Raw genomic sequence first — 72,089 nt, 5'->3', positions numbered from 1 at the left:
AGAATGCGCGCCCCAGTGCGCAACCTGCGCGCCGGGACCAGACAAAGGCGCCTCAGGTAGCCGGGCCGGCCGGGCTTCGGGATTCTCGCCGCCGCCAGGTTTTTAACCCCCTCTCGGCTCTCTCCTTCCCAGGCCCGGAGCCCCAGCCTTCGCTCTGGTCCCAGGTCCCTCCTCCCCGGCAGGGCCTTTGATCTGCCGGGGACAGTGGCAGATGGAACAATGGGACCGCTCAGGACAGGTGCGCGGTTGACGTGACAGGCTGGGCGCTTTTATTTCTAGCACATTAGCCCGGCGCACACAAATGGGGCTTTGACAGATTGGAGCAGGTGAAACAGCGCCGAGGTTCCGCACCGGCGCGGGCACAGCTGCCGGCCATGGCGCAGCTGAAATGAAAACTCAGGTAGACCCCCAGGGTTCCCCCGCTGCCAGTGGGGTTTTGTTTCTACAACTTGCGAAGGTGGTGTGCAGGAGGAGGACACTTCGCACAGAAGGAGACCACTTGATCGCCTTCGCTCACAAGCAGCCGGGCTCAGCCAGGGCCATCCCAGTCCCGGCTCCGTGCGGGCAAGGTTTCCAATAATTCCTTGATATTCGCCGACAGCGCTCAGAGAAGGGGAGTATAAGCAGAGGCCCCCATGCGTACCTCCAGCCTAGCCCCCTCCTCTCCCTAAGTCCCGCTGCCATCAGCCATTGTGCTTAGCCATTGACATAGCTCTTTGAGGGGTAAATGCTTCATTCTGAGGATAGTTGATATGGTTAAGGAAGTTGCTGGAAATATTTTAGGCATCCCCCCAACTCCCACCCCACTTTGGGAAGAATGAAACTATTTTTGGTGATCAGCAAGCACCTCTCCCCATTTTTTTCCAATTAATCTTGGATTTCTACAAAAATATGTCATGACTGAATTTTTCTTTTTAACTCTTTGAATCTCACGACATAAATAGTTTTCTTCCAACAAAAGTTTTTCCTGGACTTTTTTTTTTTTTGGACATTGGCATACTGAGGACATTTGAAAGTTGTTTCAAATGATGGTACTTGGTGGTAGTTTTTCCTTTTATTTTCTTATGTTCCGTGTGTTTGTGGTGTTTTCTATGTCATCAAAAGAGACTGGAAATTCATAAAGTAGAATTGTCTGCGTTTATTTTTTTTATTTCAGTTTTTGTTTGACAGTTTCAAGGAGCCCACCCCAGCGCTAACTTTTCTCCTTCTTAATGATAGGAAGCAGTGGAGAATTCACAGCTGCTTGGGAAAGGGGATAATCCTTTCCTGATTGGGCTTCCAACCTCTCTTTCTTTTCTTTACCTTGCTCTTCTCTGATGGAATCAAAGCGCCGGTGTTCAGAGACAGCATTTAACAAAACAGAAGCCAGGACCTGGTGCAGGGCCCAGGAGGAGAGCTGCAAAGGTGCTCTCTCTGGGCGTCCCATGATTTACTCCTGCTGGGAGTAGACCTTCTACCTGGGACCTGCTGGTCCCCCCTCCATTGAAAGTTACCCCCTTAGCCCTGTGTTGCTGAGAACCACTAACAGTTCAAGGAACACTGAAGTCACTCTCCAGGTATTATAGAAGAATTATACATGAGAAGGAAAAACAGGGCCCCCTTGGGCCAGCGCTGTGGCGTAGTGGGTAAAGCTGCCACCTGCAGTGCCGGCATCCCATATGGGTGCTGGTTCCAGTCCCAGCTGCTCCACTTCTGATCCAGCTCTCTGCTGTGGCCTGGGAAAGCAGTAGAAGATGGCCCAAGTCCTTGGGCCCCTGCACCAGCATGAGAGACCTGGAAGAAGCTCCTGGCTTCTGGCTTCAGATCAGCCCACCTCCAGCCATTGTGGACACTGGGGGAGTGAAACAGAGGATGGAAGATCTCTCTCTTGCTGTCAACCTCTGCCTCTCTGTAACTCGGCCTTTCAAATACATAAATAAATCTTTTTTTTATTTTTATTTTTGACAGGCAGAGTGGACAGTGAGATAGAGAGACAGAAAGGTCTTCCTTTTGCCGTTGGTTCATCCTCCAATGGCTGCCGCGGCAGGTGCTCTGCGGCCGGCGCACCGCGCTGATCCGATGGCAGGAGCCAGGTACTTATCCTGGTCTCCCATGGGGTGCAGGGCCCAAGTACTTGAGCCATCCTCCACTGCACTCCCTGGCCACAGCAGAGAGCTGGCCTGGAAGAGGGGCAACCGGGACAGAATCTGGCGCCCCGACCGGGACTAGAACCTGGTGTGCCGGCGCTGCAAGGCAGAGGATTAGCCTAGTGAGCCACGGTGCCGGCTATAAATAAATCTTAAAAACAAACAAACAAACAAACAAAAAACAAAAAACTGAGAGTCCCCAACAGGTAATGAGTTATTCCCTATGGAATGGTTTCCATTTGTTAATACATTTCTCCAACATGCCTGAGTGCTACTATGTGGGAGGCACTAGGGGGCAGGCAAGGGTGAAGGGGGAGACCAGGATGAGGTCTAAGAAGCTCCCACTTTCACAGGCCTGTGTGTGTGTGTGTGTACGTGCACTATGGGTCTGGGAACAATTAGCAAAGGCACACCAGGTACTGAAAGTCCGCAATACACAGAGTGTGCAAGCAACCCTAATAGGAGAGCAGTGTTGGTGACTTCACAGATGTTTTAAACAGAAGGTTTAATGATAATACTTCACCTAACTGAGAAAGGGATCATGTTCATGTGAAATACAGACCCATAGACATGAGAACATTCAAACTGTTTGGGACACAATGTAAAAATGTGTATGTTAGAAGAATTCACAGGCCAGAGCCTAAGGAGGCTAAACATTCAAACTGTTTGGAACACAATGTAAAAATGTGTATGTTGGCCGGTGCCACGGCTCACTAGGCTAATCCTCCGCCTTGCGGCGCCAGCACACCGGGTTCTAGCCCCGGTCGGGGCGCCGGATTCTGTCCCAGTTGCCCCTCTTCCAGGCCAGCTCTCTGCTGGGGCCAGGGAATGCAGTGGAGGATGGCCCAAGTGCTTGGGCCCTGCACCCCATGGGAGACCAGGATAAGCACCTGGCTCCTGCCATCGGATCAGCGCGGTGCGCCGGCCGCGGCGGCCATTGGAGGGTGAACCAACGGAAAAAGGAAGACCTTTCTCTCTGTCTCTCTCTCTCACTGTCCACTCTGCCTGTCAAAAAAAAAAAATGGGTATGTTAGAAGAATTCACAGGCCGGAGCCTAAGTAGGCAGGCAGGTGCTGCTGGGGACGTCAAGACCAACCTACACGCTATGATTGCCTAAGACCATGTGTTTGTATTGTGCAGATTACCATATAATTATAACTACATTATGAAAGCAGGACCCAGCCTCTTGTCTGTCCCCCTTAGCCCAAGGTGTCCTTCCCTGTCCCTTATCAAAAGGAATTCACAGACTAGAGGGAGCAATCCAGCTGGCCTTACAAGGTTCTAATCACTGGACTCAAGGAGTCATTTGCTTCTGCGATAGTTTAGCAGCTTGATGGCTAGTGTGGTCCTGGGGTGGTTTGTTTCAGGAAAATTCCAGGTCTGGGCAGAGTGTAACTACCACTTTCATGTAACCCCAAGACCAACTGCAGCCCATCTGACCATCGTAAATTCCCTAAAGTGCACAACATCACTGACCAGTCAAAGGAAGGTCATGAGCACCACGGGCCAACCAGCAACTGGGACATGAGCTGACCATGCACCTCTCAGCCCTGATTTCAATCTATAAGAACCTTCACCCCCTGACTCCTCAGGGAGCCCCAGGAAATTAAGCAATAGTTGTGTGGCTCCCTGATCTGCCCTCTGCAGTAAATATCTACTTTCTTCCACCACTCCGATGTGAGTGGCTTTCTATGCATCAGGAGAACGGACCCAGTTTGGGGATTCTACATCAACAAGATGAGGCAAGAAACCAAGGAAGACAGAGTGAGCATCTAGAAGAAGCCTGAGAATCCCTCACCAGTCCTGGAACCAATGCAGAGCCCGTCTTATAAGACAGAGATCATTTTCTGTATTGGTCATGTCCCTACATTTTGGATCTCTGTCATAGCAACTTGAATCTCAACTAAGAAATGGTGGCAGATTGAACAAGAATGTGTGAAACACTCCGATGGCTCTTACCACTACCAGAAATGCAATGGAAAAGAGCCGCTGCAATGGGGTAGGCAACTGGCACCCTTGCCAGAGAACCAACTACGTGAGCCACCTGGGCTTCTCCTGCCCTGCAGCGACTCTCAGAGCTCCCCGGTTGCCTTGTGTACAAGCCGAACTTTCCAACATCCTAGTGTTTCAAAGGAGATCTACAGTGCACATGTGCTTGTCCTCAGAGACACCATCACGTGTCTGGGATTGTGATCCTCGGAATGTTATGAACGTAGACATTTTGTGACATTAGAAATAATGAAGAGTTTAAAATTATGAAATTCAGAACTATGAACTACGATCATCACAGACACACCCTCAAAGCTAGGTCACCTCGCTCTGTTTTCCAGCTGAAGAATCAAACTTGGAGTTGGACATGCTGGCCACATGCAGAAATGTTCCATGACTCGGTCAAGAACACGTGTCCAGCAGCTGGTCAGGCTGAAGTTCAACCCACTCCATGATGGGTTAAACCCTGCCCCTAAACCTCCATCTTCTCTATCACCGCTTTATGGCTCTCATCCCACCCAAAGTGCAAACCCCTGGTCATTTGCAGTCCCATCACTTGACTCATTTTCTTCCTAGCTAATGTGTCTCTCGTGCCCTGTTTCTCGTCTGTCCATTGGTGGAGTATAAACTCTGTATCTTCCGTATCCAGAATATCGCCCACACGTAGCAGCCACTCAGTCACTACTTGTTGAATAAAAGAAAGACCAAATGAACCCATGGAGCTGTGGTGACCACCACGTGGTTCAGAGCTGCTGTGGCATTGTCATCTCTGCCTGTCTCTCCTAGGGAGCTGGCTCTCCTAGGGAGGCCCTTATCTGAGAGTACAATAAATGTTGCTTTCCACTCATTTTAACATTAACACTGTTTACTTCTCAGTGACCCTGCTGCAAATTACCCCACATGCAGCATTGTACTTTGCACCAGATTAACAAACTGCACTAGACAAGAATCCCCAGGTAATGGTATTAATCTCTCAACTCCAGTGACATAAAAAAGTGCCTGCCTGGCCTCAGAGGACTGGGCCCTGGCGTGCTCCAAAATGCTGCCTGTGGTGGTGACTCTGAGCAAGCACATCCTTCCCCACCCACCCCTGGACAGAGAGGACTTTGAAACACCAAGGCCAGTGTCAAAGGAAGGAGAGCTACTTGGCTCAAGGGCGTCTGGGCAGTTAAGTCAGTCCCACAAGGAATGGACACAAGCATGTCCAATTCAGCAGGAACGTCTACTGCCATTTGGGCTGGGAAGTTGTGTCCCACCAAGGGTAATGAACGCAGTAGGCTGAGAAATCAGAAGGCGGTAGCAGACAAGGATGTAGTGGACTAGGTAGTGAACAAGGATGAGCAAAATTAAGTTCTATAAACCTGCACCTCCTTCTTGGTTTGAGTTTTCAAACATCATTAAAGATTTTTAAGTTTTTTTTTTCCCCCATCTACTTGAAAGGCAGAGTAATGGGTAACAAGGAGGAGGTAGAACAAGAGGGAAGAGGAGGAGGAAGGCGGGGGGCGGGGGAGGATTGGGGAGGGGGTAGAAGGAGTAAGAAAAGGAGCAAAGGGAGGGGGGAGAAGGAGAGATATCTTCCATTTGCTGGTTCACTCCCTAAATACCCTCAACAGCTACAGCTGGGCCAAGCTGAAGCCAGGAGCCACCAACTCACTGGGATCTCCCTCTGGGTGACAGGGGCCCAGGCACTTAAGCCATCACCTGCTGCTTCCTAGGATACACATTAGTAGGAAGTTGGATGGGAAGCAGAGAGGTCAGGACTGAAACCAGCACTCCAACATGGGATACGGGAGGGCCAGTGAGTGCCTTCACCGCTGCACCACAATGCCCGCCCCTGCTAAATATTTCTGACTCACTATTCAGTTGTCTCCCTTTCAATCAAGTTTGAGCCTGACTGTTTCCTATTGAGATTTCTCGGGATCTGTGCCTTCAATGCTTACTTTTATTCTCAGGCACTTTGAGTCACCTGTGGAACCTCAAGCACCACCCACATGTTGCCAGCTGCTGGGTGTGCACCTACGCCCCCCTCTCTGTCGTGAGTGTCATCTCCTTGGATGGCCTGTCGAGGTGACGTGTCTACTGATATGTCCCCCCAGGCACCTGACCTTCAAACTTGCAAAATGGGAGCTTAGGCACTGCCCTCACGCCCCAGTCCGTATTCCCTTGTCCACTGGGGGCACCTCTGGGCAACTTGAAGTTAAGCCTAGAGCCCTGGAAGCCATTCTTGCGATGGCGTTATTTCTAATGAAAACAGGGGAAAGTATCCCCAAATTAGAGGGGTATGCTTATGCAGGGTGCTACTGTGTGCTGTTGTCTGATGTAGAACGACAGTCTGCTAACAGGGTGAGGGAATCTGTGGGATGAAATAGCCTCTTGGAAAATAGAAATGACGTAAAAAAAATTTCCCCTTTATACATACACAGCCATCTGCAAAGCTAAGCAAGCAAAGAGACACTGAGAAATTAACCTAACAAGAAACATGCAGGATCTGTGATGGACAAAAAAAAAAAAACACGACAGCACTGCAAAAATCTCAAAAATAAATGGTGGATAAAAATATTTGAATAAGTGGCCAGAGGTGCTGAGTTCTCACATAGACACCAAGCTTGTAAAGCTGTTAATCCTCCTTATATTAATCTATACAAGTTTTCTAAAATAAGAATCAACTTGTAATTGGATTTTTATGGGAGCTTAACACTATGCCCCTATATTTTATCTGGGAAAATCAATTGAAAAGAAAAGAGTAACCGATAAAATATTTAAAAAGAATAAGATGGTGGGAGGACTTTTAGAGTCAGATACCAAGATGTAGTCTAACACCAAATCATTAACTTGGTGAGAGTGTATTATGAGAACAGACAGATAGGACAAAGGAACATAATGGAAATTCTTGAAACAGATCTGCATATGCATATATATGAGATCCTACTGCATGCTAAACATGCATTTCAAGTTAGGAGGGGGTGGTTCGGGTTTTTAATTGTATCTTTGCAATTAATGCTACTAAGCAATTATTTAATTACTGGGGTTCATTAATATAAAGCCCTTACCACTTTCTATACTAAATTTATTAGTTATGAGTTCAAGATGAATTAGGGTATCTAAATCAGAAACTATTAAAGACATGATAAATAAGTATAACTACATCAAAGTTTTAATCTTCTATCAAAACCTATCAGAAACAAACTTCAAAATCACTAATGAACTAGTGTCTTGGCTCCAGTTCTGATCTAGCTTTCTGCTGATGCTGGGAGCCAGCAGGTGATGGTTCAAGCACCTGCTTCCCTGCCACCCACGTGGGAGACCCAGATTGAGTTTCTAATTCCTGGCTTCAACCTGGTCCATTCCCTGCTGTTGCAGGCGTTTCAGGGGTGAACCAGCAAATGAAAGATAATTCAATGCCTCTGTCTCCCTCATTCTTTCTGCCTTTCAAATAAATTAAAATAAATAAATCCAAATTTTAAAAAACTTCATAAATGTACCTTTTTAAAAGATTTTTAATTATTTATTTAACAGGTAGAGTTATAGACAGTGAGAGGGAGAGACAGAGAAAGGTCTTCTATCCGCTGGTTCACTCCCCAAATGGCCACAACAGCTGGAGCTGCACCGATCTGAAGCCAGGAGCCAGGAGCTTCTTCCGGGTCTCCCACACAGGTGCAGGAGCCCAAGCACTTGGGCCATCTTTCACTGCTTCCCCAGGCCATTAGCAGAGAGCTGGATCAGAAGTGGAGCAGCTGGGACACGAACCGGCGCCCACATAGGATGCCAGCACTGCAGGCAGAGGCCTCAGCCCACTACACCCCAGCGCCGGCCCCAAATTTACGTTTTTAACCACTTTTAAGTGTATAGCTCAATGACATTAAGCACCTTAATGCCGTGTGATCACCACTAGCAAGCTGTATTTCAATGAAATTAAAATGTATTCTGTCGTACTCAATACCTAAAGTCAAAAAGCATAAATCTCAAGACACGACACCAAAGGTTAAACGTGATGATCTTGCTATGTCTTTTTGTGGGGAGCAGCCCGGACTGGACTGAGTTACTGGAATTAAGACTTATTCTATGCATCTGCTCTCCCACAATATGGCGCTGGGAGAGAAGTAAACAGCTTCCGCACAGCTGCCTCCAGTTCAACCAATAAACTGTAGGACTCGCTCCTGATTGGAGGAGAGCAGCGTACTCGGCGTGTGGGCAGCCGAGTTGGGATTGGCAGAGGAGGACTATAAAGGAGGAGAGAGACGGCATGCACCAGGAACATCTAAGGGGAACATCTAGCTGAAGGAACACCTGTGCAGCCCCCGAGAAAGCCGGCCGGCGGTGTGCCGCTCCCCTGCGGAAGTGGGGAATGTGGCCAGGGGGAACTGCCCTTCCACGGAGGTGGAAGGGACAGTAGCCAACCCGGGAAGAACCAGCAGCAAACCCGGGGAGGGCCGAGCAGACGAAAGAACAGCGCAGGGTCCTGTGTCGTTCCTCCATGAAGAGGGGGAGCGACATCTTTTGTTTGTTTGAATGCTGTGCTTTTTTTTTTGGGGGGGGGGGTAGGTGGTCTATACCTTTCATGTTGGAAATAGCTCATTTTTAAAATCCAGTAGAATGTGTACTTCAGCCCGGCTGAATACTGACATTTTTGGGCTCAGTCCATTGGTTTCACATTTGAGAACAAAAAGTTAAAATTTCCCCTTCCACCTGCTTGAAGGGGACTTCAGCATCATCCCCATGAAACGTTTACCGAAGACCCCAGCTGGGAACCACCACCTGGGTGGAAGGGACAGCTTTGGCAACACGACCATGCTTGGTAAAATAGGGCCCTGTGCTGATTTGGCTGACCTTATACATCACAATGGCTGCGCTGTAACTGAGACAGAAACCAACACAATGAGAAATGCGCTTTCATCGCTCCCACTCCCCCTGACCCTCTGCAAGAAAACCAGGTCCTACATGGCCCCTTCCCCCACCAGATACCAGAACTGTGTGTCTGCTAAATACCCCACCGTGCTTGGAAACCCAGAGCATTTAAGACCGTGCTCAAGTTTCTGTTCACGAGGCTTGCACGCTGCAGAATGCAATACGCTTCTCACAGCCACAATGTCTATTCCAGCAGCTACAGGTTTATGGGGGTGCTGAAATGGTGGGCAACACAGAAATCAGTGCTGCCGTCCTCTAAAACTCTCTCGCTCGCTCGCTCTTAGGTTAGGGAAGCATATGATGTGTATTTGGCACTTCCAGATAAGCAGGCTTGTTTTTCAAAATTTGAATTCCTGTCAAATCCACAGCTGACCTGTCCGTTTGCTTTTCCCCACAGCCCCTTTTATAGACAAACCCTGTGAAGCACTTCAGAAATATCAGATTAACACGAATACCTGCAGGATTAGAAACCAGACAAAAGTGGGCTTAGGGGAACTCTGTGAGTGGAGTCTCACGGTAGGTGGACGTCCTATCAGTTTCCTGCGGGGCTCAGCTCTTAGAAATTCGAGGGGTGAGGGGCTTTGCTTAAAAACACCTGCCATTTTGGTGAGCTTTGGGGCGTTGAAAGCATCGGAGCCTGGGCAGTGGGGCAAAGCAGCTCTTTTCTGAGCCGGACTCGGGTCCAGCGTTCCAAAGGGAAAATGTCCTCTCCTCTTTCCTTGGTCCTCCACCCAAGTTCCTTTCCTCCTCCCCTCCCCTCCGTGTTAAGTCTGACTTGGGACGGGACTGCTGATGTGTTACACAATGGAAATATCCTGTGGCTAGCGCTCCAAAAACACTGACCTCGTTACGCGCCGACAGGACCACAGCTTTGCCTTACAGGCAGGAAGGGGAGAGCCTACCCCAGTAGGTATTTAACACAGAGATGCATACAAGGTGGAAAGGCCGGCAATCGGCACGTTTGTCACCCGTGCCACTTGGTGAGTTTATGATTCCAACAGACCTCAGGCACGTGTGGCTAACCAAATCTCAGCCAGGAGGATGGCTGCCTGCTAGTTACTCCTGCAGAAAGACTCCTGGAAACTGTGCTCTTCTGCCTCCCTCGAAAGGTTTTCTGCCCAGCCTCCCCTCAGGCACCAGGGACTCAATTCTTCCCAGCTACGACGGCCTCGCTGCTCTAGAATCTAAATATACCCAAAGCGCATTGCAGTTTTTCAGGCACCATTCGTATACTGGGTCACTTTTTTTTTTTCTTTTGAAGCGCTCTCACAGGCTCCTACTGGAGTTTAGATAATTAAAAACCCCTCCCTCCGATCATTATTCCTATATTCTAAAAGGCTGCTCCAATCAATGGCACATTATTCTCACTTCCAATAGTTAAAAGTCTTTGGACTTTTAGAGCTACAAAGGGTAATCACTCATGATTCTCAGGTAGAAATTAATGATGTCGTTTTTATTGTCCTAAGCCATGATATGTGAGCTGCTGGGCTATTTTAGATAAGACAGTTCTCCAATCCATCGGTGTAGAAGTATTGCAGGGCCTGTTCTGTAGCTATGGAAATTACATGAGAAATGTCGCATAATTGGCCATTGTTTTTTCCTCCTTGTTATAATGCCTTGGCTATATTATTTGGCTTTGCTAAGTCTGGTGTGATGGTGTTGTTACTCTTTCCTCAGTACTCAACCACCTTCTTTCTCTCCAGTAATTTATTATAAGATAATGTGTTTTGCTAGCAAAATACAGAGGAGAGGGGAGGTCAGAACACCGGACCACAATTTGGGTCACTGCAGAATGATGTAAATCCTTTCCCTGTTGTGGCTATCAGTTCCCTTCTGCAGCCCTGGTCCAGTCACATCACAGCCACCTGAGGCTCCACTATTCAACGGATTCTGTTCTCTGGAACAGAGCTGAGAGTAAGATGTCCACTTGCTCACTCTGAACCCAAAATAGAGCTTCCAAAACCTGTGCACGAAAGTGCGGTGATTCACATGAAATGATTCCTCACGCCAATGTATTTTCTCTCTGTAAACATTACTCTAACTAGTTGGAATGTCTGTTTTTTGGGTCTACAGTACATTTTTTAAAAAAGATTTATTTATTTGAAAGGTAGAATTAGAGAGAGAGAGAAGGAGACACAGAGAGAGGTCTTCCACCTGCTGGTTCACTCCCCAAATGGCTGCAATGGCTAAGACTGTGCCATGCTGAAGCTGGGAGCTATGAGCTTCCTCTGGGTCTCCCATGTGGATTCAGGGACACAGGGACTTGGACACATCTGCTACTGCTTTCCCAGGCGCATTAGCAGGGAGCTGGATGGGAAGTGGAGCAGCCGAAATGCGAACTGGCACCCACATGGGATGTTGGCACTCCAGGTCACAGCTTAACCCACTGTGCCACAGCGTCAGCCCCTGTGGCATATTTAAAGCCACAAAATAGGGACTGGTGCTATGGTGAGGCTGGTAAAACTGCCACTTGCAGTGCTGGCATCCCATGTGAGCACGTGTTCAAGTCCTGGCTGTTCCTCTTCTGATCCAGCTCTCTGCTATGGCCTGGGAAAGCAATGGAAGATGGCCTAAGTCATTGGGCCCCTGCACCTGCATGGGAGACCTGGAGGAAGCTCCAGGCTCCTGGCTTTGGACTGGTCCAGCTCGTCATTGTGGCCATTTGGGGAGTGAACCAGCAGATGGAAGTTTCTCTCTCTCTCTCTCTCTCTCTCTGCCTCTGTAACTGCCTTTCAAATAAATAAATCTTTTTTTTTTTAAAAAAAGCCACAGAATAGGTGCTCAATAAGTAATTGTGGATTAAATAAGCTAAATTGAGGAGCGAAGAAGAGAGAGGGCTGCTGGAATCAGAAAGGCTTATAGCAATTGCTACATGTAAGACAGAAAACTGTTGAACTAAAAACCGGGGCTGGTGTGGTGGCACAGCAGGTTAAGCTATCACCAGCAACACTGGCATTCCATCTGAGTCCCGGCTGCATCACTTCTGATCCAGCTCCCTGATAATACGCTTACCTGGGAATGTAGTGAAAGATGGCCCAAGTGCTTGGGCCCCTGTACCCCTATGGGAGACCTGGATGGAGTCCCTGGCTCCTGGCTTCAGCATGGTCCAGTCCTAGCTGTTGTAGCCATTTCAGGAGTGAACCAGCAGATAGAAGCGCCCTCTCACGCTCTCTCTCTCTCTGACTTTGCCTTTCAAATAAATAAATCTTTTAAAAAAATTAAAAGGCACAGCTACTTGCTTCAAGTTCAATAAAGAAAAAGAGTGTTAAAGATCTTCATAGACCTTGAAGGGCCGCAGCGTTTTATAGACTATAGTGATCTGAACATCATAATGAGATTCATCATAAAGACTTTGTCCCATAAGGGTTTCACACAAAAGGATTTGTGGTTCTTAGTTACTGGGGAAATTGAATTAATGATAATCATTATTTTAATGGACACCTATGAGACATAAATGTAGTAGATGAGTCGAATGAGTGATGCCCTGGCTCCCTCCTCAAACCTTGCCCTATTCAGTTCAACTCATTTATAAAAGCACATTGGTTCAGTACATACTTGCTGAGATCCAACTACAGGCAATGCCAGGTGCTATGTAATGTAGAGGGTGGCAGGAGTCCAAGGAAGGGAATGCCCTCTGCCCTTGGAAATATGCTCTGGTCTGGACGCTAGCATTGTAGTGCAGCAGGTTAAGCCACCACTTGCAATGCCAGAATCCCATATGGGCACCAGTTCAAGTCCCAGCGGCGCCACTTCCAATCTAGCTCCCTGCTAATGTGCCTAGGAAAGCAGTAGCTGATGATCCAAGTGCTTGTGCCCCACCACCCACATGGGAAACCCAGATGGAGTTCCAGGCTCCTGGCTTCTGTTTGGCCCAGCCCTGGCTGTACTGGCCATTTGGGGAGTGAACCAGCAGGTGCAAGATCTCTGTCTTTTCCTCTCTCTGTTATACTCTGCCTTTCAAATAAAGACATCTTTTTAAAAAGTGGATTTGAGTTCAAAAGTGTTCTAAGGTGCAAATCCTAAGGAGGGCTCCACGTTGTAGCCCACTTCCTAGTTGGGTGATGCCTCTCCTATGCATCTGGGGAGATCCAGGACAACAGATGGAGCCAGGCGTGGGGAGGTTTCAGACAGGAAAGGAAAGGTGATTTTTGATCTCAGGCCTGAGGGTGAAGAGCCTCAGACCAGCTCTGTGGGGCAAATGGCCTTATTCTTTGAGATGTGGGACCTTGAAGAGCTCAGGTATGTAAGGCTGTGAGCAGGCAGCCAGTTGGTAGAATGCCCAGTCTCACGGATGTATTTTGTCTGGTCAGTCCAACATCTAAAATATGCTTAATTAGCCACCAAGGTTTAAACATTGGTAGATTCATATAAAGCTAGAAACGTCTGGATTCCCTTAAATACGTAGAAGATCTGCTGTCACTGAACACACTGTTGAATGTGATACCTGGCTATACCTTTAGAGGAGGACCCCCGTGCAGTTCACCACAGACCCCATCTCTCCCTATTGTCTTACACCCTACCTCCTTCAGTCATTCATGTAATGTCCTCATTCCTGCAGGCAACAGGATCTGTGCATTATTGAATACGCCATCCTGTTTCACGGACTCCATCTAAGTGTTTCCATTTTTGTGGCATTGGTATTATGTGGCCTACCTATGACATCAGGAATGGGTCCTTATATTGTAGGGCTAAAAGTTATGCCACTAGGGCCCATCTTTTATAAAAGAACACATTTTTTTCTAACTCATGAAATAGTACAAACAATGTTATCCATGCGCCTACATCTTTCCCAGGTCTTCAGGGAGGGCTGGAGCAAGTTGCAAGCCCACAGCTTCGCCCCTGTGGATACCTTTGCTCTACTCTTGTTTGTCACTTTGTCCTTTCCAGTTGAGCCCATTCTAGAGTTTCCACTTGACAATTTCATTCTTGATCATCTTGGGAAATTTTTGTGGTTTTTTTTTTTTTTTCTTCAAATGTTGAGTCTCGAGAAAAATCAGTTGGGAAGTTGGGACAAAATGGATAATAGTTTTGTAACCCTTCCTTGAAGAGTTAGAACCTACCCATGAACATGTGGACCAGGGGCTGATAAAACCCATCAAAGCTTCGAGTCACAGAACAGAAAATGCTGCAGGAAGGCATAGAAGACTAAGGTGGACGCTGGGACGGGGAACAGCGGAGAGAAACAGCACAGTGCTGTCTGCCGGCCTCCTGTCTGTGACCCAAATACATCTGTGACAGTGACTCAGCTGCCAAGTATTACTACATTTCTAAGAACAGAATACTTTATAGAAATCCTATGAAATAGCATCCAGGAAACACTAAATCTGTAAGCAATCTGATACTCCACACCGATGATCTCGACGTGTGATTTTGTGCCAACCTCATTGGGAGATCTGACTGTGAGGCTATGTACAGCCTACCTAACAACAGTCCTGGTGCTTCTCAGCTTTTCAATATTCTCTGTAGGCTAAAGTGCTGTATTAATCCTATTTACAGAGTTTTTATACTCTGAGGTTTACAAATGCAATACTATTTACAAATAGTATTTTTCATTTACTAAATAACATTCTAAAAACATCATTTTTAGTCTGTTTCTCTGTCACTACAACAGAATAACTGTGTAATTTATAAACAAGAGAATTTTATTCAGTTCATGGTTCTGAAGACTAACAGGCCAAACATTCAGATCAGAAGTAACTAACACCCTGTTTTGAGTCTTCATGGACTCACTTAATCTGCACAACAAACCAATGAGGCTCCCCACATTCCAGGAGAAAGAATTAGGGCACAGAGAGTTCAATAACTTGCCCAAGCTGAAACACTAACAAATGAAGAGTTAAGATTTTATGATGCTAAGAACTGAATTCCTAAGCTGTAACGCCCAATACTGAATTTAGATCATACGCTCGGGATTACAATTTTGATACAAAGAAGATAAATTTGTCTTCTTTTTTATTTTTTTCCAAGGATAGCAGAAGTCAAACCTAAGAAGCTGCCCCAGAACTTCACAGTATCTGAGCAGGGCGTCTACTGGAAGTTCCTGCTGGGGTATGAATTTATGCAGCACTGATGCTGGGAAGTCCCTTGGAGTATTACATAGGATGACAATCCGGCCCCAGAGATTTTAGATTCTTCTATAACTGGTAAAAATTTCTATCCCAGAGCAACCTGGCTTATTTGCTGACATAATTTGAGATGTTGGCTCACAATGTTCTGTAGCATTCTGGGGAGGACTCCCTCCCCCAACACACAGGCACAATAGAAACCAATTGCTGTCACCACTGGGCATATGTGGAATATTCCAGCGGCATTTGACAATCCTGCCAACGATGCTGATTCCTTGGCTTAACAAGGCATGTGTCCCAATGGCACGTGCAAGTGGCTAGAACAAGGAAGCCGGGATGAGGCAGAGTAGCGTGGGAAAGGGCATGTCTTCTCCAACCCCAGAGGCCAAGTGGGATGGATTGGAAGTTCTTGGAGGGATCGATCCACAACCAAAGCCCACCCCAGAAATTCCGGCTTTCAACAGATTCTGTTAGTGTGTTTTGCATCTAAACCTGGTGGAGGTATTCTGGGGAAGAAGAAATAAACATGAAGACTTTTTCTGAAGTTAATTATGGCTACCCTTAGGGACTCAAGGATGGGCCAAGTTCATTATGTGGAGTCTACCATTGAACTGACTTTGCTTTCTAGAACCTTCCATCTTTCTCTTCTCAGGAGCCTTTGATCCTGTTATCAAAATTATAGTGTCTCATATATTAAAATCAACTTTCCTTGATTCTGTGACTTTTCCCTTGACAGTATCTTCTCTCTTTCCTCTTCCTGCTAAATTTCTGTTTCTTTATCTTGACTTTTCTCTCCCAAATGCATTCTTAAAGTTTATTTTTATTTATTTAAAAGGCACAGTGACAGAAAGAGAGAGAGAGAGAGAGAGAGAGAGAGAGAGAGAGAGAGAGAGTCTTCCATCCTCTGTTTCATTTCCCCAAATGGCCAGGCTGAAGCCAGGAGCCAGGAGCTCCATACAGGTCTCCCACATGGGTGACAGCAACCGCAATACTTGAGCCATCACCTGCTGCCACTCAGGATGCAATGGCAGGAAGCTGGGTTGGAAACAGAAGTGCTGGGACTCGATCCCACGCACTCAGCTATGGGATATGAGTACCCCCAAGTGGCGGCTTAACCCACTGTGCCACCACGGCTGCCCCTGGTTTATTAATGTTAATCTCTTCTTAATCTTAATCAGCTGCCAGCACTCCTATGCGGCTTTCCACTCAAGTGCAGGGTGTTGATGAATAAAGTCCGCAGGTTTTCCCCTGCTCCTTGTGTGACTTTCTGCTCCTTACTGCCTCTGTTGAAAACTGGCTCCCTCTGCGGGTCTGCAGAACCCCACAGCCTTCTGAGTTCTCTCACACCCCGCACATTCTATTTTTAGTTCTTTTCCTGTTCTTTCCTGCTTCTCCTGTAGCAATGGGCATCCCACTCCAAAACTCAACTCTGAGGATCTCTGCTCTTGTTTCGCCTTTTCCCAAGCGACTCGTCTGTCATTTCCAGGCAGGAGACTCTTAAATTTCTATCTCCATGGCATTCTGTTACTCCCATGCTTGTCCCAGGAGCAACGTGTAGATTTTCAAAACCAGACATGCTCTTCTTTCCAACATTCAGAGTTTGTCAAAGGCTGCTTTTTTTTTTTCTTTTGCTTTACCACGTTCAAAAATCCCCCAAGTTATTTTGATAATTCTTTTCACTATTTCTTTATCAAATCCTGTCAAGTCTTCCTTCGAAACGTCTCTTCATCTCTCACACTCTCACTGCTGTCAGCCCAGCCAAGGCTCTCATCAGCTCATTCCTGGGTTATGGAAGCTGCCAGGGATGTGGCCTCCGTCACCCTGAGCGCGCTCCTCTGCCGTCTCCCCTCGCTGCCGCTGCCCCGCTAATCTTCTCTAAACGCCACTTTCATCTTGTCACTGTCTGCCCAATGGCCCTGTAATCACACAGCAGGGAGTGGAAGGAGACCTTAGAGTCCATCTCGCCCAACCCCTCATTTTACAGACGAGGAAACTGAGGCTTAGCCAGGGGGAGCGTTTCTACGCAAGGTCAACACTAATAAGCCTCAGAAGCGCGGCTCCAGCCTGGGCTCTCTCCTGGAGAGCTGTGCAATTTCTACTTGAACGGGTTTCCCGACTTCCCTGGACAATCGCGTTCGGAGGTCTGCTGGATCTGCCAGCCGGCTTACTTCACATTCTATGGCCTGCGTTGTTAGCTGTCGGGCTCTTTTAAAAACAATGTGTTTTTAAAGTTCATGTTCTAGCACAGTCATGGAAAGCAAGCCATTCGGAATTGGAAGATAATTTGAAAAATCATAGAATGGAAATTTAATATTATGAATTTATGGGTGGATTATTTTGCCAACCAAGGCTTTCTTCTTGAAATTTGCCTTCTGATTTTCTACAAAGAAATTAATGAGTGATGGACAGTGAAGTCTTACTGGTATAATTAAAAGAAATGAAAAGGGGAATAAATTTCTCATAAAATGATGATGTCCCTTCAATATCCCCTAACGTTGCCATGTCCACATACACCTAAAATTATCCCCTACATCTCAGTCTCAATAACAGTTTCTGTTTCTGCACATTCTACTTCTTACTGATTCCTTGATTAGAAGATCCTACTGAGGGGCCAGTGCTTTACCTGCTGTGCCTGCGAGGCCAGCATCTCACATGGGCGCCAGTTCAAGTACTGGCTGCTCCACTTCCACTGTTCTCTGCTCATGCACCTGGGAAAGCAGCGGAAGATGGGCCAAGTGTTTTGGGGCCCTACACCCCAGTGCAGGAGACCTGGAAGAAGCTCCCCAAGCCTGGCCATTGCAGCCAATCTGCAGAGTAAACCAGCGGATGGAAAATCTCTCCCTCTCTCTATAACTCTGAAACTTTCAAATAAATAACCAAATATTTAAAAAAAGAAAAGAAAAATAAGTTGATCCTATGGATCCCTTCCCCCAATTGGCCAGAATTCACCCAGCTCTCAAATCCTTGTCCACATTTCAATGATAAACTCCATAATCATCTCTCAATAATCCAGCCCTTATTGATTTTAGTCTTTCCTAAATTCCAGCATACTCTTCACACTGAACATTGGCATCAGCTGTCTACTCTTTTTTTTTTTTTTTGACAGGCAGAGTGGACAGAGAGACAGAGAGAGAGACAGAAAGGTCTTTCTTTGCCGTTGGTTCACCCTCCAATGGCCGCCGCACACACACCGTGCTGATCCGATGGCAGGAGCCAGGTGCTTCTCCTGGTCTCCCATGGGGTGCAGGGCCCAAGCACTTGGGCCATCCTCCCCTGCACTCCCTGGCCACAGCAGAGAGCTGACCTGGAAGAGGGGCAACCGGGACAGAATCCGCTGCCCCGACCGGGACTAGAACCCGGTATGCCGGCACCGCTAGGTGGAGGATTAGCCTAGTGAGCCGTGGCGCTGGCTAGCTGTCTACTCTTAGAGATGACACAGTCATTCTTTTGTGTTAATTTCAGTTTCCTAACAACAGCGTAAGCTGCTTGAGGACAGACATTCTTCCTGACTTGTCTTCCAGCTCCCAGCATCCCAAGTCTGTGTGAGGCATGCGTGGGTACAGCATCAATTTACTTAGGACTACTGAGTGCAGCATGTGCTGAGTGCTTAAGATGGTGGCCACCCTCTTAATACTGTGCCTATTTGAATGTTATTAGTACTACGGGGTCTTTCATACTGATGACAGCCTGCGTGCCATATTTTCTGAAACAGACAAAAATTTTCACTAACATAATCACTGTTGGGGCAGGCATTTAACCCAGCAGTTACAATGCTCAGATCTTACATGGAACTAGCCAGGGTTCAATTCCCAGCTCCAACCCCTGACTCCAGCTCTCTGCTATTGCAGACCCTGGGAGGCAGCGGTGATGGCTCAAGTGACTGGGTTCCTGCCAGCCATGTGGGAGACCTGGATTGCATGCCTGGCTGCTGGCTTCATTCTTGCCCAACCTGGGTGGGCATTTGGGGTGGAGGGGGGTGAACCAGCAGATAGGTGCTTTCTCTCTCTCTCTCTCACCTCTCTCCTGCCCTCACTCTCAAATAAATAAATTTTTAAAAATCATTGTTTGCTCAAATAAAGCTTAAAGAAAAAGTGTTGGTACTGAGATAGTGGTTACTGTGAATACTAGTAAATACTAGTAAAAGATATTATTACAACATTACAATCACTCTCAGGGGCAGGCTTTGTGGTGAAGTGGGTTAAGCTTCCTCTTAGGATACCGACAACCCATAACAGTGCTGGTTGAACAGCTACTCTGCTTCTGATCCAGCTCCTTGCTAACGTGCTTGAGAAGCAGAGATGGCAACTCACTGCTACCTACATACGAGACCTTGATGGAGTCCCTGGCTCCTGGATTCAGCCTGGCTCAGTCCCAGCTACTGCCACCATTTGGAGAGTGAATCAGCAGATGTAAGATCTCTCTCCCTCCCTGTCACTCTGCCTTGTAAATAAATAAAAAAATAAATGAACAAATAAATACATCTTAAGAATTGCTCTCAAATCATTTGGTTTAGAGTCAGATTTTTTCTTTCAATTGTGTTTAAATACACAGAAAATTCGCCATCCTAATCATTCTTAGGTAGAACGGTGTTAGGCACATTCTCGTTGCTGTGCAATCATCACCACGCTCCATCTGCAGAATTCTTTTCATCTTGCAAAACTGAACTCTGTAGCCATTAAACAACAATTCCCTATTCCTTTCTCCCCAGCCCCTGGCTAACACCATTCTATTTTGTGTTAGAGTCAGGCTTTTATAGGAGAAAGAGATCTTTGAGATTACAGATGATCTCATTCTATAGGTGAAGCATAAATACAAAACTAGCAGGCGAGTTGCTGGGTGTTTAGAAGCAACGGATGGGCAGGGTTTAGAGCCCAGTCTGCCTTACTCCACAGTGGACCTTCTGTCCCCTGTAACTGTCCTGCTTTCAACCTGTTGTCCTGGCCTCTCATTAGTAGCACCTCTCTTCACTCTCTTCACCAAGTATCTTGGTTTGGGTGATCTCTACCTCCACAAATACAAGGGGTATCCAAGAAGCTCATGGAAAATGTCCATTATAAAATGAAAAAGCTGTGCATGGAATGCCAAACCGATTTGTACCGAGATAAACTCACCTTTTAATTCCATTTTCCTGTGGACTGTTTGAAGTTCTCTGTCATGCTCACCTTCTTAATTCCTCATTTCAACATTTTTTCTCTTGCACCAAGAAGCACGTCCATTTTCTTTTGCATTTTATATGTTAAATATTTTTCTTGCAGGTTTTTGACTTTGCTTTTAAACTCCAATGGAACAGTCAACGTCAGGGAAACAAATGCTACTTTAAAATGTGAGATGAAATCTGTGAGTTCTCTGTTTTTCAAGGTATTTTGTCTGTGCACAGGTCTTCTTAGGAACTAAATTTACATGAATCACAGATGAATTTTCAACAACCCCATTTGGCTACTTTAATAGAAATAGAGGTCTGGTGTGTTATTAGCATTACTATAGCAGGTGAATGACTGATTACAATTAACAAAAAAACTGTTCGCCAGAATTTATGGATTTTGTTCTTTTTAACCTAATGAGCACTGCAGTGTATTATCACTTATATCACTCTAGATTGCCCAATCACCCTGCATAATATTACTTCAATCCATTTTGAAATAGGTCCAAATTGTCATTTTTTTTGTTGGAGTAATGATCAAGTATTGACGTTTCTTGAGTTCATACAAATGGCTACAACCTCCTTGTAAGCAGCCAAGTCAATAGAGTCTGATGTTCACATTAGGGATTTGGAAATCAATGTAGTTTTCCTGTTATTCTTTTATGATTAAATCAATTGAAGTTATTTACTCATAGCAGAAAATGTGGGTGATTGCCAACCCGATGGCTTAGTGAATTGCTTTCTCACTGCTGCTGCCCTGTAATGAGAAGGTACATGTTCGCTTCAGGGGTTGACTGAAACCTGTTCATGTATAGCAGCAATTTGAGATGCAAAAAGTGTTTATTATTAAAGGCTAAGAGTGTTGAATGCCGAAGGGCATCTTTATCACTTGGCATTGCATTAACATTGACAAAGGAGGGAAACACGCCCAGAAAAGCCCTCAGCATTGGTCAAATGATGCTCAATTATAGACGCGAAGGCAGGCAGCAGCCAATGGGTGTCCTTGCCACATCGGCCCTTGTGTACGCTGCCATGCAGAGACCCCAGTTAAAGACAATGGAAATGTCAATTGAGCTGAATGGACAGGGCCTATTTGTTGATGGGTTTTCTCTCCCATCAACATGTGGTGGGTGACCTACAGTGCTTCAACGGAAGAATAAATAATGGCTTGTGTAACATGGGCTGCATTTAACGTGCATGAATGCAAAGTGGCATTAGAGTAAGAGTAAATCAAGACAGCAGTGGGGACGGCCATGAAGATGGGAAAAGGCTACGCAGGAAAGCTACGTGGACGAGAAATCACTTGGAGCCAAGAAGAATGTCATGTGCTCTTGTGCTCTCCATCTGCGGGAGTAACAGGTGAACAATAGGAGACCATTTCATTCATAGGCCAGCTCTGTGTGGCCAGCTGTGCTGGACCACATGATGCCACGTCCTCTCTGGTGACTTCCTCTTTCTCCTCTGATGACAACAGTGCAAAATGTGGGCACGTGGGTTGCGCGTGGCTTCCTTTGTTCAGCTTCTAATTGTCCTAGATTTCTCTAAATGTCTTTAACTTCCTCCCTCAATAAGACCTGTTCATGGGAGAAGAAGGATAGGCACTCCCAAGCCTTATCAGAAACTGGACTTTAAAGATTTGGCTTCTGCTCTTGGGGAGAAGTGATGAAATGATGGATATTTTCATGATCAAAGTCTAGGTTGGCGGGAGAATGGAGACTCAGGTGTATCTGACTGGGGGTGGAGACACAGTTCCCTCCTCCAACTATGTGTGTGTACTAATTTACCAAAAGAACAATCAGCTTCAATGAAACATCCTCTATCCACATCATGTTTGATGTTCCAGAATACAGGCAAGTCTTGCTGAGACAGGGCCGACAAGGGAGTGTGGGGAGCAACTCGGACTAGACTAAGTTACTCGAATTAAGACTTATTCTATGCATCTGCTCTCCCACAATATGGCGCTGGGAGAGGAGGAAACAGCTTCTACACAGCTGCCTCCAGTTCAGCCAATAAACTGTAGGACCTGCTCCTGATTGGAGGAGAGCAGCGTACTCGGCGTGTGGGTAGCAGAGTTGGGATTGGTGGAAGAGGACTATAAAGGAGGAGAGAGACAACATGCACCAGGAACATCTAAGGGGAGCACCTGAGCAGCCCCCGAGAGAGCCGGCCGGCGGTGTGCTGCTCCCCCGCGGAAGTGGGGAAAGTGGCAGGGGGAACCACCCTTCCACGGAGGTGGAAGGGTCGGTAGCCAACCCGGGAAGAACCAGCAGCAAACCCGGGGAGGGCCGAGCAGACGAAAGAACAACGCAGTGTCCTGTGTCGTTCCTCCACGAAGACGGGGAGCGACATAATGGTGCCGTGACTCGGATATGAAGCCTAGGCAGGGCTTAGTGTCGTTCCTCCACGAAGAGGGGGAGCGACAGGGAGCAGTTGAACCACCTGGAGATTATAGTTTTATTATCTCAAGACCTGCAGAAGATGGAGTTAGTTTCCCTTGCTCTGGAGATAAACAGATCATCAGTCTAGAGCAGGCTCATACCAGTTTAGGGGACCAAGGTGGATCTAGACTGATCTTTAGCTCATTATACACTCATTATAATATATTACATTAGCGTGTTAAATGATGCACCTACCAGCTGCCGTGACCAGAAGCATCAGACCATATAAGGAACTAAATAGGGTGATGGATTCCAGGAAACCTCTGTTTACTTCCCAGAAAATTCATGCATCTTCCTCTCCCTTATAGGACTGTACCTCCCCTTCCGTTATAGGACCCATATAATGTTAAACACAGTTCAGAGACGGGGCCACTCCCCTCCAAGGAGGCCCTACTCTGTGTGCAGAGTGTGTATCATGGCTTTCTCACTAAGACACTTGTGACTCACTGTTTGCCATTCTCCTACTCACTCCTGAATTCTTTCTTGAAGCAGAGTCAAGGATGTGGGGAACAAGCAGCTCATCACGACCAAGAGTTGAAAAGAGGTTGGGGAAGGATGGCACAGGCTACAGCGCAAGGCCAAACTTGGGTGCTTCAGAAAGATCTCAAAGGAGAGGGCAGGTGGGCATGAGGACTGGGACTCAGTCTCCACTTGTTGCTCCTCTGACAAGAAGCTGGTTCTGAGACGGAGCCATGATGGCTTTCAATGAAACTTTCCATGATCCAACTGATGTGGGTGAGGCAGGGAGTCAGGAAGAGATAAGGAGCTGAGGACTGCCAATACCTGTCGCTCCCCCTCTTCGTGGAGGAACGACACTAAACCCTGCCTAGGCTTCATATCCGAGTCACGGCACCATTATGTCGCTCCCCCTCTTCGCGGAGGAAGGACACAGGACCCTGCGCTGTTCTTTTGTCTGCTCGGCCCTCCCCGGGTTTGCTGCTGGTTCTTCCCGGGTTGGCTACCGACCCTTCCACCTCCGTGGAAGGGCAGTTCCCCCTGCCACCTTCCCCACTTCCGCGGGGGAGCGGCACACCGCCGGCCGGCTCTCTTGGGGGCTGCACAGGTGTTCCTCCAGATAGATGTTCCCCTTAGATGTTCCTGGTGCATGTTGTCTCTCTCCTCCTTTATAGTCCTCTTCCACCAATCCCAACTCTGCTACCCACACGCCGAGTACGCTGCTCTCCTCCAATCAGGAGCAGGTCCTACAGTTTATTGGCTGAACTGGAGGTAGCTGTGTAGAAGCTGTTTCCTCCTCTCCCAGTGCCATATTGTGGGAGAGCAGATGCATAGAATAAGTCTTAATTCCAGTAACTTAGTCTAGTCCGAGTTGCTCCCAGTTGCTCCCCACAAATACCCAAGCCACATACACCACCCAATTCTATCACCTGTCATGCTGATTCAACATGGGTGAAGACTTGGCATGCCCACCCCTCATCATGCAGCTAAGCCCCACCTTGTATGTAGCAGGCACCAGGCACCATGACACCTTCTCGGAGATGGCCACCTGTACAGCAGCCCCACCCCAATCCTGGCTCCTTGGGTCGTCTATCAGCCCCTGCCCTGAGCACCACACTTACCCCATAAAAGGACAGCCATTCTTTCAGAGTTGCTGCACTCATGCCTGAGTAATTCCTATCCGTTTGTCTTTCACTTCATCCTGTTTTTCTGCTCTGTCTGGGTTTCTGGTTGTGTTCTCACATGCGGGAAGATGAGAATTTGGACAAAGTCTAAATGGGGGTCTCTCCAAGCTCAGCCAGGGCTTTCAGTCTTGATAATATAATTTGGGGATCCTCATCCCCACAACACGACCAGTTGGCACCTACACAGGTGAGGTGGAACAGTATGGCACTAAGGAAACATACTCGACATTAAGACTGCCTGGGTTCCAAGCCCGGCTTTGCTCCTTGCTTACTCAAATATCCAGGTATTGTTATTTGGTCTATACCTTAGTTTTCTCATCTGGAAAATGGGGCTAACACTAATAGAAGCTACGTCACAGGCTGTCTATGAAGATGAAATGAAGACTCACAGGTAATATGCTTAGAACAGTGCATTTGAAACTCTCAATAAATGTCAATGGTTGTTGTTGTTACTCTGGGGTTATATTACAGGCTATAGGCAAATGGCAAGAAGTCTGTTCACGCTCCCTAACACTTCAGGGTGCAAAGCCTTCCTCCTGTGGGCCTCCCCTAGGAGAGCACAACACACAATAGAAACAGTTTTTCCCCTTCTCAGGGGGCCATTGAAGGCAGGCTGCCTCTAGCACTCCACACTGGGGCTTGAAGCAATAGCAGCAGTGGCCCACCGTGAACTCAAGCAGAAAGGCATCGTGTGGACTTCTGATAGCAGTGACAGTGGCCTAATGAGCCACAGCCCATCTGTGGTCCCACACTGGCCCCAGCACCCATGGTTTAGAGTATGGGGGCAGAGGGACATAAGTATATGCTATATTCTCCTTGGATTACCCAGAAAAACCTGCAGGCAGGGAGGAGGAAACTCAGAGCCTGAGTTAGATTAAGGTTTCTAAGCAACACACCTGTGGGCTAAAGACCTAGGTAAACCTGTGGTTCAGTGACAACAGGCCACGCTGCAGCCACGCACTGTGGGGCCCAGGGGTTGTTCAAGCCTCATGTTGGGGGTTCCTTTGGGGTTATTTGAATCCTGCATCATGCAGTCCTGCACTGGAGATGATTCCACTGCCCCAGGGATTGGAGTCAATTGATTTGTTTGTTAAAAACCCTCCTCCGGCAAAGAATTTGTACTGGAAAACATGAATGTCATGTTCTAAAGCTTGCAGGGGATGCCAATTTTCCTTCCATTTCTAGGCAAATAGAAGGAAAAGGGCGGGTCCCTACAAAATGATCCTGAATACCCTACACTGCTGGGTTAAAGAATTTCCAAAAGACTTTTTCCTGGAGAAAATGAGGTAGTTGATGGCCAGCCTTGAGGATGTTTTCCAAGATTTAGCAGTGGATGGGGAAGCACATGTCCCCACTTATAATGATGGAGAATCCCACTTTAGGAAGAGCCCCAGTACAAGAGGTTGTGCTGAGGGCCGGCGCTGTGGCTCACTAGACTAATCCTCCGCCTGCGGCGCTGGCACAACGGGTTCTAGTCCCGGTGGGGGCACCGGATTCTGTCCCGGTTGCTCCTCTTCCTGTCCAGCTCTCTGCTGTGGCCCGGGAGTGCAGTGGAGGATGGCCCAGGTGCTTGGGCCCTGCACCCCATGGGAGACCAGGATAAGTACCTGGCTCCTGCCATCGGATCAGCGCGGTGCGCCGGCCGCAGCAGCCATTATGGGGTGAACCAACGGCAAAGGAAGACCTTTCTCTCTGTCTCACTCTCTCACTGTCCACTCTGCCTGTCAAAAAAAAGAAAAAAAGGTTGTGCTGATTAAGCAAGCCTTTCCTGGGGGAGCCCACCCTCCATGGGCTGTAAAAGAACTACAGGCCACCCACTAGGATTTCGAAACTCCCTGCCTTCAGCGGTTCAAGCCGTCAACCACTGTCTCTAAGCATGGCCCAGGGTGACCGGAGGCCACTGTCATTAGCAGAAGCACTCACAGCACTCAGAGGAAAATGCAGACACCCAGTGGCACAGGCCAGTTGCTATGTTGTTTTGTTGCATCAGAGAGAGCCCAAGAGCAGCCTGGTAGATGGCAGCATTACCAATGTCGCTCCTCCGCCCGCGGATGAATGACACTGGACGCTGTTGATCCCCCTTCAGTAGGGTTTTTATTACAGTAAAGCAAGAGCAAGTAAAGAGAAGAATAAGGAGCGAATAAACGAACTGTGCCATCTCTATCCCCCCTTTATAGTCCTCTCCCACCAATCCGTGCCCTGCTGGCATTCCTGCAGTCATCACACCAATCAGGTCTCTGTTCACGCGCTGAGCATGCCGTTCTCTTCCAATCAGAGGTTGGATCAGCTCCTGCAACTTCTAGCAGTCATGTTCTGCAACTTTCAATTCCGCATTCTTGTACTTCCTCTCGGCGCCATGTTGTGGGAGACGGGCCCTGCCTCCCACAACCAAGAATCTGCTTTCTGGCTCTCTGTGAAGGGTGAATGGTGCAGATGGAACTGGAGTATGTGCTACTCTCTCTCCTAAATGGCTCAGGCGACTCTGCAAAAAATCCCCTGGGAGAGAAACCGAAAAATCCAGAGAGAAGTGCATGGAGCGAACCCCGCCGGGCAACCACCATTGCTGACAGCCCAAAAGGAAACCTTGTCTGGATTTTCCCACCAATACCCTGGCTCCCACAATGAGGAAATGGGGGAGGAATGACCCAAATAGAGGTAGAGGAATCCGAAGACCCAGCCATGAAATGCACTGCAAGATGAAGACGTGACCGCAGACAAACGCAGCAGAATCGGCTGCTCTCCTGCCGAACCTCAGTCCTTACTCTTCTGCCCCAGCCAAGCCAGCTGCCAGCCTCAGGTCACCCAGAGCCTATGAAGGAAGTTCCCTGGCATGATGGTCACCTTGGACATCAAGTTGTGAGCAGGGAAGCATAGACGGCAGAGGCAACCTGACTGCACTGCCCTCCGGAGGGGATCGAATCTCCAGGGAGGAGAAATCTTGGAAATCTTGACAGCACCGGCTGCAAATGAAAGCAAACCTGATTGGGGCCAGCTCTGTGGTATAGCAGGTAAAGCTTCTGCCTGCAGTGCCAGGATCTCATATGGGCACCAGTTTGAGACCTGGCTGCTCCACTTCCAACACTATGGCCTGGGAAAGCAGTGGAAGATGGCCCAAGTCCTTGGGGCCCTGTACCCACATGGGAGACCCAGAAGAAGCTCCTGGCTCCTGACTTCGGATCAGTGCAGCTCTGGCCGTTGCAGCCATCTGAGGAGTGAACCAGTGGATGGAAGACTCTCTCTCTGCCTCTGCCTTTCGGTAACTCTGCCTTTCAAACAAATAAATCTCTAAAAAATAAAAAAAAAAAAAACCCTCAGCAGCTGTTTTTAAAAAAAAGAGCAAACAAACCTGATTGGCGCTGGTGCTGTGGCATAGCAGGTTAAGTTGCTGCCTGCAGCCCCAGCATCCCATATCACGGGTGCCAGTTCGAGTCTTGGCTGCTCCACTTCCAATCCAGCTCCCTGTTGATGTGCCTGGGAAAGCAGCAGCAGATGGCCCAAGTGCTTGGGACCCTCTACCCATGTGAGAGACACAGGTGAAGCTCCTGGCTCCAGGATTTGGCCTGGCCCAGCCCTGGCTGTTGCAGCCATCTGGGGAGTGAACCAGTGGATGAAAGATTTCTCTCTCTCTCTCTCTCTCTCTCTCTCTCTCAACTCTGTCTCTCAAATAAATAAATCTCTTTAAATAATAAATAAAATAAAAGCTTCAATGTTAAAAATTGTTTTTAAACAGCATTGGTTTAGTCTGAGTCACTAACATGTGAGACAGACTCAGAGATTGTTTGGTTCGTTTTCTTCCAAATGGATTTTATTTGAAAATCAGAGACACAGGGAGATGGAAAGGAGGACAGCTCCCACCTACTGTTCATTCCCCAGATGCCTGGAACAGCTGGGGCTGGGCCAGGCTGAAGCTAGAAGCCTGGAACCCAATGCAGGTCCATGTGAGTGGCAGGAATCCAGCTGCTGTGTCATCACCTGCAGCCTCCCAGAGTGTGCATTAGGAGGAAGCTGGGGTCAGGAATTAGACCTAGGTACTCCAGTACGGGGGGCAGGCACCCCAAGCAGCACTTTAATAACTATGCCGAATGACCACTCCCACCCCAGAGAGAGTGACTTCGGGAGACTGAGGGTAGATTTCCTGCCATTACCAGCCCGGAGAGAACAAACTTGAAATGCACATTATTCAGATTAAATAACAACCATTCATGGGGGCGTTCCACTGGAGGCAATTGCAGTGTGGAAGCAGACAAGCCAACCTCAGGGTCTTCCTTGGATGGAGAAGCTTCTGCACTCGTGTGTGTGTGTGTGTGTGTGTGTGTGTGTTGGGAGGGTTGGGGCTGTACAACCCCATCAATCGGGAATGATCTCCGCAACAAGCTGGCCCCCGCCCAGCCTTCCTTTCCTCTTCCTTTCACCTCACCTGGTGCTCCCCACGACAACATCCTGGTGACTCACGGAGCCAACAGCAGAAAAGCCAGGAGTTTCTGGCCCCTGCCACCACCTATGAAGTTTATTTCTGATTTTTTTTTCTGATGTTTTCTGTGGAAATATACAAGGATACTCCCAAATGATGGAAAATGGAAGTAGAAGTTTATTTTTGGTGCAAAGTTTTTGTGAAACCCATGCATAAGAGGCTCTTCAAGAAGTTCACAATATGCATTATAAAATGATGCATGGTGGCTGGCGCCGAGGCTCACTAGGCTAATCCTCCGCCTTTTGGCACCGGCACACCGGATTCTGTCCCGGTTGCCCCTCTTCCAGGCCAGCTCTCTGCTGTGGCCAGGGAGTGCAGTGGAGAATGGCACAAGCACTTGGGCCCTGCACCCCATGGGAGACCAGGATAAGTACCTGGCTCCTGCCATCGGATCAGCATGGTGCGCCGGCCTCAGCGCGCCGGCCGCGGTGGCCATTGGAGGGTGAACCAATGGCAAAAGGAAAACCTTTCTCTCTGTCTCTCTCTCTCACTGTCCACTCTGCCTGTCAAAAAAAAAATTGATGCATGGGCTTCATAATTTTTTTGCACCAAAATGCACGTATCTTTTAATTCCACTTTTCCATAAGATTTCTATGGTTCCCTTGTATGACGCAATCGTAAAGGAGCTGACCTCCTCCCCAGGCCCTTTCGCCTTCTCTCTCTTGACATAAATGCTTATGCAGTGACCAAGTCCCTGCACTCTGGGCATGTGTATTCCCACCTTAGAGATTAGGCATGTGCACAAATCCCACTATTACAAGGGCTAAGAGACATACATAATGTCCAAATAGCACCAAGGATTTTCAAATACAGGACCCTCATACATATTCAGCTCAATTTTCAGCTACCCAGGGATCCATTCAGTCTAAAGCCAGGTAAAAATAATCTAATGGCCTCATTATGGTCTAAAAGAGTAGTTGAATCCCATTTGGATACTTAACAGAACTTAAAATTATACCACAAAGCCACGAAAGTGGTAAATCTTGTTTTTGAGCGTGTGGCATTTTCACTTGGGGAGGTTGTAGCTTGCTTACTTGGGTACCTATCTGCCCGCATAACACCTGGTATATGGATCTCTGACTCTGTGCAGAGCCCAGGACACAGGCTTCAGAGATGAGCACCCAGAATAAATGCTCCATCCGTCAGAGGCTCCGGCATCCTTCAAGAAAGCATCAGTGCCAGCCTGCCCGCCCGCCTGCCGCAGCTGGAGCAGTAGGCTTCAGATTGCATAGGGATGGGATTCACTGCCATCATTTGGTCTTGATACCAGTGCAATATGTAACACTGAGCAAGTGGTGTGGGGAGAAGACAAGGTCATGTGGAGACTCATGAAGTTTATGATATGGTCACAATCTAAGTGAACTCCTAGTCCATTATTTGATACTGAAAATGAAGGAGCCAGGGTCTCGCACTCAGCACGACCTATGCATTGGTGTTTTTTCAGCCACTGGTGCGTCCATCCATGCCTCTCTTCTTCTTAATTGGTGGGCAGAGGACTGTGAATTCTCTGTTGGCTTAAAAAAATACTTGCAGGCACTGGACTTGCAGGTCTAAGACACCCCTATTAGGAGGGTAGGGTTAAATAAATGCCCTTAGCCATCCACGCAGCACCCAAAGCAACTTACCTAAAAGCCATAGGAGAGAGAACGCTGTAGTTTCAGCTGACTGTAAAGATCCAATCTTCCTGCTGCTTACTTTAAAAAATGCTTCCTCCATCCTCCCAGGCCATTAAGGAGCACACACACGAGCAGCCGGTCATCAACCTGAGTGGCCGTGCAACATGATGCACAAAGCAGTGTCTGCTACATTTGGGTCAAGTTCATAGAACTCTGTCATCCAATCTCTCACAAGTAGAGCAATTAAAATAGGGTTGCCAATATCAATACAGAAACACTGAAAAAGACTAATCATTGAGTAATGAAAACAGCTTATTTTAATAGCTTTCTTAAAGCATTTCCTTAAAAGCAAACAAACAAAAAAGCTTTGGATATTTATTTGAAAGCCAGAGTGACAGAGAGAGAGGCAGACAGAGATCTTCCATCAGTCTGTTCCCCAAATGGCTACAACAGTCAAGGCTGGGCCAGGTTGAAGCCAAGAGCCAGGAACTCCACGCAGGTCTCCCACACAGGTGGCAGGCACCCAAGTACCTGGGCCATCATTTGCTGCCTTGCCCACGGGAAGTAGAGCTGCCAGGACTCGAGCCTGCACTCCAGTATGGGATGCAGGCTTCCCAAGCAGCAGCCTGACATGCTGTGCCACAGAGCTGCCCCAGCATTAACTTTCATATCTCTGAAAGACTTCAGCCCCTCCTAAGAGTTTTAATACAGTCATGTATGCTCTTGTGTCATGTATTTAAAAGGTATTTTAAAGGTAAATTTAAAAGGGGGGAGGGAGAGAGAGGAAGAGAGACAGAGAGAGAGAGAAAGAGAGAGAGAGAGAGAGAGAATGTCCCCTCTGCTAGTTCATACCCCAAATGCCTGCAACAGTGGGAACTGGACCAAGCAAAGCCAGCCACCCGGAGCCCTTATACCCAATCCAGGTCTCCCATGCGGGTGCCACAGATCCACCTACTTGAGCCATGACTGCCGCCCTTCTCAGGCTCTGCAATAGCAGGAAGGAATCAGGAGCAGAGCCAGGACTGGAACCCAGGCACTCAGATCTAAGATGAGGATGCCCCAAGCAGAGTCAGCCAAAGCGCCAAAAGCCTTCCCCGGAGTATTTTTAATTTCCAGAAGTATTTGTAGCTGTTTTCCCATTACTGCTGTACCGAATCAGCACAGCTCATGTTGTAAAGCAATGTAACTTCACTCTCTTTGGATTCTGGAGATCAGAAACCCGAAAAATCAAGATGTAGGCCAGGCTACTTCCCTCTGGGAGACACGAGGGGAGAATTTGCTTCCTCAACTTTTCCACCTTCTAGAAGCCCCTGCACTCCTTGGCTGATGACCCTCCATCACTTGGACCTCTGCGTCTGGGACCACATCCCTTACAGTGGCTTTGACCCTCCTGCCTCACTCTTTATAACAGAGGCCCTGTGATGACACTGGGCCCTTTAGATAACACCAAATATTCTCCCCATCTCAAGATTCTTAGCTTAATCATAAAATCCCTTCAGGGAAATCAGGTAGCCTAAGTTCAGGGGATTAAGAAAGGAACATTCTTTAAGATCATAATTCAATTTCCCACAATATCTCACCCCAACGAATAGTTCTTATTATACAAGCAAACTTCAAAAAATTCATAGAAAATGGAATTAAAAGACAAGTTCAGGGACCAGTTCTGCAGTGCAGTGGGTTAAAGCCCTGGTTTGCAGCATTGGCATCCCATATGGGTGCCAGTTTGAGTCCCGGCTGCTCTACTTCCGATCCAGCTCCCTGCTTATGCACCCGGGAAAGCAGTGGAAGATGGCCCAAGTCCTTGGGCTCCTGTAACCACTTGGAAGACCCAGAAGAATCTGGCTCCTGGCTTTGGATTGGCCCAGTCACAGCTGTTGCGGACATTTGGGGAATGAATCCAAGCAGATGGAAGACCTTTCTCTCTCTGTCATTCCCTCTCTCTTTCAAAAAAAAAAAAAAAAAAAAAAAAAAAGACAAGTTCATTTTCATTTTGGTGCAGTTTTGAAATACAAGCCAGTGAGGAATCTTCAAAAAATTTTATGGAAAATGCATTTCATGAACAAAACTGTGCACAGATGTCAAAACTTTTTTGCACCAAATTAAGCCTGTTTTAATTTCATTTTCCATGAGTTTTTACAAGTTTCATCAAATGTAGGGTTCTTGGTGATTTTTTCTCACATGTAGGTTTTGTTATATTTTTACCCAGTGGGTAGAGTCAGGTACAAAAACGGCATGTTCATATTCTCTCTCTTTCCACCCCCACTCCACCCAAAGCAAAACTAAAAGTCATAAATAAAGTTGGTTTATGTCATAACTATGCAGGGCGTTGGACACAAATGTCTCAGAATGCATTGTATTCTAGTATTCTTCCGGCTATTTAGATATAATTACATGAGCATGTAATTTATAGCATTTAATGTAATCATTACTGCTAATTCTCAAACACACAGCATCAGGTTTATAAATCAATCCCGTGTTACGGACTTTCTTATGCCCTATAGCATAGTTTTGTTCAAGTTTATCATACCCTCATTTTCAATTTAGAAAAACAATAGACAGTCATTCTGAGATGGAGAGACAGTATCCTTGTTCTTTTGAACATGAAAGTCTCATAAGTACCCTGGCATTTGGGAAGCATAATATAATTTTATGCTTTTTATGAGATGTAGTGATTAGGCACTGGATACAGTCATGCCAAGTTTTAGTCAAAAGGGAAGTCTATGAATGTGCATTAGGTTCCTTAAAACACGGGTGTGTAATGGAAATTGTGACAGGCTACTTAATTATAATGACGCTACTTGGTGTGAGTATAATAAATGAGCAGAACTAGTTCATAAAACATGGTGGTGCAGTCCAGAAGCTTGTGAACGAGGTGAACAGTCACCAAAGAGCCACATTTTTTTTTTTTTTTTGACAGGCAGAGTTAGACAGTGAGAAAGGTCTCCCTTCCGTTGGTTCACCCCCCAAATGGCCACCACGGCCGGCGCATTGCACTGATCTGAAGCCAGGAGCCAGGTGCTTCCTCCTGGTCTCCCATGCAGGTGCAGGGTCCAAGCACTTGGGCCATCCTCCACTGCCTTCCTGGGCCACGGCAGGGAGCTGGACTGGAAGAGGAGCAGCCGGGACAGAATCCGGCGCCCTGACCGGGACTAGCACCCAGGGTGCTGGCGCTGCAGGCAGAGGATTAGCCAAGTGAGCCAAGGCACAGGCCAAGAGCCACATCTTTTGAATTTGCTTTAAAAGCAAGTGGGAAGGGAGAAAGTTCCTGGTTCTCCTTCTTGAACCTTAATGTTCAAAACAAAGCAGTAAGACATCACCGCTCAGCAGTATGGAGTCCCCACTGGATCTTCCACTGGTCTGAAGTCAGTACTCTTAGAAGTAGGTGAATTCAGCAGGAACTGAGGTAGGGGACCCTGTCTGATTGGCAGTAGCCATTTGAATATCATAAAATCTGCAGATGGGAATTTGCAGAGGACTAGTTAGAAGAAAGTGGCAGTAATTCTGTTAGCAGGCAATCAAGTCATATGAGGGTGTCAAAATATCTGAAGGTAAGTGAGGGAGAAGCTATTTCCACATCCATCTTTGAAGACTCAAATAATAGAGCAGCCTTCTGCCCTTGGAGACCTGTGTGTCACTCTGTGGCCAAAGGAGACAACGGTCAGTCAAGTTTGGAACTGGAGGGCTGCCAGGATCAGTAGAGGTCACGTGTATTTATTGGGAATAGCCTAACATCCTCGCTTGGTACACAGGCCATTGCGTGGCAAATAAATAACCCTACCAAGCCCCCGGGGGATGTCGGGGCTGCTAGTTTGTATATCATGCTTTGAGGAGCAAGGATCTTGAGAACTCCCAGGATAGGATTCATGGCTCCTCTGGTATATGTAGAGGTAAACAAGGTAAGCCGAGCTGCTTTCAATACTTCAAAAAAGCTGGCAGTTAAGATACCTGCAGCCCATACTGGAGGACCCAGGTTAAGTCCTGCCTCTGGCTCCTCTCTCTAGCTTCCTGCTGGTGCACACCCTGGGAGGCAGGTGATGGCTCAACTACTTCGGTCTCTGCCACCTCCATAGGAGACTCAGATCGAGTTCCGGGCTTCTGGCTTTGGTCTGGCTTAATCTCAGCTACCGTAGGCATTTGGGAGAGTGAGCCAGAGCATGGGAGCTCTGTTTGTCTCTCAATGAATAATATATTCTTGTTGACATTTTCAAAAAACTCAAGATCCAGAAGGTATTTATTTTACCTAGAGTGAGGAAGCACAGATGCTGAGGGCCTTGGCCTCTGGATGGCACTCACTGAGATGCTGGCTTTGGTCTGTCCATCTTGACTACACTCTTCCTCCAGGTCCTCTCTGCCTCTGACCCATCATCTGTAAAAAGGGGCTGACAATGAAACCCACCTTGCAGGATGGGGGAAGGATAAAATGAGACAATACATGGAGTGTGCCAACAAAGGCTTCTGACCTAGTACAAGTCTTCCACTGTATGGATTAGTAGGACTCTCAGAAAATGCAGGGTAGTGGTGTTGAGCCTTTTGAGTTCAAGAAAAGCAAAGTAATTATTTTTATTTTTTTTAAATTATTTATTTATTTGAGAGATAGAGCTACAGAGGGAGAGACACAGAGAGAAAAGTCTTCCATACGCTGACTCACTCCCCAAATGGCCACAATGGCTGGAACTGGGTTGATCCAAAGCCAGGAGCCAGGAGCTTTCTCCATTTCTTCCAAGGATTTGGGCCATCTTCCACTGCTTTCTCAGGCCACAGTAGAGCTGGATCAGAAGAGGAACAGCCAGACTCAAACTTGTACCCTTATGGGATGCCAGCACCTGTGGCAATGGTAGTGGCCTAGCCCTCTATGCCACAGCCCCGGCCCCCAAAGTAATGATTTTAAATACACTCAGGTTGGTAAACCAAATTTTCATACCTGGAGTCCAACTTCTGTTTTAAGAAGCTGGAAACCTTTCAGATGGAGAAATGGGAAGCCAGTAGCGCTGGGTTTCCGGGTTTCCTTTTCTTTTTTTTAAGGGTTGGGTTTCTTAAACAATGCACACATCCATTTACCAAAAGCAAAACTAGAATTCAGGTTTCAACTCTCAGCTAAAAGGTTTTTGTTACTTCTTAACTTTAGAACACTTTAGAAATTTCTCTAATAACCTAATCATAAAAAGACACATGTGAAATATAAATCACAAACTTTTCAAGACCAGCATTGCAATCCAGGGACCAGCACTGCAGCGCAGTGGAGTAAGCTGCCACTTGTGATGCTGCCATTCCATATCAGAGTGCTGGTTCAAGTCTCCGATGCTCTGCTTTCAATCCAGCTCCCTGCTAATGCACCTGGGAAAGCAATAGCTGATGGCCCAAGTATTGGGTCCCTGCCACCCACGTGGGAAACCAAAACGAAGTTCCTGGCTCCTGACTTCGGTTTGACCTAATTCTGGCTGTTGTGGCCAATTTGAAGAGTGAACCCATAGATGAAAGATCTCTCTTGTCTCTCTCCCCTCTCTCCCTGTCACTCTGCCTTTCAAATAAATTTTCAAAAAGAAACTTCATAGGTGAATGGATAAAGAGAATGTAGCATACACATACAATGAAATATTACTCAGCCTTAAAAACAAAGGAACTCAATCATGCGAACTATCCTTGCAGACATCGTGTTAGTATGAATACTGTACCATTCCATTTACGTGAAGGAAATCTAAAGTGCTCAACTCTGCAGAGACAAAATGAGTGGAGATCATTCTCCTACTGGTTATAAATTAGTGCGGTTGTTGAAGAATCCCAAGAAATAAAATTACCCTCATTTAATCTTTCAGCTTTCATTTCTTTGTAGGGATGCATCAGCACACAACTAATAACTGCATTAAGATCCTGCATGTGGGATAAGTATTACCATGCTCAGCCGGGGTTGTGTGACTTACTTACAAAGTCACGGAACTGACCCAGCCGGTTAGCTGTCTCCTGCAGCTTCCCCCACTCCCAGCCAGTTCTGAGAGCTCCATGACGGCCAGAGCCCAGTTTCAGGGTCTGAAGAGGGTTTTACTGGCTTCTGCTTTGGATCTCTTCTTTTCACATCTATATCCTTGTCTTAGCCACTCATGGGAAGGAGCTAAGAGAATTAAACATCTGAGAATTTAACATGGTTGATAAGCTCGAATGTGGCTTCTATAGTAAACCATGTCAGAATTCAATATGGATTATCACAGCTCAGAAAGTTGCAGAAAACAGCTCTAGAGAACGGACGAATATTATGCACAGCAAGAAAATGTTCAGGAGCTAGTTGACCGTGGACTGAACATGGACTTGCAATGGAGTCTAACCTGAAGCAATGGTAAATGAATTTTGAGAGACTATCATAAAGGAAATATAACATGAATGACTTATACAATAATTCTCCCCTCCCCACAAGGGAAAAAAAAGGAGCCATTATCAGACAAGCTTTTCTGTTATTGGGGATTTATGATCAGGATGTATCCTAACTACAATAACCATAAATTTACTCAGGCATTGACTTCAGGATGTATTAAATACCAGGTATTGAGGCAGGATTGCAGAGGAAAATACAGTTCTATCTTAAAAGATCTAAAGTGTAGCCTTAGAAATAGTTGGAAGGCTGTTGGAAATTTGACAGAGGTATATGCACAAGATCCTGAAAGAACAGAGCACAGGGAAGCCTAACCCCAATTAGGCGTCCAGATCTGCTCAGGGAAGGTTGTTGGTCTGAGTGGGATTAATCAGGAGGAGAAGGGTTTGGAGTGGTCTCTTCCTGAAAGTCAAGTGCTGGCACTCCGGGTTCTAGTCCAGGTCAGGGCGCCGGATTCTGTCCTGGTTGCTCCTCTTCCAGTCCAGCTCTCTGCTGTGGCCCAGGAAGGCAGTGGAAAATGGCCCAAGTGCTTGGGGCCCTGCATCCGCATGGGAGACCAGGAGGAAGCACCTGGCTCCTGGCTTGGGATCAGTGCAGTGCGCCGGTGGGCCGTAGCAGCTATCTGAGGGGTGAACCAATGGAAGGAAGACCTTTCTCTCTGTCTCTCTCTCTCTCACATTCTAACTCTGCCTGTCAAAAAAAAAAAAAAAAATAGAGAGAGAAAGAAAAAGGAAGAAAGAAAGAAAGTCAACAGAGACATGGTATGAAAACACGAGAACACATGGCCGCCGCCAGTTGTAAGGAGTAAGCTCAGCTGACCTCACAGGTGTGAGGCCAGTACACCTCTTCATGTTATTTTAAGGGGCTGGAGTTGTGCCGCAGTGGGTTAAGCCACCACCTGCAGCACCGAAGCACCGGCATCCCATATGAGTGCTGATCCACTCCCAATCGAGCTCCCTGCTAATGCGCCTGGGAAAGCAGCAGCAGTTGTCCTGAGTGTTTGAGCCCCTGCCACCCACATGGGAGACCTGGATGAGGTTCTAGGCTCCCGGCTCCAGCCTGTCCAGCTCTGGCCATTGTGGCATTTGAGTAGTGAGCCAGCACAGAAGGAAGAGTTCTCTTCCTCTCTCTCCCTTTCAAATAAATCAATACATCTTTAAAATATTGTTATTTTATGGGGAACGTTTCTGACACGCTATTTTCTTTGATGACAGCACCAAACAGAATAAAGGGGACGCCAACACAGAAAAAGACTCAAGTTCTCACCAGGAAAGAAGCTGCTGACTGTGCCCACTCACAGAAGTCCTTGTCCCGAAAGAGTACCTGCAGTGCACTGGGGACACACGGGGTGGGAGGCTCCTGCATTTGTGAGAGCCTTGGCTCCGTTCAGAGGAGCAACCTCATCTGCCCAGGACGCGAGCTACGACGCCACATGCAAGTTCAGGGTTAACATAACTTATCTCTCCCGGCTGCATCCTGACGGATGTGATTACATTTTTATTATTTTGACTGCTTTCAAGGTAACCTTTTCTGCCCTTTATATGTATTCAAGACAGTTGGCGGGATTGCTTTGGAGTCACCTGTGGGGGCAGGCGGGAGGAAGGCGAAGCAGCAGAGAGGACATTTAAAGAAAGAGCAGTTTGCTCTGCTCCCTCGGGAGCCTCTCATTACCTACAGCAGCTTTCTGCTTCTGCACCTGCAGCGTGGGAATCGGGGTGGGAGTAGCACTCCCGGTCCCCCAGACGCCCCTTAGAGCATCCAACACTGTTTTCCTCCCCATCAAACCTCAGTCCAGCTTGGGAAACTCCGTATTTGTAAAAGGCTTTGCACAATTAGAGGCAGACCCAGGAGAGCAAACAGTCTGATTTTCATGACAAAAGGCCATTTTTGCATACGAGAATCCTGTTCCAAACCCTTGTGGAAGCTGACAAATCTCCAGAGCCATTTCTGCTGGGCCCAGTGGCCGCCTCCTTGGGCTGTGCTGCGAGGAGGGGGAGGCACCCACCCTGCAGCAGCCAGGACTTGCTAATAAAGACAAAGCCTGGCCCCCAAAGGCACTTTTCCTGCGGCAGCCCCGGAGCACACACACGTTGAGAATGTATCCCATGGAACTGTCAGTCAGTCCTGGAGCCAGAAAATTGTTATTTCAAATGTTACAGTACAGGAAAATCGCCTCGCTGCACTTGCCGCCAAAAAAATGACAGCTTAATTTATGCCACACTGAAGCTACATTACAGGGCCATTCAGCCTGGCAGTTAAGTACGCTCCACGCTCACATCTCCCCCCTCTGCATGAGTGTGCCAGGGGGGAAAACACGCGGGGGCTGTAATAAGGACAATTGGCTGCAGCGTTTGCCGTGTCAGTGGAACTAAGTACAGGTGAAACAGTATCAGCAATAAAATACATCATCCCCACCTCATTGGCAGGACCCACTTCTGCCTGTGTGGTTGCAAATAGCCAGGAAGGCTCCAAGGCAGGATTGTTCCGTGTCTGGTGGATTAGGGGGAGATGAGCTGTTGTCATCCCCTGGGTTTTATGTTGAGGGAAGGGGCTGCCGCATTGCCCATGACTTTGAAAATTATGTTCCTATCCTTGATGTAGACCTTCAGAACTTGGCCGTGTTTACCCTTCCCGAAATTAAAAACCTGACAGTGCTATCCTGCGGCCAAGCGTCTGTATTTTTCATCTGGATGTACATTAGGGTGTACAGATACGCCTCAGAATTGACTTTTCTCAAAGAACTAATCCAAATAATTGTCATCAAGTTTGTGTTTCACACTCATTCCCATATTTGCCGCATACCCTCCTGGATACCCATGGAAATGTGCATTGTGGAAAGATTATGCACCGAGTTCAATTTTACCCACAACACAAACTTATGCTCTAATTCTGTGTTTCCACTGAGTTTTTGAAGTCCCCTTGTACTTGACCACAAGCCATATACATGACTTGTTTGGAGAACAGTAACAAAGTTACAGATAAGCTGGAGAAATTCTCAGCTGTGGAATGTCCCTCACATTTGAATAAATCTTCTCTACTGATATTTTCAGATGGGAAATCAGTCTCTGTTGTAGTTCCATCAGAGGAACTACACCAGCTTGTGTAAGGGAGACGCATGTCAGAGTAACTTCTTTCCCAGAATGGCCACTCAGAATTGGACCGTTCATTGAGCTTCAGAATATTTTGCCAGGAAGGGGTTCATAAGTAATTTACCAGATACTTATAAGGCAACTCTCGTAAGACACCGCAGCCTGGCTTCTCCCTGCTCAGGAAGCCATTCATAATAAAACGAGCGGCCCCTTCAAAGACAGCAAACACGTTTGTAATGGCTGTTGATGTGCTATAAATCATTCTCAAAACAAGGACTTGGGGAGATAAACGATACATATCTATTTAATAATCCATTATCCAAAATAAATATTCTACCTTAAACTAAAGCAAATGCACTTGCGCTGTTGACGCATCAGCGTGGCGCGGGCTAATGGTCAAATGATTTGTAAAGTGGAACTCCGTTGCTGCACAGTGTGTCCCACGTGCCCAGGGGAGATGAATGTCTCCTCCTAACTCAACAACAGAAATGCCTTCAAGTAAAACCACCAGCCCAAATGTCCCCCACTGTCTACCCAGAGCCATCTCAGCTTTGGTGTCTGGAGTCTTTGTTGTCAAAACCTGGGTTTTTTGTTTGTTTGATTGTTTTTTTGCGTGGGATCTGTCAGGCGTGACATGCTACTGGGCTATGGCAAAGAAGGTCGAGTAGATCCCTGACCGCTCCCATAGAGCGGTCCACTGTGAGGCACCAGAGCAACACCGCACACTGCAAAAGCACTTACCACCAAGTTCAAGTTTCCCAAATTTTAAATCCTATTGAGCTTGACTCACAGGGTTAGTTCCTATCCAAATACCATCTTGTGGCCACTACTTCCAGCATCCTTTTTGTCCTTATAGCTCCAGTACTGCAGGGCACTCGGACGAATGACCTTGGACAAGTCAGATCATTCAACCGGTTGACCTTGGACAAGCCGGCCCTCTGTGTTGTTTGCTGTTGTGTCTCCAACAAGAAGCCTCTGCCCCAGGTCATCTGTAGTGCCTCTTCCAGCTTTAGATGACTGTCATTCTTAACATTTAGCTTTTGTTGAAAGTTTGTGTTAATAATTCCACTCTATTCTCAGGCTTTTATTTGGTTCCTCTGTACCAGATTTCTTTTTTTAAAACTTTTTTAAAGATTTATTTATTTATTTGAAAGAGTTACACAGAGAGAGGAGAGGCAGAGAGAAAGAGAGGTCTTCCATTCAATGGTTCACTTTCCAGATGGCTGCAACGGCCGGAGCTGCACTGATCCAAAGCCAGGAACCAGGAGCTTCTTCAGGGTCTCCCACATGGGTGCAGGGGCCCAAGGACTTGGGCCATCTTCTGCTGCTTTCCCAGGCCACAGCAGAGAGCTGGATCGAAAGAGGAGCAGCCGGGACTAAAACTGGTGCTTATATGGGATGCCGGCGCTTTAGGCCAGGGCTTTAACCCACTGCGCCACAGCACCAGCCCCCCAGATTTCTTAATTCCAAAGAGTAAGGACTCCTATAAATGAAGCCTGATACTGTTAATCCCACAATTGGAATCCTGAAAAGATGATTGTGGTCATAACTATGGGGATACGTCATCTTCGGTTTACGGAATTCATCTTCAACTGTTCCCATGAATCTGTACAAGACACACTCCCGCCTCCCTCACCAGCCTGAGTCTGAACACAGGAGACTCCACCTATTCAGTGGCCCCCAACTGCGTGGTGCTTTCCGTCCTTTTGCTTGTCTAGGATTCACAATCCTGTCTCTAACTGTGGCCTACCTGTCACAGACCTCTTGCCTAAGGTAGAGTGACAGGTGGAGGCTGACTGAGTAACTGACAGTTCCATAATCCCTTCACACGCCCCCATGTCAGGCTAGACACTGCCACTTCATGTGCCCAGCTTTTTAATACTTCTTAATTGGAACATTCCTGCTGCTGTCGGATAGCTCTTAACAAGCCCGATTAAAAACATTCCAATCAATGCCTGATAGATAAAAGACCACTGAGTCAGGTGGAATTTTTTTTTAACAGTATTTTTCCCCCTTAAGATTTTATCAGTCCACTTGCAAAAGCAAATTGTACGATTCAAGAGGAATTTATGGAGTAGCTGCTTGGGCTATGTATCATTCTAGGCATTAGAACAGACAGGATCTTTTGCCTCAAGGAGTAAGTAAGTTACTGGCTGTATACGTAGTGTTTTATTTCTAATAAAAGTCTCCCATTACCCTGCATTTTGATGCACTTCCTTTGAAAATACTAAGTCCTTTCTTTGTGAACAATGGGGCACTTTTGCCTCCAGGTGTGTGCTTCCCACATGCCCTTGGTTCTCCCAAGAAAGAGAGAGAAAGAGCCCAAGAAGGCTGCAAGGCGTGACCACCACCTTGACCCACGTTGCAGTTCCAGGTTTCTCACTGGATTATCCTAGTTTCCTTCTCTTGGAGATCAACCCTTCCTGAAACAGTGGAAACAACAGGTGTAATTCCCATCAATTAGCATGGCAAGACGTGCTGTTTTTCCTGCCAGCTGAGCCACCTGTGTGACTGCCTCGCTCTTCCTCTCCTGCTGGTCTCCCCACTGCTCCCCCATTTTGCTGTGAAAAAGCACCTTTTCTTCTTCCCTCCCTGAAACAATTTTCCTTTTTAACTTGGGCAGTTAACTTTTCTTTTTAACCTCTGTTGAGAAAAGCAATCCCACGTGGTGTTCTAAGGCGTAGGGTGCCCCACAATGAATCGGTGGAGAGACACAAGGTAAAATGACCCGACATCTAAACAGGGATTCAGCCAAAGCAGCTGACTTGCTAGAGATGTAGGTTTGAAGGTCAATCGAGATCCTGGTTCCTTAACTGGAACTTCACTCACAGTGCCCTGATGGCAAGCTGGGCGGGTTCTCCAGAGGGGGTTTCAGTCCTAGATGCTGCCCTATAGGTTCCGTGGGTATAACCAGAAGAAAATCATGTTCCAAAAACTCTGCAAGCCCTTTGTAAAGAAACACCACTGGCAGCTACAACAGTATGTGGACACACAGAGACTTCTGGCTGTCCCAGTCGGCCACAACATCGAAACTCACCTGATCAAGAGTTCCCTTCCCAGATACAACTGTGATTAGTATGAAGTAATTCTGAATACGAATGAAAAGATTGGGTTATTTGTAAGATCCAAGAGAAGTACAAGATCACTTGTCCTTGCTTCCAGGCCATCAAAGGCCACACTGACGCAGCAATCAGCCCCACGCTTTAGTCTGGCTTCTCCAACACTAGGGGACAGCACTGAAGAACACGAAGCTTGCTACAATCCAGCTCTGACTTTTTTTTTTTTTTTTTTTTTTTTTTTTTTTTTTTTTTTCCCCAAAACCAAGCAAAAGTAAGGAAGGAGTATAGGAAGTTAGGGTCTGAGCTGAGAAACTTGTAAAGCTTGGAACTGATCGGGATTGAAAATAATCGATGATTCGGCCGGCGCCGCGGCTCACTAGGCTAATCCTCCGCCTTGCGGCGCCTGCACACAGGGTTCTAGTCCTGGTCGGGGCGCTGGATTCTGTCCCGGTTGCCCCTCTTCCAGGCCAGCTCTCTGCTGTGGCCCTGGAGTGCAGTGGAGGATGGCCCAAGTGCTTGGGCCCTGCACCCCATGGGAGACCAGGAGAAGCACCTGGCTCCTGCCTTTGGATCAGCGCAGTGCGCTGGCCGCGGCGGCCATTGGAGGGTGAACCAACGGCAAAGGAAGACCTTTCTCTCTGTCTCTCTCTCTCTCTCACTATCCACTCTGCCTGTCAAAAAACAACAACAACAAAAGAAAATAATTGATGATTCAATAGCTTTGACTTATGAACATAAATGAAGCAAGCTTTGTTCAGCATGCTGCTTTGGTTAAATCAGTCTGATCTTCCAAGAGCTACTGTTTCCTAGGTAAGTAGTTAAGTGCTTTATGTCTGGTCCTACCAGCAATCAACCAAGGGACAGGGAGTCACCTTCCATGTGCCTAAGCAGTGGGTCAGAGAAGAGTACCCTCAAAATTCTCAATTATACATGCTTAATCTAACGTATTTATACAACTCCTCCACTCTTCTTGCCTGCTTCCTTAGCTCTCTTGGCTCTGTCCCCGATTCTGAACCAATGCCCCCTTGACTCTTAAATGGCATCACCTTGATCCTTTTTTTTTTATTATAAAACAACGGAAGCTCACTGTTCAAGGTTCATCCTTCTTCCCTTGCCTAATGTTGGCTAGGTTTTTTTTTTTTTCTTTGTCTTTTAAAAAAGATTTTTTATTAGAAAGGCAGAGTTACAGAGAAAGAAAGGGAGAGACAGAGAGAGAGATCTTCCATGCGCTGGTTCACTCCCCAAATGGCCACAATGGCCCAAAGTGGGCCAGGCTGAAGCCAAGAGCTTCTTCTGGATCTCCCATGTGGGTGTAGGGACCCAAGGACTTAGACTATCCTTTGATGCTTTCCCAGGTGCATTAGCAGGGAGCTGGATCAGAAGTGGAGCAGCCAGGACTTGAACTGGCACCTATTAAGTAAATCACTTGGAATTTTTGCTATATACTCGTTTGACCAAACTGCATAAGGTCATTTTCTCTTCCTGCAGCTCTTTATGACCACAGTTCAACCCCAACCTTTTGCAAAGAATGTTCAGTGGCCTCTTCCCATGTTCCTCCCCACTTCCTGCCTCCTGGCCAGCTTCTCCTTCTACTTCCTCATCTTTAATCTCTGTTGTCTGCGCCTGCAATTGATGATCTATTTGTGTTGACCTCTACCGGTCTACACGGCTCGTGGTTTTCACTCATATTCTGGCAGTATATCTCCCAGTGGCTCGGAAGTTTTAGTCTGCCACCCTTTGTGGCTTCCCTCCAAGAGTTGATAATCCTTCTCTCCAGGTCTAACCTGCCTCTCCACCCCACTGTGTATGAGAATAAGGTGTTTTCCAACGAGCTGAACTGTTATTTTAAATGTGCTCTGTTCTCTCAAGATATACTTCTAAAATTATATATATATACATAGAGCAACAACTCTAAGACATGTTTTCTAATGTTCCAATTCCTCTTTACTTAATGAAAGAACTGGATTGGATGTGGTTAGTAATATGGTGAGAACAGCTGGCTTGCTCTTCAAAAGTTAATTCAGTCTTTGATTGCTCTGGAATAAGTAGGAGCTAAAAATGGTCCCTGGGCATTTGGAGTCCACAACACGCAAAGGTCATATGGCCAGAGATGCAACTTTTACTTATTTACATTTCCTTATTATGACATGAAACGTTTGGGGACTCTAATTGCTGAGACATACAATAATTGAAAGAAACAGTTTTGAATGAAATACACTTAAAAGGAGAAAAAAATGCAATCAGGATGTTGAACCAAACCAGAAATGTCCACGGAACTTAGCAATGGGTATTGAGTACAAGATGAATCGATTAACGAGCGCATTTAGCAATGACTGTATTCTCTGCTCCGGTTCTGGTCTCCCTTGTGGGTTTCTGTAGCTGTTGGCAAACTGTTGTTGCACCCTGCACTAGTGCTGCAGAAAGCTACGGAATGTCTTTCTCCCTCAGAGATGCTTCCCTCGAGTCTGTGGTTTGGTTCAGGGGGCCCCAGTTCATGCCAACATTTTAACACGCATCAGTGAGGAGGATGTCATTTTCCACAGGCAAAAATGAGTTTAGATATGTAAGTGTTCAAGCTCTTAGGTCTGTATGACTGTTCATTTAACTCCTATGAAAAGTGCATCACTGAAGGAATAAAAGGGTTTGTAAAGATCCTTGTTAGGGCTGGTGTTGCGGCATAACAGATAAAGCTGCTGCCTGTGATGCTGGCATCCCATATGGGCAACCGGTTCAGATCCTGGCTGCTCCACTTCTGATTCAGCTCTCTGCTGACATGCCTGGGAAAACAGCAGAGGATGGTCCAAGTGTTTGGACGCCTGACACCCACGTGGGAGACCAGTGAAGCTCCTAGCTTTGGCCTGCTCCAGCTGTGGCCCTGCCGGCTGTCAGGGCGGGAGGGGGGGGGACCAGCAGATGGAAGATGTCGCTCTGTCTGTCCCTCTCTCTGTAACTCTTTCAAATTAATAAGTCAATTTTTTTTTTTTTTTTCAGAAAAAGATGCTTGATGTTGCTACGCTACAGCAAGGAAAAGGTCTCACATCGTTGGATCTGATTTGGTGTTTGTCGCATGTTAACTGGTAAATAGCCAAGACTCTGAGGTGGCATTTCTTGTGCTGGGCTCTGATGGCATTTGTCTTATGCAAGTTTAGCACTTGGAGTTGCTGGTTTATCCTCCTTGTTATTTAATAAGTGTATACACCCACTAACTTTCTGTTAAGTCACTCAATCCATATAAAGCACTATAACACTGTGGCCCTTAAAGTACTAATAAAGGAACTAAAGAAACAGGAGTTTGAGTCCATAGCTCAACCTGGCAGAAGTGGTAACCCCAGCAATTTAGCTCCAAGTCCCTATTAACCACCATACACTTCTAATTCAACTGGAAAAGCGAACACTTTAAAATGGCTCAGTTATAACATAGTTCGACATGGTCCAGAATTCAGGACAAGGTGAAACTTTGCTGAACTCCATCCAGGGAGCTGGGAAGCCCTGGAGGGCTTCACTGTGGGTTTATCTCCCGGGCCAGCTTCTCCATCTCTGTGTCCCTAGCCTAGAACAACAGCTGACCAGTAGGGAGGATTATAAACACCCTGAGGTATGGAGCTGAGGTTGTGCAATGGACTGAACTTGTGAGTGACCATGACTTTCAGGCCACTTCTCTGGTGAAGTGCTTGTGTAGCATAAGAAGACTCTGTTGGCTTCAGTTCTGACTGTGCACCATGAGACTCCCATGGATAACTTGGGCAGGGGTAGTGGCTTTAGTCCATAACCTCTACCAGCCATTGCCAACTTAACCAAACCTCTCCTCTACAGTAGAAACAAAATCCTGCCTGCAAACACAGCTTTGGGTGACTCTCCTGGCTCCCACTAATTTCCAACAGCTCTTCTGAGAGAATTGCTTTGATCAAGCCCTCTGTTGATACTCTGCCACCTTCTTTGTCAAATGGGACTCAACTAGTCTGACCCACCTCGACCTCATTTCTACATCTGAAAAGTAGGAACTGTAGCTAGGACAAAATAAAGTCAGTATGTAAATCACGTAGGACAGTCACTAACCCAGAGTGAACATTTAGCAGGCACAATTCAATGATGAAGATTCACAAACTTCCACTGATATTCCAAATAAGTCTCTGGAAATTACACATTTGTTCTCAGGCAGATTGCATAGGCTAAAACACTAAGTTTCTCTGCTTCTGCTGGTATTCATACTGGAATTTGTTAGGTCGCCCTACTTAAAAAGTGGAAAAATAAGATGCAGTTTGATCTATAAAAGTTATCTAAGCATTCTAATTTAACTGGCTTCAATATTAAATGTTATTAACCATAGTAATAAAATTATAGTTCTATTGATTTCTGCTGATTAACTTTTCGGTATTAGCTTCAAAGATCATTTATTAAACACTTCTTTGAGAATTTAATCAGCATCAGGCACCAGGGAAGCATTGTCTGTATTGCAAAGTCTAGTTTTGCTGGCTCCTTAAGAACTGGAGTCACATCTAGGAAGGCAGACCACCTGATGGAGGTGCTGATCTGGGTTTGTTCTATTTTTCACACCATTGCTCCTTCAAAGCAGGCTTTGCATTCCTCTTCCTGGAAGGTGGGAGAGTGACTTACCTGGAGGCTGAGATCATTGTCCTGGGTGTAGACAACTGGGGGTACTTGGAGTCCAGTTTCTTCTGCCCTTCTGTGCAAGTGTAAACTCAACAGGGACACAGGTCACTTGCTTGGACAGCAAGAAGAGGAGACGCTGCTCCTTCAGTTCCAAAAGGAGGGAAGAAGATACCTCCTCTGGCTGGAAAGAGGGAGGAAGACCCATAGAGAGTACAGGAACAGTGCAGATGGCCCTCAACCCACCCCACACGCTGCGCGGCGTCATCTCCCCTGGGACGTCACAAGTTCTTGGAGAACATGATTGTGTATGCAGAAGACCCAACACAGGCCTCGGCAGTGAGCTTCCAGTCTTCTGCCAAGATTAAATGAAGACAGGCTTCTGCCAGAATTCACAGAAGGCAGTGACTTGGACACAGGTGGCGGCCTGATGGCCCACAGGTTTCTGAGACTTCGGGTGCTATGTAAATCTTCTGGATTTTTGGATGCTCTATGTGTGGCCTTAATCCAGCATTTTTTAGACAGAGAGCTGAGTCAGGTATGGGTTTATTTATGTGTTATAAAGAAAGAACTTGCCTAGTGTGCCATACAATTCGTATACAAAGAGTCTTCCTGCTATGTAAACCTTAGCATGATACTTTGCACATGTTAGGCGCTTAGTAAATATTTTTAAAATTGGTGTGACATTGCACCTGGAAATTTGTGGTAGCAATGCTAATTGAGGTTTACACCATTAAGGCAACACTCGCCCCGGCAGAAATGAGCTACTAGCTAGACACCCATGACTTCGACACTTAACAATGATGCTGCCTCAAGGTGAGTGTGTGTTGCAGAATCTGTAGAAAGGGTAAACAAAATAGCGCCAGTTCAGTGTGGGGATCTTTGTGGCACTCGCTAGCTGAAAGGATGAATTATGCCCTTGTTTAATTTGTCACCATTTCAATTACAACATCACTGCTGACCCTTCCTCCTGACACAGTCCATTTTGTTCTTGCAACGCACTTGGCCATCGGCCACATTTCCCGTTATTGATGATGCGAATTTATGTATTGCAGCTATAAATGATTTAATTGCATATATAAATGATTTAATTGCAGATTAGATAAATATGATGTAGACATTCCCAATCACGTAATTATTCAAAAGATGATAATAATTTGGCCCCATTTGTCAAATAATGTTACTGCATTTTAATTTATATTTCAGAAGATTTAATTAACCAAGTTCTAGGAACTTAGACAGGAACAAGCCGCCTTAAATCCTTCCTGGAACAAGGTGGGATACAGATAAATAAACAAACAATAGCACATCATCCCTTTACTGTTATGATTTCTTTCCTCTAAAGATTTCTCTTTTTCTCCTCCCAGAGAATGTAATGTACTTGTGGGTGATTCATCAAATTAAAATTAATAATTAGAAAAACATAAGTATGTCTTGATTTAGGAGTAACATTTTAAGATCAGTTTCTTTAGAAAGCATTCTTTGATGGCAACTTAGGACACTAAAATTGGGATGTTGGGAACATTAAGTATGGATGGGGAAGATAATTATATCCCTATTTTAATGAACCCCTAATAAAATTTAGCCTTTTCTTCAATTATAACTATAACTATAGGCAACATATAACAGTATTTGCAGTACCTGTGACATTCTGGAGTGCCTGCCTGGTTACAGTGCTGGCCACTCTGAGCTTCTGCTCCACCTTATCTGCTAATGCACCTGGGATACAGCAGGTGAAGACCCAAGTGCTTGGGTTCCTGCTACTCACAGGGGCGGTCTGGACATACTTCCTGCCTCCTGGCTTCAGCCTGGCCCAGCCCCAGTGTTGCAGGCATCTGGGGAATGACACTGGAGACTGGAAGATCTAGGTCTCTCTCCCTCTCTCTGTCACTCTGCCATTCTGCCTCTCAAGTAAATAAATGAATCTTTGTCAAAAACATGGTTTGTGCCTGATTCTTTTTAAGGAGGGTGGGGAGTAGGGGTGCCAGGTAATCGTGAATTCTTTAAATTCCATTTTTAATAACACTCATGCACATTCTGCATGCTTTAAATATTTTCAACAAATCATTTGGCTTATATAACATACACTTCAGGAAATGAGAAGGGAGCAAATAATTTAAAAGTTCTGACAGGTTTTCTGCTAGGCTAATGGCAATTTACATGCATGTCACAGCTTTCATGGATCGAACCTGAGCAGCTGCCCGTTGCTGTCAAGGACAGAATGGTGAGGTTTTCAGAGAAGAAATGAAGTTCGTTAAGAAAGGGTCTCTGTTTTACTCAAGGAGTCAAACTCCTGTTGGAAAACAGTTCTTTCCTACCTGAAGTCCAAAACTCCAAGGTGGGAAGTAGACATGAAATTCAATCAGCCCAGAGATTCAGGCGTGCCCTTAGCAAGGGAAGCTACAGGCATTGGGCATCTAGAACCAAGGCAGGAACCCAGGAAAGCCTGGGAGAGCAGATACCACTGTCCTATCACTGCCATAACAAACCACCACACATGTGGTGGCATTAAAACAATGCAAGCTGGAGCTGGCATTGTGGAGCAGCGGCTGCTCTGCTTCTGATCCAGCTCCCTGCTAATGGGCCTGGGAAAGCAGCAGCAAGTCTCTCAAGTGCTTGGGTCCCTGCCACCCACGTGGGAGACCTGGACGGAGTTACGTGTTCCTGGAATTGGCCTGACCCAGCCCTGGCCACTGCGGGCATTTGGGGAGTGAACCAGCCAATGGAAAATCTCTTTCCCTTTCAAATAAATTAAAGACAAAACAAAACAAAAACAAGGCAAACATATAGAATCTTATAGTTCTATGTCTGTGTCTCAAAAGTCTGCATGAGTCTCGCTGGACTAACACTAAAGCATAAAGAGTACATGGTCTTCTGTAGGCCCTGGACAGCCTCCAATGTTTTTGACTTTTTTTAGCACCCAGAGGCTGCAGTCTGGTTCTAACCCTTTTCCTCCACTTATAAAGCTAACAGAGGAGAAATCAGTCTTTCCTCCCAACACCTGACCTCCTCCCCTGCCCTCTTCTCTCCCTTTTAAGAACCTCGGTAACTACATTGGACCCACCTGGATAACTCAGGATGCTGTCCCCAGCTCAAAGTCTTTAATGTAATCACAGGTACAGGGTTGTCTCTCACCATATAAGGAAATTCTCAAATATGCACAGGTCCCCAGAATTCAGACATGGACATCTCTGGGTGAGGTGTCTTTATGCTGCCCACCACAGTACTCAGGTGAATAGCTCTTGGGGAGACAGATGACTCTAGAAATAAATGGTGGGGCTAGTGCTGTGGTATAGCAGCTAAAGCTACTGCCTGCAGTGCCGGCATCCCATATGGGCGTTGGTTCATGTCCCGGCCGCTCAACTTCTGATCCAGCTCTCTGCTGTGGCCTGGGACAGCAGTGGAAGATGGCCCAAATCCTTGGGCCCCTGCACCCATGTGGGAGACCCGGAAGAAACTCTTGGCTTTCTGCCTGGCCCAGCCTTGGTTGTTGCAGCCATTATAGGAGTGAACCAGCAGATGGAAGGGCACACATACTCCCTCTCTGTCCTCTCTGCATATCTGCCTTTAAAATAAATAAATAAATCTTAAAAAAAAAAAAGCAACACACACAAATTCAAATCTGGAGGCATTAAGTAAGGGCTCTTTGGATCACAGCCCGGTGGTTAGCAGGAACTGGTTCAACACATGAGTTTAAGTGAAAGGGATAGGAGATTAGAAAGGAGGCAGAGAGCAGTGCTTCCTCTTAGTTCTGGAGTGCTGGGTACCAACGCCAGAAAAAGCAGAGGAAGGGACAAGCATTTGGCCTAATGTTGACACCACATCGCCTATCAGAATACCTGGGTTTGACTCCCAGCTCTGGTTCCTGACTCCAGCTTCTTGCTAATGCACACTCCGGGAGGCAGCAGCTGACGGCTCCAGTGCTGGGGTCCCTGCCACCCAAGTGTGGGAGAGCCAACTTGAGTTCCTGACTCCTGGTTTCTGTCTGGCCCAGCCTTGGCTGTTGTGGGCATCTGGAGAGTGAAACAGCAGATGGAAGATCTCTGTGTCTGTCTCTCTGCCTTTCAAATAGAATGAAAAAATAATAAAAAAATCTTTTATGGCTAACTTATTTGGAAAACTGTTGGTCCAGTGAGTAGGCCAGTGTGTGGCTAGACTGGTATATCGTGCTATGGGAGCAAGAAGCCCAAGAGGACTCACGCATAACGTTTATTAATTCCAAAGAAAACTGCCCGAAAGTCTGGAAGGGAGGGAGGGAGGGAGATTTACTCACAGGAACACCCAACTCCGGTGGGTCAGCCGATGGAAACCCGCGCTGATTCAGCCGGAGTACACGGTGCTGAACGCTGTAGGGTAAACAAGCACAGTTGGCTCAGGGTCAAGGCAGCGCTCCACAGGCCTCAGCTGTACTGGGCTGACGTTGCCCTCCCCATCAGATTCCACTTAAGCTGTTCAGGAGGGGTGAGGCCACCCAGGGCACAGAACGCACTTTCTTAACCATCCCTGCAAGGTAGTATGCTCCAGATAGCAAAAGAATGTTTTTGCACAGGAACTAACAAATCATCCATGTTTCCACCCAGAGGACAAATCTCTTGTCTACTGAGCAACTTGCCTCTCCCAACACTCATTCAACAAATATTTATTGAGTTCTCTGTTCCTCATCACACTCCCCTCGGGTCAGCCATTGGTGGCCCCGAGACATCATCTGGGAACTTGAATTGCTGCTCTTAGCTATGTTGTAGAGGTGCTAAGCCTGCTTTTGCAAATGCCCCACAAAGAAATGAGCTTGTGACCTTTCCAGGGGTGCTTTGCTGGCGGGCCATGGTCTCATTAGTGTCAGTGACAAACTAAAATGTGATCTTAACATAAATGGGGAAAACCGGAGTGGCATCTTCTGATGATGACTTCTGGTGGCAGCAACAGAGGAACTCGGGGAAGTCCCAGTATTTCTGCATTTATAAAACCTATCTCGGGCGCGGTACTGGCGGGATTAGGTGAAGTGTGTTGAATCTGCTTTTTCCTCTTATATGTATCATGTAAACAAGTAACTTTCTCATGTTACATAGATAAGTGACAAGTGGAAGCTGTCAGTCTGAAACCCAAAATCCATCTGCTACCCTACAAGCCTTCAAAATGTGGTTGGAGACCCTGCTGGTTTTTTTTTTTTTTTAACTTTTATTTAATGCATATAAATTTCCAAAGTACGACTTATGGATTACAATGGCTTCCCCCCCATACCGTCCCTCCCACCCACAACCTTCCCCTTTCCCACTCCCACTCCCTCTCCCCTTCCATTCACATCAAGATTCATTTTCGGTTATCTTAATATACAGAAGATCAGCTTAGTATACATCAAGTATGGATTTCAGCAGTTTGCTCCCACACAGAAACATAAAGTGAAAAATAATAGATGATTTTTTTTTTAAATGATGATGAAATCAGAGCAGACCTAGTGTCATGTTTAATCCCAGTGAGAGTCAAGTTGGGAATTGATAATTTCTTTCTTTTTTTTTTTTTTTTACAGAGGATCAGTTTAGTATGCATTAAGTAAGGATTTCAACAGTTTGCACCCCCATAGAAACACAAAGTGAAATATATTGTTTGAGTACTCGTTATAGCATTAAATCTCAATGTACAGCACATTAAGGATAGAGATCCTACATGAGGAGTAAGTGCACAGTGACTCCTGTTGTTGACTTTACAAATTGACACTCCTGTCTATGGCATCAGTAATCTCCCTATGCTCCAGTCATGAGTTTCCAAGGCTATGGAAGCCCTCTGAGTTCTCCGACTCTTATCTTGTTTAGACAAGGTCATAGTCAAAGTGGAGGTTCTCTCCTCCCTTCAGAGAAAGGTACCTCCTTCTTTGATGACCTGTTCTTTCCACTGGGATCTCACTCACAGAGATCTTTTGCCAGAGTGTCTTGGCTTTCCATGCCTGAAATACTCTCATGAGCTTTTCAGCCAGCTCCGAATGCCTTTAGGGCTGATTCTGAGGCCAGAGTGCTATTTAGGACATCTGCCATTCTATGAGTCTGCTGAGTATCTCACTTCCCATGTTGGATCACTCTCCCCTTTATTTACTCCATCGGTTAGCGTTAGCAGGTACTAGACTTGTCTATGTGCTCCCTTTGACTCCCAGTCCCTCCACCATGACCAACTGTGAACTGAAACTGATCACCTGGAACAGTGAGATGGCATTGGTACATGCCACCTCGATGGGATTGAATTGGAATCCCCTGGTATGCTTCCAACTCCACCACTTGGGGCAAGTCAGCCTGAGCATGTCCCAAATTATACATCTCTTCCCTCTCCCATTCCCATCACCATGTTCAACAGGGATCACATTTCAGTTAACCCTGCTGGTTTGTAAGAAGACAAAGCCAGGAACTGGGAACATTCTAGACATTTGCAGAATACCTAAACAGAGTGATTTTATACATGTTGAGTATAATGGTAAAAAAAGGGAGGCTTTTAAATTCTATGTCTTGGCTATTTTATTTCAGATTTTAGTCAAACATTTGTATGGTATCTGGCAAAAGGAACAATCCATGATAGAAAAACTGGTCTAGGGGCCGGCGCTGTGGCTCACTTGGCTAATCCTCCACCTGTGGCGCCAGCATCCCATCTAGTCCCGGTTGCTCCTCTTCCAGTCCAGCTCTCTGCTGTGGCCCGGGAAGGCAGTGGAGGATGGCCCAAGTGCTTGGGCTCCTGTACCCACATGGGAGACCAGGAGGAAGCACCTGGCTCCTGGCTTTGGATTGGCGCAGCGCACCAGCCATAGCAACCATTTGGGGGGTGAACCAACAGAAGGAAGACGTTTCTGTCTCTCTCTCTCTGTCACTGTCTGACTCTATCTGTAAAATAAATAAAAAAAAAAAGAAAAGAAAAGAAAAACTGGTCTGGCCCACTTTTCATCTGAGGAGGACCACACTGCACATTGCAAATTCCTAGCTCTCCAAATAAAATGCAGGCAGCACAGAAAGAGTGGCCCTGTCTTGGCCTCCCCCTCTGATCTCCCCATGGGAAGGATGACAGCAAATTCTCAACGGCATGGCCAAGTTCTGCTTTTGAAGTATTCGATGCTCACGAGTAAGAGCCCTGCCAGTCTTCTCCCCACTGGGAGGCTCCAACAGCACTACTGTTTCAGTCCTGGTCTGTGGGCTCCACGCTCCACTTCCAGCTTAATCAACTTCATGTGTCTGTAGGTCTAATTAGTTTCCTCTCGGATTGGGCTGAATTCAAGAGGGGTCAGTTCAGGAGCACCTCCCGAAGAGAGATCAAATCTATTTATCGTGCCTTTTGAGCAGGTGTTTGATTTCTTTGACAAAACGACAGTGGAGTTTCGAAAGCTTTCTTTTCAGGTGTTCTGTCGCTGGCCTGGAGCCATGGGCTCTTAAATGGTGATCAAAGACACAGACAACCCTGGGATCTGTCAATAGAAAGTGTGTTCTTTTTAAACACATTGCTTGGAACTTCCTTTTCAGTTTCTTAGTTTTACTTTCTAAGGGGTCGTGTATTGGGGTCATTCTATTGTACCGTAATTATGTGCATTTTAAGTTGCTTGCTCCTCTTAGCTTCTGTCCTGAGACAGAGAAAGGACTGTCATGATGCACATGTATTTGCTTTTTTTTATTGAAATAACATACGTGTGGAGTATATAGTAAGATATGCTGTTAAAATGAAAGGGTCACTATATCACAACAATATCAAAAAAATTAAATACCAAGATTCATAATTCTTTTTTTAAATAGGAGTGTTCTGGTTATATAGGACTTTCAGCAACTAGAAATGCCCTTATGTTTATTGTGAAACTCTTATTTAGGAAAACATTATTAAATTATTCCTTAGTCTCCTTATTTAAGGGGTGCTGCTGTAAAGTTAAGAAGTAAACGGTTGCAACAAGTCACTGATTTTAGAACAGAACTGTTCAAATGCACTTTGCTGTTATCAGAAGGCAGACTGGGAGGTGAGGCCCAGCCACAAACATACCAGGTAAGAACGATCAATCACTCCTGCAAAACCCCATCTCTCCTGAGCAGCCTTGCCCGGCTACTGCTTGCTCTTGGTGCACATTTGGTCCTGCCAAGGCATCAGTCCCTGTTTTATTTTAGAAAACTGAGTATTGAGCATTCTGACCTTGGCTGAACTACACACATGGGTCTTTTGCCAACCACATACAACATATGAGGGTTGCCTGTGACATATTGGAGATCAGTACTGGGGCTTCTTTATAGATACTTCTATATAAAAAAATCAAGTGTATTCTGTCATAGCTTAGGCAAAACTGCCTATCACTAGATTCAGGTGGCCAAAGTATAGAAGACTGATGACTGATTGTTCAATAGGTAGTTTATTACTAGCTCCATTTCTGAGATTAAAAAATTAATTAGGGGCTGGCGCTGTGGTGTAGTGGGTAAAGCCACATCCCAATATGGGCGCCAATTCGAGTCCCAGCTGCTCTACTTCTGATCCAGCTCTCTGCTATGGCCTGGGAAAGCAGTGGAAGATGGCCCAGGTCCTTGGGCCCCTGCACCCATGTGGGAGACCTGGAAGAAGCTCCTGACTCCTGGCTCCGGATAGGCACAGCTTCAGTTGTTGCGGCCAATTGGGGAGTGAACCAGCGGATGGAAGACCTCTCTCTCTCTCTCTCTCTCTCTCTGCCTCTCCTTCTCTCTCTGTAACTCTGACTTTCAAATAAATAAATAAATCTTAAAAAGATTAATTAAGGATTCAGGGGCCTGCGCTGTGGCACAGCGGTTAATGCCCTGGCCTGCAGTGCTGGCATCTAATATGGACGCCAGTTCAAGTCCCGGCTGCTCCACTTCCTATCAAGCTCTCTGCTATGGCCTGGGAAAGCAGTAGAGATGGGCCAAGTCCTTGGGCCCCTGTACCTGCATGGGAGACCCGGAAGAAGCTCTTGGCTTCTGGCTTCGGATTGGCGCAGCTCCGGCCGTTGCGGCCAATTGGGGAGTGAACCAGCAGATGGAAGACCTTTCTCTCTGTCTCTCCCTCTCCTCTCTGTGTAACTCTGACTTTCAAATAAATAAATAAATCTTTAAAAAATATTAATTAAAGGGAATATTTTTCAGATCCAATGAAAATAAGATTATAAATACGGTCAGAGGCAGGTGTTTGGCCTAGTAGTTATGATACACCCTGGGATGCCTTTGTCCCACACTGGAGTGCGTGGGTTCTGGTCCTGGCTCCTCTCCTGATTCCAGCTTCTTGCTAATGTGCAGCCTGGCAGTCAAAAGGCAATGACTCCAGTAGTTGGGTCCTTGCTACCCATGAATTAAGTTCCTGTCTCGGATATAAGTTTCTAGCTCCCAATTTCAGCCTGATCCAGCCCCTGGCTATTACGGCCTTTTAGGGAATGAACCAGCACATGAAGATCAATCAATCTCTCTTTCTCTCTCTCTTTGCCTCTCAAATGAATAAAATAAAAAATGAAATGTAAAACTCACAATCTTCACCAATCACTTGATAATCTATGTAAAATTCCCTTTCAATCTGGGGTAAAATCGATTTGATGAGTCTATATAGAAATAATACCTTGACCAAAGATATTTCCTTTATGAAGTGGAAGCTTAAGAATAACTTACCTGGAAATATCTAAGACAATGAAATCTACCTGTTTAAGCATCTGATGTGTCACTGGTATCAGAGCAAAGGAAAACCTAGCAAAGCACAATCAAATGTGGCCAGGTTTTCAGTTGGGTTTACTCATGGTTCTCATAGACAAAGAGAAGTCTTTAGTTTAGGAATAGTGCTCATTAAATCAATGCTGGTTGGCAAAGTAATTGACTAAGTTCTGATTTATGTAAAAATACATGCTAAAAATGTCACGTAGGTCTTGTAAGTTATCCTTCTCTCTTGAGGACAAAAGGGACTATGGTGGCAGGGGTTGTGGCACAGAAGGTTAAGCTGCAGCTTGCTTCACCCCATCCATGCCAAAGCATTCAGGAACCAATTCCTGCCTCTGCTTCTGATCCAGCTTCTTGATAATGTGTCTGGGAGGTAGCTGATGAGGGTCCCTGCCACCCACATGGGAGACTTGGGTGGAGTCCCTGGCTCCTGGCTTTAGCCTGGCCCAGCCATGGCGGTTGCAGGCATTGTGGTGTGAACTAGTAGATGGAAGAGCTCTGTCTCTGCCTCTACCTTCCAAATATAAACAAATAAATAACTGATTGTAGTCAGAATTTCTATTATCTTTGTTTGGGTTATACACTCATGTCATGGGGATAAGCGACTCTCATGCTCATAATGGCTCTTGACCAGTCTGAAGTCTGTGCTGGACTCCCAGACTTATTTTAATTCCAATTCCCTTGTATAAAACTTGTTCTCTGTTAATTGTCCCTAGTCCTGTGGTTTCAGGTCTCCTGTTATTAATCATCCCTGTACTTGTACATCTCTTTTTACCTTCTGTGATTTGTTATTTTACTTTTTAAAAATGTGTTTATTTGGGAAGGAGACAGAGACAGAGAGGCCAAGACAAAGAGAGCCAAAGAGTTCACATATGCTGGTTCACTCCTCAAATGCCCACAAAGACCAGGACCGGGCAAGGTCCAAAGCCAGGAGACAGGAGCTCCACCCAGATCTCCTATGCGGGTGGCAGAGACCCAATTACTTGAGCCATTTCCTGCTCCTTCTCAGGGTGTGCATTAGTAGGAAGCAGGAATTGGAAATGGCAGCAGGACTTCAACCTGGGCACTCTGACATGGAATGCAGGTATCCTACACGGCATCTTAACCACTGCATCAGATACCTTTCCCTTTATCAAGTGGGAGCCTGTTGTACAAAAGCAGATGAAAGTACAGTTGTGTGGGCTGAGGCAGAAGGAGGTGGACGTTTCTCTATTTTGCCTTCCTACCATAAAATGCCTAGGACTCAGCAAAGCACAATTTTTAAACGTGTTTATTTATTTTCATCTACTTAAACGACAGTGACAGAGAGAGAGAGAAGGAAGGAGGGAGGGAGGGGGGGAGACAGAAATCGAGATCTTGTATCTATTGTTTTATTCTCCAAATGCTCACAACAGCCAGGCATCCAGAACTCAATCTGGGTCTTCCACATGGTGGCCGGGGCCCAACCATTTTAGCCATCATCTACTGGATCTCAGACTGCATTAGCAGGAAGCTGGATCATAAGTGGAGGAGCCAGGAGGACTCTAATCAGGACTCTGACATGGGATGCGGGCATCCCAAAGTGGGGTGTCAGGGTGTAACCACTGCAACACAGCACCCACACCAACAGAACAGGATTCGAACCCTCGTACTCAAATTGAAATCGGAAAAGACCCCCTAAAATTTACACTGAAATGTGACCCCTTAAAGTTCCCTAGAAATGCTATCTGGGGTGCCACATATGCTACCGGAATTTGGGGTGCCTTACAATTTCACCACAGGCTTATCCCTGATATTAATAAGCCCAAGAGGATTCTTGCCTAATATTTAGAGAAGAATTCTAGCCGGGTGCGGTGGCGCGCGCCTGTAGTCCCAGCTACTCGGGAGGCTGAGGCTGGAGGATCGCTTGAGTCCAGGAGTTCTGGGCTGTCGTGCGCTATGCCGATTGGGTGTCCGCACTAAGTTCAGCATCAATATGGTGACCTCCCGGGAGCGGGGGACCACCAGGTTGCCTAAGGAGGAGTGAACTGGCCCAGGTCGGAAACGGAGCAGGTCAAAACTCCCGTGCTGATCAGAGAAGAATTCTAAATACCGCCACAAATAAACGAGGCAGCATGGTACGTTTTAAGCTTTTATTTAGTGAGAAAGATGCATAGGAAAGTGAGCCCTTCATTTAAGAGAGAGAGATAAATAGGGGTTCATACTGAGCACCAGGAACCAGCCACGTGGAAGAGCATCTAGGCCTGTATCTGGGCCAGGAAGCCTAGAGCCCATGGCCCGAAAGCCATGTGCCCTGGAGGTGCGGAGCTACAGTAAACCCTCTCCTGACAAGAGGCCAGGGAAGAGGAGCGGCCCGGGCCACACCGTGTCCTGGCTTTTTACCCACTTCCAAAGGGGAGTGGTTAATTAACCTGATTGGCTGGTGGGCACCCAGGTGTGGCCAGGTAGGGAAATGAGGCCACACAGGGGCGTGGCAAAGGCATCAGGTAGGGGCATGAGGTCACACAGGGGTGTGGTGAAGGCGTGGTCTTACAGTTCACAAAGCTAATCAATTTTAACCTGTATGCCCGCCTACTTCAAAATGCCACTGAAATCCATGGAAAGTCCAAATGATGGGTCAAATGAGAGGTCAAATTGCTGCAAATAGTCACATGTGGTTCTCATCTATAATTGGTTGGTGTTCTCTTAGCTCTTGGTTCTCCATGACTTGGCCATGCATTGATCCTTTTTCCACACAGCCCGGTACTACTTTCTGTCTCTTGGTCTCACTGGTCCCTTTCTTTTCCTCTGGGACTTCTTCCCTAAGATCTCCTCTGGCTTAAACCAGCTTTCTTATTTAAAACACACATTACAATCTGGACTCCAGGGCCCCAGGGGGTAATGGACAAAGGAAGCTGGCACAAATTGCCTATCTTCTCTTTTCCGTCTCAGTCTTCAGCTCTGTCTGATTAGAGCATCCAGTGTGCCATTCTTCTTTCCAAATATTGCACTTGTGAGTGGTAAGAGAATAAATACACGCTGACATAATCGGATTTATCTATTTCTTTGAGAGGTAAATTCTCTACATAATTTTATAACTATTGGTTCTTAGAGTTTAACCACCACTGCAGGGAAGAGACAAAGTAGAAACCACATACATCTGGGACTGGACTGGATTCTCTTTCTCTTCTTCTTGAGCTTTCATAATAGCTCTTGTGACACAGTTACTTCATTAATTCAGTGAGAGAGCCTCCATCTACTGCTTTACTCCCCAAATGGCTGAAACAGTGAGGGATGGACCAGTCTGATGCCAGGAGCCAAGAACTCCATCTGGGACTTCCACATGGGTGGCAGGGATCCAGGTACTTGGGCCATCATCTGCTGCCTTCCCAAGCACATTAGCAGGGAGCTACATCAGAAGAGGAGTAGCTGGGACTCGAACCAGCACTCTGATATGGGACATTTAGCATCACAAACAGTAGCTTAACCCATTTCACCCAGTTCCAGCCCCTCATACTCACACTTTTAACCCAAAATGTCTATTTACAGTGGCATGTTTTATAAGCACACAACAAGACTCATTTTCTTTTTTAGACATTATCCCCAATGATTTGTGAACTACTTAAAGAAAAATTATATTAAGGTCAACTTTACAACTACCTCTCTTAGGGGATGGTGGTTGGTGGTGTAGCAGGTAAAGCCACTGCCTGCGACATGCACATCCCATATGTTCATGTCCCAGCTGCTCCACTTCGGATCCAGCTCGCTGCTAATGGCCTGGGAAAAGCAGAGGAGGATGGCCCAAGAACTTGGGCCTTTGCACCCACATGGGAGATCCAGATGTGAGGAGTGAACCAATGGATGGAAGATCTCTCTCTCTCTCTCTGTAACTCTGATTTTCAAATAAATAAATCTTTTAAAAAATTCTCTTATAGGGAATTTATTTACATTAGACTAGATTATAGAAACTAAATAATAAAATTTTCAGAAAATAAAACAAATTGATGCCTTGAAAATATATTTCTGTTCCTCCTATTTGGAATTTAGGAAGACAAAGGCAAAGAATATCTAACCTCTGCAGTGTTTTATTTTGCAATATACCAAAGCCCTTAGTATTTTCCAAGGAATCTTGATATGCTATTTCAGCTCTATAAATCCTCTCTTGATAATTAACTAGCGATTTCAAAAGAGTGTTTGGCCTCAAACAAATTTAAAATAGGACAAAATATTGTGCTGTGGAAGATGAGGGTTTTCTGGACGAACTTTCCTTTGGGAAGATTTGCTCATAAATCTATATATTACTTACAGGAGATGAGAGAATTATCTGACGCTGAACCATCAAAGAACACACACTGTTGAACAAGGCCAGAGACTGTTCTGCAGTGTTTAGGTGCTGAATGGAAGAAGCTAATGAGAAAAAGAGTGATTGTGACAAGCAATTATGTCACCTATGTGAACAGCTTAATTTTCTAAATTAGCCACTTTGATAATTATGACATCTCATTTGTCTTTTAATTCCATGAGCCCTGAAGTTTACCTTTGATTTTTTTCCAATCAGATAAGAGGTTTTTGATAAGCCAAGGGTCTATTATGTGTCTGAAAAATTCAGATTTCAGGCTGATTGGCCTTGCTGTTCGCTCACGCAGGAGCCAATGGCTCTCCCCAGAAGAGCTCTCCAAAGCTTTGCTTTCCTCCCTTGTGTGTGCGGCGGCGATGGGGAAAAGGGGGCGGGGAGACAGGGGAGGTTGCAAAGCAAATTAATAGTGTCAACAGGACTGAAGAGAAAACTATTCAGCCTACTCCAGCGGAAAGGCACACTGTGTTTCAAGTACATTAAAAAATCACTTTAGCAGCATCCACTTTGCATGCATGCCCCCAAATGACCAAGCTAATTACAAATTATTCTGATCCACTCATTGAAGCACTTTCAAGGGCTTCAGAAAACTATGTATGCTTGTTGTTGTTGTTGTTGTTGTCGCATTGGGAGGCTTACCCCCAAAATGAGGTCTGTACAGCTAGGGATATTACAAAGTGATTTCTTGAGGGTGGGCGTGGTAGCCACAGTGGCTTAAGCCACCACGTGAGATGACACCCACATTCCACATTGGAGAGTGTGGTTTGAGTCCCTGCTACCCCACACTTCTGATCCAGCTTCCTGCTAATGTAGCTGGGAGGCAGCTGATGATGGCTCAAGTATTGGAGTTCCTGCTCCTGACTGGCCTGGCCCAGCCCTGGCTGTTACGGACATTTGGGGAGTGAACCTGCAGATCTCTCTCTCTCTCTCTCTCTCTCTCTCATTTCTTTCTGTCACTCTTTCAAATAAATAAATAAATAAATAAAGGTAATTTCTTAAAAGGGGAACCTCAGCAATCATTTTCAATTGAGTTTTTCTTTTCTTTTCTTCTTCTTCTTCCTTTTTTTTTTTTTTTTTTTTTTTTGACAGGCAGAGTGGACAGTGAGAGAGAGAGACAGAGAGAAAGGTCTTCCTTTTTCCGTTGGTTCACCCTCCAACGGCCGCTGTGGCCGGCACACCGCGCTGATCCAAAGCCAGGAGCCAGGTGCCTCCCCTGGTCTCCCATTCGGGTGCAGGGCCATCCTCCACTGCACTCCTGGGCCACAGCAGGGAGCTGGACTGGAAGAGGCACAACCGGGACAGAATCCGGTGCTCCAACTGGGACTAGAACCCGGTGTGCCGGCACCGCAGGCAGAGGATTAGCCTATTGAGCAGCCCTTTCTTTTTTTTTTTTTAAGATTTATTTATTTACTTTGAAAGTCAGAGTTACACAGAGAGAGGTCTTCCATCTGCTGGTTCATTCTCCAATTGGCCGCAACGGCTGGAACTGTGCCAATCTGAAGCCAAGAGCCAGACCCTCTTCCGGGTCTCCCACACAGATGCAGGGTCCCAAGGGCTTGGACCATCTTCTACTGCTTTCCCAGTAGAGAGCTGGATCGAAAGTGGAGCAGCCGGGTCTTGAACCTGTGTCCATATGGGATACCGGCCCTTCAGGCCAGGGTGTTAACCCACTGCACCACAGCGCTGGACTTCAACTGGGTTTTTCAAGCTGAGTTTTATATGCAACAAGGAATCCCGACTTTTTCAATTTACAGGTACTTTTGTAACCATGTAACCTCTCTTTCTTGAATGCTTGTGTAGCTGGCAGAAGGATGCCTGGAGTGCCAAAGTGAAACTACAATTAGCTTATCTGAGATGGGGCCTTTCAGAGGTAAAGGCCAAGATTAGATTAGATTCAGATCACTGAGAGAAGTATTTAAGGAAGTCAGCAAAGTCGATTTAGCCAATCACATTACAAGGTAAGGACACACAGAGCTGTACATCAACATGTACAGTGGAGACTTAAGGAGGTAGCTGAGAGGAGTTAGGAAATGGCTTGAGAGGCAGGGGTTTGGCACAGCTGGGCTGCCAACATCCCATTTTGGAGTGCCTGGTTACAGTCTTGGCTTCGCTTCTGATCTGCTTCCTGCTAATGCACACCTGGGGAGGCAGCAGGTGATGGCTCAAGTGTTTGGCTTCCGGCTACCCAAATAGAAGACCCAGACTAAGTTCCCAGCTCCTGGCTTCAGTGTAGCACAGGCTTGGCTGTTTGGGGCATTGTGGAAGTGAACAAGCAGATGCAAGGTGTTTATCTCTGACTCTGTCTTTCAAATAAAAACAAAGTTGACAATTAAATGTTAAAAAAATAGATATTTTTAAAAAACATAGCTTGACTATTAACACATACACACACACACACACACACACATCCCTACATCCTCTCATGGCCTGACCAGATGCCATCAATAATGAATGACTTCTTTCCTATTTTCCACGTACTCTGAAAGATGTGTGTTGTTTTGCGAACTCCTTTCCTACTCAGGGCTATCCTTGAGGCTTATCCTTTGACCTGATCTCATCCAGAAAAAGGAAGTTTGCAGGTACATCCTGGCCATCCCACATTTTAGGATTAGTGTTCCATCAGGTGGTTAGAACAAGTGGCTTGCAACCTTGTGTGATCACAGTCACTCCCTCGAATGCAGAGTAGTGGTCGGGACCCTTCCCGGTCTATAGGACTGTGTCTAGATTTTCCCAGGATTATGAAGCAGTCTGATCCTATGATGACTTAGGCTATAGGAAGTGTCTTGGTGGTTACATCTCCACCAAGGTGAAAGATTACTCCAGGTCATAGGCCTGGAGTCACTACCACCAGTGACGTCAGAATGAGACAATCTGCCAGAAAAAGAGCCAGGTAAAAAGTGAACCAGGGTTTCTTTTGAAACTGTCCGTTCTCTCTCTTTGCAATATATAGAAAGTCTATAGGCTCTTCATTTTATATATTTGAAAGGAAGGGAGGGAGGGAGGAAGGAGAGAGAGAGAGAGACAGTGAGACAGAGAGAGAGAGAGAGAGAGGTGTACCATCTACCAATTCATTCCCCAAATGCCCTCAACAGCCAGGGCTGGGCGAGGCCAAAGCTGAGAGCTGGTAACTCAGTCTGGGTCTCCCATGTGGGTGGCACAGACCCACCTACTTGGGACATCATGTGTTGCCTCCCAAGGTATATAGCAGCAGGAGCTGGAATTGGAAATGGGGCTGAGACAAATCCAGGCACTCTGATACAGGGCGATCCAGAATGCTGCCATCCATCCCAAGGAGTTCTCAACCTCTAACCCCCACCCATAGTCTGCTTATAAATATATCAGTCAACCTTACTATCATTAGTGTATTTTTCATTTTCTAGTGGAAGAGGTTCTTATTTTTGTTCAGGTGTTATGTGCCTAGAGTAAAATTTACCTTTTTGGAGTGTAAAGTTGAGTGTCGCTCCCCCTCTTCGCGGAGGAACGACACAGGACCCTGCGCTGTTCTTTTGTCTGCTCGGCCCTTCCCGGGTTTGCTGCTGGTTCTTCCCGGGTTGGCTACCGACACTCCCACCTCTGTGGGAGGGTGGTGCCCCCTGCCACTTTCCCCACTTCCGCGGGGGAGCGGCACACCGCCAGCCGGCTCTCTCGGGGGCTGCTCAGATGTTCCTCAGGTGTTCCTGGTGCATGTTGTCTCTCTCCTCCTTTATAGTCCTCTTCCACCAATCCCATCTCTGCTACCCACACGCCGAGTACGCTGCTCTCCTCCAATCAGGAGCAGGATCAGCTCCTGCAGGTCATCACTCAAGTTGGCGAGAGGCAGCTGCGTAGAAGCTGTTTACTCCTCTCCCAGCGCCATATTGTGGGAGAGCAGATGCATAGAATAAGTCTTAATTCGAGTAACTTAGTCTAGTCCGAGTTGCTCCCCACAGTTGAGCAAGATTTGACGAACACAGGAGCTTATGTAACCACCGCCACAATCAAAAGCAGCTCCAAAAAGTTCCTCAGTGCCCCTGTGTAGGCAGTCCCCAGCCTCCCAAGCCCCTGACCTCCACTGGTCTCTTTTCTTTTTTTAAAATTTTTTTATTTTTATTTAATAAATACAAATTTCCAAAGTACAGCTTTTGGATTACAGTGGCTTCCCCCCCCCCCACAAATAACTTCCCTCCCACCTGCACCCCTCCCATCTCCCACTCCATCTCCCATTCCATTCACATCAAGATTCTTTTCAATTATCTTTATATACAGAAGATCAATTTATTATATATTAAGTAAAGATTTCAACAGTTTGCACCCACACAGAAACACAAAGTGTAAAGTACTGTTTGAGTACTAGTTATAGCATTAATTCACATTGTACAACACATTAAGGACAGAGTAAGTGCACAGTGACTCCTGTTGTTGATTAACAACTGATACTCTTGTTTATGGTGTCAGTAATCTCCCTAGGCTCTTGTCATGAGTTGCCAAGGCTATGGAAGCCTTTTGAGTTGGCCAACTCCGATCTTATTTAGACAAGGTCATAGTCAAAGTGGAAGTTCTCTCCTCCCTTCAGAGAAAGGCCTGTTCTTTCTGCTGGGATCTCACTCACAGAGATCTTTCATTTGGGTTTGTTGTGGTGGTGGTGTTTTTTTTTTTTTTTTTTTGCCAGAATGTCTTGGCTTTCCATGCCTAAAACACTCTCATGGGCTCTTCAGCCAGATCTGAATGCCTTAAGGGCTGATTCTGAGGCCAGAATGCTGTTTAGGACATCTGCCATTCTATGAGTCTGCTGTGTATCCCACTTCCCATGTTGGATCATTCTCTCCTTCTTAATTCTATCAGTTAGTATTAGCAGACACTAGTCTTGTTTATGTGATCCCTTTGACTCTTAATGTTATCATTATGATCAATTGTGAACTGAAACTGATCACTTGGACTAGTGAGATGGCATTGTTACATGCCACCTAGATGGGATTGAGTTTGAATCCCCTGGCACGTTTCTAACTCAACCATTTGGGGCAAGTCCGATTGAGCATCTCCCAAACTGTACATCTCCTCCCTCTCTTATTCCCACTCTTATATTCAGTTAAATTTAAACACCTAAGAATAATTGTGTGTTAATTAAAGAGTTCAACCAATAGTATTAAGTAAAACAACAAAAAAATACTAAAAGGGATAAAATATTAAGTTGTTTATCAACAGTCAGGACAAGGGCTGATCAAGTCACTGTTTCTCATAGTGTCCATTTCACTTCAACAGGTTTCCTTTTTGGTGCTCGGTTAGTTGTCACTGATCAGGGAGAACATATGATATTCGTCCCTTTGGGACTGGCTTATTTCACTCAGCGTAATGTTTTCCAGATTCCTCCATTTCGTTGCAAATGCACTGGTCTCTTTTCTGATTCTCGAGTGCGCCTTTGCTCAGGATGCCATATACATGCAGTCATGGTCATGGAGACTTTTCAACATGATGTCATGCATTTGAGATTCATAGGTGTCATTGTGTGTGTCAGTGGTTCCTTCTTTTCATTGATGAATATTATTCCGTGGTGTGGGTGAACATAGTTTTACCCTTGCATGCACAGAACCCATGTGCTGTTGTCAGTTTTTGGAGATTACGAATAAAGCCACTATAAGTGTTCTCAAATTTGAATCAGAATTCATCAGATTCAGTCTCCAGGTTCCAGGATCAGTGCTGAGCCAATTCGCAGGTGCTCTGCGCATAGCCCTTGACTTCCACCTTCCCTGGCACTGGAACCCCTGGATCTTCTGGGGGAGACTTCCTGTATTTCTTGCCCAACATTTCTTAAACTTCTCATGAAAGAAATTGTTGGTATCTGTTTTTTCCCCAACATTGAAGTTCCTACACACGAGTTAATCAAGACATATCAGCAAGTCTGTGCTGTTGTCTCATTGTGGCAGCTGCATTTTTAGAGAAACTTCTTCTGTACTTGTTAAAAGATTCCTGCACCTTGAACACGGCTTTCTTTCTTCTCACATTTGGAATAGCGTAGTGCATGCTCTTGACATTTAAATGAATGGCCCCAGAGCGAGGCATTTAGTTTGTTCTTTGGCTTAGTGTATTTTCAATTTCCAGGTAGGATGAAATTTTACTTTTTCTGAAAATCACATAAATGACAGCTAAAAGCGAGTAAATGTCTCAGAGGGCCCATGGGTGACCTGGGAGCTGAGAGCTTTTGAAGTCCTCTCATATATCTAGCCTTTTTATAGGCGACCCCAACTCCAAGGCAAGGTGGCAGGAGAGAAAAGTGCAATTAATAGCTCATGCATATGGGGGATGGTCACCTCCAGAATTGTTTCTTTCCAGAAAGCCTGCACCACGGTCTCCCGTCTGGAAAGCAAGCTCTCTGATTCTCCTTGTGCATTTAAAACGTCCCCCTTTCTGCAGTGCATCTACTGAGCAAATGAGATGAGGCATGGCTTTATTTTTTATGCTAGTTTTATTTTATTGGAGGGTAATGACCACTCGCCCTGCATGTATTTGGGAAGTGGGAGCCATGAAAAGACAGTGGAAGATGGTGAGGCCTGTTAATTTTTTCATGAGATCATTTTCTCCTTGACATACAATTTGATGCTTAACAATTTTTCTGAAAGTCAAAGGGAGCAGTGCGTTCTCTAATTTTCACGGTGCTATAAATAGCCCCTCACAAAGCATAATTGTATAAAAGGGATGACACTTCTTTATGGAAGAATTTCCACTAGAAACATAAAAGGAGGTCAGAACTCTGATGTGAGATGTGTATTTTCAAGCATTCATAAAAATAGAAATCAGCAGCCGTGGGGAATTCTTCCTGATAGATAGGCACAGAGAAGAGATGGAAGCCAGAGCCATTTTTACGGGAGCCAACTGTAGTTTGAATGGAACCCAGCCAAAAAGCGGCTGCTGGGCATTTAGCTCAAGTGCCAATAAAAGGGAGGCACACACACACACACGTACACACACACACCCACGTACACACGCACACTCCAGCTTGTGGAGGCAGCTGCCAGGAACATTTTCAGGCTCCTTTAGCCATCTGGGTCCTACAGCCGGAACCATCAGATCCTCAGTGACTCCAGCTGCTGACTCCTGCTCCTGGAGTTGGGACAGTGTGGACAGGACGAGCGAGTAAAAGACCAGGAGGGAACCGACCACAGCCGGTAGGATCCGCTGGAGGGAGAGCATGTAGAGGGTGTCCAGCGCCCGATTAGCTCACAATGACTTCTGTGTGGTGAAAATGTCAAGGAGTCTGTGTGTTACTTGCATTGTTTTTGTTGTTTATCAATCACCAGGGATATATAGGGCAATTAAAAATAAAACAAAAACAACTTAAAAGACTAGAATCTGGCCCCAGTGGATTTATGGGCTTCAAAAAAAAAAAAATGAAAACAAAGAAATTGTGGACAATGCAGATTATTTTAAGTCACTGCTGACTGTGGTATTGAGCTGGTGTGCACCTAGCACTTCCCTGTGGCAGGCCTTGTGGTTGGGCCTTTCCCTGAACTCTGAGTTTAAAGCTTACCCACCCCATTAGGAAGGGATTCTCCGGAGCCCTGGAGTACACACAAGCACACTGATCTTACAGGAAGTTAAGCCACTTGCTCAGTATCCCACAACTTGTACAAGGTAGTGGCCGGATTTTAAACTAGGTCATGTCTTAGAACGTCACTTCTGCTGTACTGCCTGTTCATGGCAGTGTGCTGAGTCAGTTATCCATGGCCTACAAAAGTTGCTCTAATTTGTTGATACTCTGGATTTACAGAGGGAAACATCGCTGTCCACTTCTTTCCCTCCTTGTGAGTGTGAGCATCAGGGCAGCCATGAAGGCTGAAAGTTAGGATCACTTCCTTTGGCAAACGTTGGTCTCTCCGCTCCAAGCGCTTGTGCCTCCACGCGCCACACTCTCGGCTGTTGCACACGATGGGATGGGCTCGCGGGCCAGGGAGGGTCTCCTTTACCTCATCACCAGGTTCATTTCTTCCAGGCTGAAAATTCCCTTTGTCATCAGGAAGAAAGAAAAACGTGGACAAAAGGAAAGAGAAGTGGCCCTGGAATAATTTATAACCTCAGGCCACTACATTGTTTTATACCAAAATGGTACTTCCTCAAAATCTCATCACTCTCACCGGAAGTGCTTCTCACAGAGTAGGGCTCCTGGGCTTGTGGAAACACTGGGTGTGGTTGAACTTGTTGAATCTGTGATCATTTGGCCTCTCTGAAGATTTGAGGAAAGGTTGTTAGGCCATTAGGCTGTTTAAACGCATCAATGACTTGATCACTCGAAATGCTTTAATAAAAATGAATTCTGTTAGCTGGATTCTGATTACCCAGCACCAGACTTTGTAGGCTTTTAAGAAATTTTCCAGTTGGCAGCTATTTTTTTTTTCTGTGAGACATTTAAATATTTAGATTCCAGCTATTTTTTTTTCCTGTGAGACATTTAAATATTTAGATTCCATTTTTTCTGGGTATTCCAAACATAGGAAACAGATATCTTAATAGCAGAAACATTAACAGGACTACTCTGCAGGCTCTCTTCCTTAATGGCCTTTTATTTATTTATTTATTTATTTATTTATTTATTTTTGACAGGCAGAGTGGACAGTGAGAGAGAGAGAGACAGAGAGAAAGGTCTTCCTTTGCTGTTGGTTCACCCTCCAATGGCCGCCGCGGCCAGTGCACCGCGCTGATCCAAAGCCAGGAGCTAGGTGCTTTTCCTGGTCTCCCATGCGGGTGCAGGGCCCAAACACTTGGGCCATCCTCCACTGTACTCCCGGGCCATAGCAGAGAGCTGGCCTGGAAGAGGGGCAACCTGGGAAGAATCCAGCGCCCCGACCGGGACTAGAACCTGGTATGCCGGCACCGCAAGGCGGAGGATTAGCCTAGTGAGCCATGGTGCCGGCCCTTAATGGCCTTTCAAAACCAAATCATGGGGCTGGCGCCATAGCTCACTAGGTTAATCCTCTGCCTGAAGTGCTGGCATCCCATATGGGCACCGGGTTCTAGTCCCGGTTGCTCCTCTTCCAGTCCAGCTCTCTGCTGTGGCCCGGGAAGGCAGTGGAGGATGGCCCAAGTCCTTGGGTCCTGCACCCGCATGGGAGACCAGGAAGAAGCACCTGGCTCCTGGCTTCGGATTGGCATCGCTGCAGCTGTAGTGGCCATTTGGGGGGTGAACCAACAGAAGGAAGACCCTTCTCTCTCTCTCTCTCTCTCTCTGTCACTGTCTATCTGTCAAATAGAAAAACAGAAAACAAATCATGTTTCTCGATTATGTTGTGAACATTTTTGCTTGAAATGAAGTTTTGGGTAGAGACCCAGGATTCATTCCTGTAAAGATGAGGAATTAGCATTGTCATGACTACCTAGAGCACAGTGTGACTTGTGGGGCTCACTCACAATTCCCCTAACAGCAGTAACCATCAACAGAGGCCATTCTGTGAACATTAAAGGCTGTATCACACAGTGTGTTTACTTGGCATTCCTTGATCTTTTCAGGAAAGCTCCTGTGTGCATACATGAACATGATTCATGCACATATGTACACACACATACACACATGCTGATTTTCATGGGATCTTATGAAAATGATGATTTTTATAGATTAAATGATTGTGAGTTCCATCATTAAGTATTTCCTTTTTACTTTGGGGCTTTCCTCCCATTTTTTTTAAAGGAAAACTATTTATTTGAAAGGCAGAGCAACAGAGAAAGAGAGGGAGAGAAACACACACCCATATACAGATATTCCATCCGTTGGTCCATTCCCCAAACTGTTACAGCAGCCAGGGCTGGGCCTGGCCAATGCCAGGAGACTGCAGCTCCATTTGGGTCTCCCCGTGTGGGTGGCAGGGACCCAAGTACTTAGGCCATCTTTTGCTACTTTGTCAAGAGCATTAGCAGAGAGCTAGATTGGAGGCAGAGCCGATGGGACTTGAACTGGTGCTCCAGCACGGGATGTCAGTGTCACAAGTGTGGCTTAACCTGCTGTACCTTAATGCTGGCCCTTTCCTTCCATTTTTGCTAGACTATGAGGAGCCACTTCTTCAGAGAAGAGATTTTACCTGCCACAAAGTAGGTAAAAGGCACGTGATACTCCAAATACAAGACTCAAACCACATGTTGGAGGAAGCCCCCACCTCCACCTCTTCCCCACCTCCATGGCCAACCGCAAGGGCAAATAAGGACTCATGAGGCAGACAGAGTGGAGAGAGAGTCAGGGAGGGACACTGTAGAGAGGGGTGAAATCAGAACAGAAAACATCCACTAGGCCAGGCAGCTTCAGGGGCGTGTGACCAGTGCTGTCCCCCAGGCTCCTCTGTTTAAAAAGGCCCCGGCCCACACTGAGGATTTAAATGCTCCATTGTTGTTGTCTTAAGTTTCTTCTCATCTTTGATTTTGTGTTTTGTCAGTGAAGTCCGGGGGACAATGGAGCACGTGGAGGGGAACTGGAGCCTTGCTCATGCCCAGTCCCACCTCCTTGTAGTTTGAGCTCTTGGGCAGCTGCTCCTCACCTTCTCTGTCCTCTACCCCAGCAGTGGGGATAGGGAAGGTGAGGGTCAAGGGAGGGTCAGGGTCAGGTTGTAGGTACCTGATGGATTACCCAGGTGGGGCATAGCAATGGCTCTCCCAACTCAAAACTGGCAC

The 72,089-nt window shown here is 46.3% G+C and overlaps 1 long non-coding RNA gene and 1 other non-coding gene across 4 annotated transcripts; one reads left to right on the top strand and one right to left on the bottom strand.

The window, feature by feature from the left end:
* Positions 1 to 40,999: 40,999 nt before the first annotated feature.
* Positions 41,000 to 65,189, bottom strand: LOC149121732 (uncharacterized). Of its 3 annotated transcripts, XR_016223199.1 has the most exons (5): positions 64,900 to 65,189; positions 51,781 to 51,853; positions 51,347 to 51,520; positions 47,514 to 47,691; positions 41,000 to 41,190 (listed from the first exon to the last, which is right to left on the bottom strand). It is a non-coding gene; the product is annotated as an uncharacterized LOC149121732 (long non-coding RNA). The 3 variants fall into 3 exon arrangements; XR_016223198.1 differs by lacking the exon at positions 64,900 to 65,189 and having other exon boundaries at positions 51,781 to 51,932; XR_016223197.1 differs by lacking the exons at positions 51,347 to 51,520; positions 64,900 to 65,189 and having other exon boundaries at positions 51,781 to 51,932.
* On the top strand, positions 58,977 to 59,268 carry LOC149121733 (signal recognition particle RNA). Its single transcript, XR_016223449.1, has one exon.
* Positions 65,190 to 72,089: the final 6,900 nt, after the last annotated feature.

The sequence above is a fragment of the Oryctolagus cuniculus genome, chromosome 16 (genome assembly GCF_051225735.1).
Source record: "Oryctolagus cuniculus isolate XC-2025 breed Fujian yellow rabbit chromosome 16, ASM5122573v1, whole genome shotgun sequence".
In the NCBI taxonomy this organism is placed as follows: Eukaryota; Metazoa; Chordata; class Mammalia; order Lagomorpha; family Leporidae; genus Oryctolagus; species Oryctolagus cuniculus.
The sequence above is the reverse complement of the archived record's forward strand: the minus strand, read 5'-3'. Positions and strand labels throughout refer to the sequence as shown.